We start from the raw sequence: 72,089 nt of genomic DNA on the forward strand, positions 1-72,089 counted from the left end.
TTGTCGGCTCTTGTGAAAGAGTTCTGTTGTACTTAATACACGTAACTCGAACTAGCAACCACACTGAAAGCTGTTTGTTTGATGTTTTAGTCTGTACTGAATGCACTTTCATTATTTCTCCATAATGTGTCTGTAAGGTATGAAAACAGTTTAATTTAGGTTGCAGGGCATGGTGTATAAATGAGTCATCAAAAAAATAGCATACTACCATAATGCAAGCCTGCAAGACTCTGTATGGCAGGAGGAAGGGCTAACTTTTTGATAAACTAGATGACCTTAGGTACTGTGTAAAATGACTTCTTTGTATGTTAGTGTTGTATAATAAGCATATTTATACACTATACCTTAAAAGTTTTAGACAAAATAAAAAAAAATCTTAGGTCATGTTAGAAAAATAATTCCACTGAACATCTGTTTCCCTAGCAGTGATTTTGATTCAATCAAAACAATATCTTGGCATGGTGATGTAGGGTCACAGATCATGGGATACAGAGCATGTGATCCATATAGATTGCATCAAGTCCTTTCATTCTATTGATTATGGAAGAGAGGAAATAGGACAGCCATAGGGCAGGAGCAGAGTGTCATAACATGAATAAGAACCTATTTGTTACAGGGCTGTAGTGAATTCATTTCATTTTGTACTCATAAATGCTTATTACTGCCCCCCAAAGCCTCTGAGATTTATATGATGGTCAGTCACATCACTTGAGCTGCTGCCCACCCAGTACTTAATGTGTGTAACATTTCAGTTACTCAGTAAAAAACATTTAAGAGATATTGTTTTTAGATTTACAATCCTGTCTGTAATCAAGCTATATACATGTTGTTAGAAGAATTAATTTCGACTGTTACGCAGACATAATGTAGCTTCATAAAGCCCCATTGTTTGTAACTGATGCTTAGGAAAAATGTACTCTGTAGAGGGCATCTTGCTTTGTAAGTAAATTTAATGCAGGCAGAAGGAAAGGTATTGTCTAACATGAGTAGTTTGATATTACTTCTATTAAATGGGTGAGAAATATGGTGGCTTAGTGGTTAGATCTTTGCATGACAGTTACATTCCAGGGTATGGGCTCAGTCCTGACCTTTAGTGAATTGCCTGTATGAAGGTTACATGTTCTTCCAGTGTTTGCATGAGTGTTCTTTGGGCACACTGCTTTCCTCCTACTTATTATACTGACTGGCTACACTAACCTGTCTGCCAGTCTCTCTCTCTCTCTCTCTCTCTCTCTAAATATATATAGTAAATAACACAAAAAAGATGAATATGGACCTGAAACACAATCATATTAGGAAAGAATAAGGGATTTTAAAATGCATATCGGGAATAACAACAGATAGGAAGATGGAATTAAAAATCTTCAAACAGGCTTGAAGCAAGCAGGGTAGAATATCATATTTCAGAAAAGATGATTTATTTATTTTATTTTATTTTTTTTATCTGGATAACATGTGTCAGGAAAAATTAACTCTTTTCAGGAAGACCTGAGAGTTTTGGTCTGGTTAAGTGACTTATTAAATGCAACATAGTATATAAGTGGAGACAGAGGGAATCAAACTCATATCTACAGGATGAAGTTTATTAGCAACCCATAACCTTAATTCTTTGTGATATACTAGCATAAGGCTGGCTTACTGGCATATCAGTCAAATGTCTGCTTGTAATATTAGCAATTCATGTTTTGGCAAGGACTTGCACTGCTAGGGAAAAGCCAAGGAGGGCCACATCAAACATAGTGCATCATGTGTGTCTCTCTCTCTCTCTCTCTCTCTTTCTTAGAAGGAGGGTTGCATTTGAGTCATTTTATGAAGATCCTCTTTTTGTGGCCACAAGGTGCGTGCCAATGTGGCCCACTCAAAAGTGATAGTTGAATACTACCAACATGACACAATTCATCCCGCCAGTGACAGTTGATTAAGCTGAAAATGTGGAAAAGAATTAAAGTACATTTTATGAAACCAGAGTTAGGTCACTCTGCAACCTCCCTTCTTAAATGCCTGACTTACAGAGATGGAAACATCAAAGCTTCAGATGAATGAGTGCCATTTTGTTCCCCCTTCCCCAAACTGAAGGGCAAAAGAGTTTCCTGTAACCATAATAGAACACATCAAAGAAGATGTAATGGTGAAAAACAGACCCCGGGTAATGTGGATTTTAGTGTGCATGCTGAGTGCTGGAAGTGTTGTACATACACTCACTCATCTGCTCACTCCCTGGGAGACATCAATGGCGCTATTCAATTAGGACAGTAAGAAAGCAAGAATACTGAGTTTTGGATAGAATGACAGACCAAACAGTAGAATCATGCAACAGGAAAAAAAAATGAATGGGGAAGCATTGCATGAGGCTAGAAATTGTAGGGCAAATGATAATCCAATAAGCATTTGTTTACATAAAGGATGCTGTATGTCGAGACCAAAATCACACTAAAAAAAAACAACAGGCAAAATTAGTAGTAGGTGTTAATTGTAGAAAAGAAACAAGACAAACCTAACTACTTGATGATTAAGAAGACAGATATAAAGCAAGCAGTAGGCAATGCAGTATGAACACAACAACGAATAATGGCGTCACTACACCTTATCTACAGGGGCATCCGTTTATTGTCATTAAAATGTCGGTTTTTATGCAATAAAATTCTGGGAGTTATACTGACAATAGTCAAATTCTCACTCATTACTGTGGTTTCTATTATAATTCTTAGTGCATCTATAAACAAAATTAAGACAGATTCTTAAATACAGAACACTGGATGCAGAATGTGCAAAGTCCCACTGTAGGTGTGAAGGGTCCTGCTTCTCCAACCTTTCTCCCAGCAGGCTGAGTGAAAGGAAAAAAAAAAAAAAAACAGGCAATGAAAGTGGATAAAATAATCTCAGAGAACATTTGTAGATGTTATACTGCACGGATTTCAAAAGCCAGCTGTAGTCCACAAATTATGCTCTGAAGTCTGATAAAGTTATACAGTGTTGCTCATTGATCTCAAAATAAAGATCTGCATAACCTAAGATTATTTTATTCACTTTTATTGCCTGACTGTTGAATCAATAAAATGACATTTTAAAGCAGTAAGTATAAGAACAATACTATACAGTGAATGAGCGCTCTAACCTAAGTCCTTAAGAACAAAACATTGTGATGAATGAGTGATCTGGCCTAAAATTCTAAATTCCATGAAGTATCACATTTTTCCAGTACTGACAGTCCAAATTCTAAAATTTTACAATACTTTCCCCAAAAAAATAGAAAACAGTGGCTTTGCTTTACTGTCATAACTGTTTATGCTTCCTCAAGGATGAGAATTGGATTTTGGGAGTCACCGTGGGTGGATGTAATGCAATATGCAGGTGTTACAGTACATGTAGGCTAACAAATGACAGCACTACATCTGTACTGCAGCAGAAGTTCAGCTTTAAATGACTGTGCAAAATCTATCAAAGCTTCTTTTACTGCAGATTATGGCAGTAGTAGACTATGACGTATAGTGATGTCCAATTAGAGCCATAGCTTTGTAGTCAACTGTCCACCACCTATAAGTCTCTATACCATGCTGTCAATATGGGGTAAAAAAGTTATATGTGTACCTATACATAGGAGTTATTTATTTATTTACAATTATTAGTGAGAATTGCCTGCAGTCCATATTCACGCATGTGTCATACCATCAGTTAGTTATACTGGAGAGTACTTTGTCATATTAACACAAAAAAAAATTAAAAAAAATGAAAGAACACAAAAGCTGTTAATCAGTTTGAATAACTATGCACATAACTCACATATGATCAAAAGCTTGCAATGCGGCCATTTTGGGTGATGGATGAATCTATCTTCTCTCTTCTGGCTTGCCCATCCAGGGTTGCCTGGTAGTAGAACTGATGCAACACTCTTGTAGTGCCGTTAGAAGGCTGTGATGTCTAATTTCAGCATTGCAGTGCCACATGGGGAGTGGTGCTGCATTCCTGAGATGTGAACCTTCACCTAAGGTGTTAGATTGAGTCCTCACGATGGATGTTCGTGTGGATGCTAAAATCTCACTTCAGTTACTGAATAAAACAGTATGGGAACTTCTTCTGTGTAGCTGGTCATAGTTCCTGCAGTCAGTACAAATACTACCTCTTGTGTCCCATGTGTTCTTAAAAAAGCAACTATTGGTATACAAAGAAGTATATACTTTAAAAAAATGTGTTTCTCTATTTAAAGGATTTCAGCCAAGCCAGAATTTCTTTTTAAAAAACAGTTCTTTATTAAAGGCAGATAAGAGATGCAATGTGTTATAGTCTTTCCTCATACACTTGTGTTTATACAGAAAGTTAACAGCTAATGGGTGGTCTAAATGTGACGATTCACATTCTGATTGGTTGCTTCAAAGTTCCTCCTCTCCTTGTGGCTGGATCAAGAGGATGTGTGTGTTTGAACCTTGGGAGACATGAGCCAGGGATGGGACATCCCATGGGATCTGCCCTTCTTTTAAACATTACAGCTGAAGGTTAAAAGGTTGAACAACATTAATGGTGTTCTATCATACAGTAATTTTTCAAAAATCAGTATTTCCAAAATATCAGCTTTTAAAAAATGTAAGCTTCCAACAATAATTCCTATACACTCTTGGTGGTGTTTTTTGCTAATTCAGCTTCATGAGACCTGTACATTTATATGTATTATTTTTATGTAATTCTTTTTTTTTTCATTTACAAACTCTGAGTAATATAGTAGTTGGGTAACTCTGCGTTTAAAGTTTCTTTTCCCATTCCATGTTTGCTTATTAAGCCTAATTATAATTGACTTTGTTTCAAAATACACTTTTTGAACCAGTCTCTGTTGTGTAAAGAGATGGAGCCTTAACTATATCTCAGGCAACGAGGATTCAGCTAGAGTCCCCAGCACTGGAAGAGCTAGGCTGGGATGGGAAGAAGTGAAAGTGTGTATTCTGCGTTCCTTTTCCAGTAGGAGGGGTAGATTCATGTGCACTTTCTGGTAGACAGGATAGTGTGGTCTCTCAGGTGGACACTGGGAAACCACTGCTAATGCTGCAGGGGGGGGTCAGGGTTTCCTGGAGGCAACACCTTCTGCGGAAGTGAGAGACTTCCTCCACAGTCAATACATTACATGTCCCCTCCATGTTACTTTGCTAAGTGCACACACATTAGGTCTAGGGAAAATACAGAAAAGCTGTGAAACATCTCTGATGGCTACTTGAATGATTCCTCATCTTGGTCAGCTTTTGCACAGTAGGAATGAATGAATGGGCTAATGGACTGAGAGAGAGTCTAAGGGTAGGAAATCAGAAGGGGAAAAAAGCTGTCCAGTAATGTACTCTTTCAAGTCCTAATAGAATTTTTTAAATCTTTTTCTTGACATGAACATTTTTCTATTCTGGTTGCTTTTCCACTTTTTAACTCATATAGTTTGCTATTCTGCTCAAGTACTGATTCTTCTGGTTGCTGGCATGTTAACTTGCTAATAAACCTATCAAAGGCACAATATAGACTGCGCATTCTAACTCTTGAATCAGAGCATGGCACCGTAAAAGCAAATACAAATACTAGATATAAAAACCAATCAGATAAAAAAGTCAGATTTAAAAGAAAAATTAAAAGGAAGTAATAACATTAGTTTAAAGTAAAGCCCTTCCACTTCCTAAGAATGATCGTTACTAAAGGTTATTTTATCAAAGGAAAGCAAGCAAAAAGTAATATTTAAAGTAATTTAGAATAAAATAAGTCTAAAACATTTTAAGAAAAAAGATATCTTAACTAGGATTGTTTCTTCAGACAGTATTATCTTTCCTCACCTGTTAGCCATAATCTCGTAGCAACCATGACTAAACACAGGGGACCCTACACACACACACACACACACACACACACACACACACACACACACACACACACACACACACACACACACACACACACACACACACACGCACACACACACACGTAGTAAGAACTGGGAGTTTAGGGACACCCGCCGTTCACCTTTTCCAGGATGAAGATTCACCACTGAGGGTTAGCAGGCTTCCACAGACTGTGACAAAGCTTCGGAGCCCTTGTTACTCCCACCTCTGTGATCCCATGCAGCTTGCTTTATGCCTGGTGAGATATGACCGAGTGGTTGTAAAGTAGCACAGCAAAGGAATGTCTTATTATTAGGCTTAATAAATTGCATACAGACACAGCAGATGTGGTGCAGCCTCTATCAGGTTTATTTTCCAGATGAATTTTCTCAGAATTTGTGTAACACACAACATGCATATCCTTTAATTTCATTGATCTTAATGCTGTATACCCATACATATAACATTTCCTTTGAGGTAACGTGCATCACATTATACTGACCATATTAACTTAACTTTTACATTATGTTAAGTTTGCCATTGGCAATTTACATCAAAATCAATGTTTTTTTTCTTTGTATAGAATACACATTTTGGTAATTGAAACTTTTCCAGTCTTAGACTGACTTTTAACCCTGGAACATTCTATATATCAGGTTTCTTCAACAGACTACCATATCATGAGAATTAACAGAATTATTTATACTGAACTTCTCATCTTCTATTTATGAAGTCCTTATCATACTACAGTATCATCTGTAGATACAAATTCAGTATTTATCGGCAACCCTTGACCATCACAATTTACAAAATCTCTTTTTCTTGCAACAGAATTGGTTGTGACTGCTTGTCTTCATGGAACTTAGACATACTTGCCTTATACATCTGTCTGATTTCTTGCAAATAGATTTATGTCTTCTCTGAGAACAATGTTGCATCTTAGTATGGCTGGTTTACTAAGAACTTTAGTTTCAGGCAGCAGACTTTCACAAGGCTTTTAGGTTCATACTTTGTCTCAGACTTGTAGTCTTATGAAGTGTTTATTTCATGTCTGTCTTTCTAGCACTACCTTTAATTTACTATGAATTTTTTATGTATTTTTGAAATTATTAATCAATTACAACAAAGGGACATAACATTTAAACTTCATAAATTAAGAACTATTTGCAAAAGTTCATATTCAATCTAAAATTCAAAAGTATTAAAAGAAGTTTTAAACAGAACAAAATAACATTTAATTAATATTTTTCTAATAAACGTTCTAATTTTTACAATTTCACTTGGAATTGTTATGATTTCTACTCATCTTAATTATATTTAGTTCAAACAGTTTTTGCAATATTTATAAATTCAACAATTGATGTAGTATGTTAATTATTTCAATTTTTATTAACCACTGTTCTAGCCATTGCTAAAATATTCCATAGAAGACGATATTGTGATTTTTGAATAACCTGATGAATTGGAACTTGGAATATTACTAAAGATTTAGTTAACTTAAATTTATCAGACTGTAATGCTTGTACAAATATATCAATACTCTCCCAAAAAGGTTTTAGAACTTCGCAATCAAAATTCATATGTAGCCAATCCACTTTTAAATTTGAGATGCATCTTCAGCACTTAATGTTTTGTTTCTTGTACATTCAATTTTATGTGGGAGTAATAATAATAAAGGCTTTATGCAAAAAATTTCCATGAAAATATTTTTCAGGATGTGCATGTTGAAATATTCATAGGTGATTTTAAAATAATTTTTATCTGCATCTGAAATTATGCTATTATTTGAGTAAAAAGGTCTCAATAGTTATCTCTGATATTTGATCTATATGATTTAATTAAATTTATACATTTTTGATATATACCCTTTATTATTATTTAAATTAGTTCTAGATTTTATTAAATATGCAGTAAGAACTGAAAAGTATATTTTATTAGATTCTGTTATGCATCCTATTTTAGATATTAAACTTTGTCTGTTAATTTGTATAATAAGCCAGTTATTTGGATCAATATCATAACTTTCATTAAGTATTCTAAAGCATGGATTTTTGTTTCATTTAATAATTGATATAAAAAAATATTTTTATTTCTTAAAATCGACATTATATTAATATTTGAAGAATCTATGCAATCCTATGTAAAAGTTATAGGAAATAATGCAGATATCCAGGCTTTAAATCTGAATTTTCATAAATAAACTATCTAAATGTATTCAAAATACTTTTAATATAATTAAAATTTGTTATTTTATACTTATTTTAAAGAAATAATTCTTTATTAACCAAATACAATAATTTGGCAGCATTTTACTATGGAGCTTTGATATATTTTTATCACTTTCAAGCCATACATATTCATCTATTGTTTTCCATTTTGCTGAATAGTTTGGATTTAAGAGATAATAATATATATGATTCTATAGCTGGAAATCCAATTCCCCCATCTTCCCAATTTCTTATATGCTGTTCAAAAGAAATCCTAGATTTATTAGGATACCAAAATACCTTTATAAATATAATTTTGCTTTTTATATATGTATATATATATATATATTTTAGGAGGAGAAATTGATATGTTTTGAATAGCATATACTATTTTTGGCAAGATTATCATTTTAATTAAAATTAATCTTTTCTCCATCATAAAACAGACATTGTTCCATTCATTTATTAAAGTTGTGATATTTTTTATAATGCATTCAAAATTGGATGACCCTATATATCTATAATTACTTGATAAAATAATACCTAAGTATTCCATTTAGTCATTATTCCATTCAAAATGAACAGTAATTTTAACCTATTATTTAGTTTTTTATTAAGCAGTAATGTTTTTGTTTTATTATTATTAAAAGTCAGGCCTACTACTTTTTCAAAATCATGTAATAAATATATTAATGTATTCAATGATGAATCTATATTTCCAATTGTTAATAAAATCTTATCAGCAAAAAGTTGTATTTTAAAAGAATATGTATCCATTTTCTAAAAACCTACAATTTCTTAATTCATTCTAATAAAATTAGATAATGGTTCAATAATTAAGGCAACAAGTAAGGGAGAAAGATGACATCCTTCTTTTGTGCCTTTGTTTACTTTAAATGATTTTGAAAGATATGAACCTATTTTAACATAAGTATAAGAATTGTGATAAAGACATAAAATAAGATTTATAAAATTACTTGAAATATTATATTCCTTAAGAGTATCAGCTAAATATAGCCAATTCACAGAGTCCAATTGTTTAAGTCTAAATGGGAGGGTGGCCTAATGGTTAAGGTATTTGCCTTACAAACACAAGGTGAAGGGTTCGATTCTCACATGGGATAATTGGCTAGGCTTACAATGGCTCGCAAGGGCAGTTAGCCTAGTACTAACCTATGAACCTATGAACCTATGAACCTATGATAGTTCTTTCTTTTGTTTATTTGCATAATTTATTAATGAAATAACTATCAACATTATCTTGCATTTGTCTATTAAGGATGAATCCAGTATGATTATCATCCACTAAAACAGGCAATGTTTTGATTTATTTTATTTGTTAAAACTGACATAAAATATTTATAATCTACATGTAAAAAATATGCATCTATATGAAGTACACAGTGTTGAATTGTTTTAAGATATGTGATACTATGGTATATTTCCACGAGGAAAGGATTTTGGCATTAATTTTAAGTTTAGTAAAAACCTTTAATAAAATAGTCAACAATTTATTTGGAAATACTTTACCTGGTGCTTTATTGGTTTTTTTTTTTTTTTTTGTTCTTTAATGCCCATCACTGTTATAGGCTTTTCTATTTTTTTATTTGCTTTAAGTTTATCCTTTTATGAATATTTTGACTTATAAATGCTTTCACATTGTTTTCTTGTTCACCTGTATTATCTAATGTATTTACATTTTTATAATAAGTTCTAAAGCATTCTAATGTATCTTCTAAAAGTGTAACATTTTTTATTCTTCTGATTTAAAATAATATTAATATGTTTAGCTTTATGATTTAAAATTTCTTCATATTTTAAGTTTAAATTAATTAGTTTGGATCATAAATCCTTACTACCATTTTGTATAAGTATCATTAGTTTATCAATTTTAATTTGCAAATCTAAAAGTTCTTTTTACTATTCCCTTCTTTTATATAAGTACCAACTACGTATTTTACCATAAATATATGCTTTTAAAATATTCCATAATATAATATCAGAAATGTCTCCATTGTCAGTAAAACACAAGAACAGTTGTATTTATTTTTTTAAAAAGTTATTTTAATTATTTTAATTTTATTATATATGCTGTTTTCTAGTATGAGGGATTAATGTATTCATCTTAAGTTTTATACTAAATGTTATAGCATTATGATCTGAGAAGGGATAGAATGTTATTATAACTTTATTTTGGAAATCAATTCATTAGAAACAAATACTTTATATTAGTTTGTGTGACATATCTATATGATAAATGAATATATAGTAATGATTCCATAGTTATAATGTCATTAATATATTTTAGGTGTAAGATAACAATGGAATTTATTAAGGTTTTAGCAGGAGCCATATATCTGAATTTTCTCTGAGAACCAGAATCCTTACTTTTTAATAATTAAAGCCTCCAGCTAAAATTACATTTCTTTACATATATGCTATAATTATATTCAAGTATTTTTTGAATATTTAGCTCCTATTCATGGGATCCAGTATATATTTGCTAAAGTATATATTTTTTGCTGTAATTCAATTACCAAAACATTTAACATTCAATTTTTATCTGAATATATAACTTTTACATTAGGCAATTATGGCACCATTTTTCCATAGAATAGTAGTACCTCTTCTTTCTGTTTTGAAATGTGAACTTGAAATCACTATATAATCTTTAGATTCTGTTCTAACAATATCATCCTGAATTAAATGTGTTTCCTTCAAAAAATGGGATCCATACTGTCTACTGAATGACTGTTTCACCAAAAGTGAAATGGCTGAGCACACTTTCGCCAAAGTGCTTTTCACTGAAAAAAAATGCTTTTGTGACAGTGTGCTAAAAAAAAGAGAAAAGCGTGGGGAAATGGATATTGCTGAGATCGTAGCACAGTGTGGATAAGGGAATATTCCCTTTTTCCCACTGTAGTGCAATCTCAGAGTGAGAATATAAAAATAGGGGGGTGGGGGGTGCAGGGGAGCTTGCCCTCCTGAGTAAATGTGAGTTTTGTGTTTTTTTCTTAATTTTATTTATTTTTTTGTACACTATAGCGAAGATGCTTTTTTGGTGAAAAGCACTTTCACTAAAGTGTGCCCGGCCATTTTAGTTTCGGTGTTATGGGCATTCGGTAGGTAGCCCTAGATCCAAAAATATATAAGCTGTTTGCATTTTTAAATATTTAATTAAACTTTCTCTTTTAGAGCTATTATTTAAACCATTTATGTTTAATGAGATCCATTTTAATTGAATCATGTTAAAATGAAGGCCTTAAAACAAAAACTATTTTGTAATTTCCTTATAAAACCTAAATATCTATTTCAAGAAAGATGAGAGATTCTTCCAATAGTTATAAATACAAAATTTACACAATTCAATATGGATATACTGTAAGAACCAAAAGTAAAGTAACTAACATAAAACTAACTGTATATATAGACCTCATCATGGAACCACTTTTCCCTTGTTTGATGAGAAATCTCGTTCAAACCTCTCAATTTATTTAACTCAGTAAAGTCCTCTAGTCTAGTCTATCATTATTCCTGCTGCTTCATATTAATGTCATACAAATAAGTTAAATTATATAATAAAAGAATGGGCACTAATATAATAAATAATTCTTTAAAAATTATTTAAAAATTAAATTAATATATTCATCTTTCTACAACTATATAACAAATAATCCTTATTTTCAACATTAAAGCAATTTTTACTATTGTCTTCTTATATTTATTTTTATCTTTAATAAAATAATATAAATGAAATAATAGTGAACTCCAAACCACTCACAAATGAATAAGTTAAGTTTAAGCACATCTTTCCCAACCTCCATATATCATCTAGCAAATCTTCTTTGCCCTCTACTCCAATAGCGAAAATAATCATTAGCATGTCTTAGGTGGACCTTAAAATCACCCAAAGTCTAATCAAATCACTTTAATATATACAAACAATTTATCTTTTAGGACTCTAAGTATAATTTATTTTATTTATTTATTTATTTACATTTGTTTACTGGGAAATTCCAACTGGACATAAGTCCTTTTTCAAAGGATGCCTGGGGAGAAAAGCTCCGCAGAACAAAAAATGAGCAGCAGAGTACATGAATTGAGTTCTGTGGAGCTTTTCTCTTGACTATACATACAATAGCAAATAATATATACTGCACTTAACATTAGCTATACATACAATATGAAACATAGTAATGAACATATATATCAATATCTAGCTAGAGGCTAGGAATATAGGTAGGATGTTTATACAGATAGTACTAAGCTCAAATGGACTCTGTTCGGAACTCATATACCTAAACCTTATATACAAATATTGCACTAAACTCAAACAGATATAAAGCAGATGCTCCACACAAAGGTGGAAGAAGCTAGAAGGGCTAATGGGATGGAAGGGGAAGATAGAGGAGTAAGACAGGAGGCTGAGAGAGTAGTATGAATGGTAGTGAGAGGAAGCTAGGTGTAAGTCAGTTGGATATGTATTTGGAGTTGAGATGAAGTGAGGTAGTTAAGCATGTTATAACATTGATAGGATGATGGAACTGCTTTATCCACAGATGTGTGTGTGTTCTAATAGTGATTGCATTGAAATATCATTAGCTAATGTATACAAATTCGAAACATAGTAAACCTACATGACAACATGTTGATTGAAATTAATTGCAATATCATATGTTAACACCCAAACTAATGGCTATCTATCCTATTAAACATATGTTTAAGGTATTATAAACAGAGTACATGTTATTTACAGTCTATAAAGAAAATCTTTTAAGAATATTTATAATTGTTTCTTAATTACTAAAATCTATAGAGAAACACACAACGCTAACAAGTTTTTAAGTTTAGTATTCCATCACTACCTGTTTCTTTCATTATAACCTATATTAACATAATTATTAAAGTTCTTTATTATAATTAATAAAAGAAAAGATTTCTCCAATTCAAAATAGAAACATTCTGAAATTCAAAATCAGTTAAATACTCTTATTTAGTATCAAGATAAGCACTTAGATAATTATTTCCACATAAATGTTTGTTAATCTATTAAATCTGTCTTTAAATGAAGATAAGCTTATTCATTCAATATTATAATTTATAAATGTTAATCATCTGTCAATTTCACATGTAGGGTAAAGAACATATAATGTAACAAATCTGCATCTCAGTATTTTAATGCAATCACTAATAGAAAACACACATCTGTGGATAAAGCAGTTCCATCATCCTATCATCATCAAATGCACGTGAAATAAGTTTTGCAAAAACATTTCAATACAATATAATAACATTTAGGACAATAACATCATGGGACAATGAGAAACAATGGTCTGAAATCTCAGAACCAAGAAATTCATGTTTTGAATAAAGACATTACAGACAACATTAATCTTTTACCTGAAAGTCAATTTTTATTTTTTGGCATTTTAGAAGATTCATCTTTTTCATATAACTGTTTCCAATGACGAGAAGGGCATTGTTATCTGAAGACTTGGAGACTCTCAAATGAATCAGCATTCCCAACTTTTGACCTCTAGATGTGTGACACTGATTATGCTTGTTTGCTAGATTTAGCTAAGAAAAGCTAAATGCTCAAGTGGGAAACAAATATGTGATTTAAAAAAGATAGAATTTTAATACACTCGAGCTGTGCTTAGAAGTTATACCATTAACAGATGACTGTAACAGCCATCTACTTGATCGAGCAGTTTAAAATAAAAAATGAATACAAATACCATCTTCATACCTCTCAACTTCTTAGAGAAAGAAATCTGGACAAAGCCATAAATAAAAGTGGGACAAAGGCCAAAAAATAATCACAATTTTTAAATATTGCTCTTAAAAACTTAAAAAGTTGTTAGAATAACAGGTTTTGCATTAGCATGAATTTTATGAAGGACATGAAGCCTGAAACTCAAATGTCTGTCATTATTTTCTAACTTCACTCATTAATGATTTACCACTAATTTGCCAGAAAAACACAATTTATAAAAAATACACCAAAAATATGAGACTAAAATCTGGACATTCTGTAAAAATCTGTACAGTTGAGAGGTATGACCATCTTTACTTCTCTGAGATAATTCCTATATATGCAGCCATGCCCATTGAACATTTGTAAACCCCTCTCTAACCATAAAAGCATATATTATCACTGTATTTACATAAACTATATTATTTTTATATTTTAATTTAACATTAGTCAATCATTCTCCTATAATGCAACCATACCATTTCTAGACTTATTATATGCAACTAATTGTAAGTAAATCACCACTCACACATCAGTCACACTGATATACGTCACACACATATAAATAAAACTTTGTTAAATTGTTTAAAACTAATGAAACAAACATTATTAAAACAGATTGTTATCTTTATGAGCTTATTTAAAATTAGTATTTAATGCTAAAGTGTAATTAATGGTAAATGTAATGTATTCATTTGTCTGTAAGGTTTTATTCTTCTATTTTACTGCCCAATCACTTCTTGTAGCCTGTCTTTTCAATAATGAACTCCAGTCCATTTCTTCTGTAGTGTGTAGTAGATTATTTTTTGAATAAAATAAAACTGCATTTTGTAATGTCTCAAAAATTTTTTGTACAGCTGGTGGAAGCAATCTTAATCTTGCTGGGTAATTCAAATGTGTTTTTATTCCAGAATGTTTTAGGTTCTTTAAAAAATGAATGCATGCGTTTCTTTTTGTAACTATCAATGAAGAGTAGTCACTGTCAAATCTTATAACAGTATCTCTTATTTTATAGATGAAACAGACCAGGCTGATTTTAGAACTAAGCATCGTGACTGGAAATTAATCTGACTATTACTGATCTTGGAGTAGAAACATTCTTTTTATTTGAATTTATTGTAGATAAGGATCTGTGAGCCCTTTCTATACCAAAAGAAAGAGCTTCAGGAAGGTTTAAGATTTTTGGCAACCAAAAAGTTAAAAAGTTAATCATGTTATCTCCCTCCTGTTTCTCTGGGACACCATAAATTCTGATGCTATTTCTCCTTCCTCTCTTTTCCAGATCATCCAGGTTTTCTAGAAACTTATTATTCTGTTTAAGTATAAACTCAATATTACTTTCTCCTTCTGTTAGTCTACCATCACTGTCATTAATTGCCTCTTTCATGTCAGATATTTTAAGTTTTTGTTGTTTGACAACTTCATTAATTAAATTAATTTGCTTCTTAGAATCTTTTTTGATTGTGTCTATTTTGGAATCAAGTTTATCCATTTTCAAAGATAAGTCCTGTATATTATTAAGGATAGACTGTAGTTCCTTTTTTATAGATGTTTATTGAGTTGCTGATTTAGAATGGCTCATTTTTTGTAGCAGTTATGATGATTTGTAGTTTTGACAGGAAAATATTCAAATAAATATAATTTTTCTTCACCAAATAATTCCAGCTGGTATACTTTAAGATATTTCACATTTTCTGAATACTTATTTGATGAATTTGATAATTAAATCCTGTCAGGATTAAGTAACAGATGAAGTGCAAAAATATTATGATGCTAGCTGTTCACCATCTTGGCCACGCCCCTTATGATAAATGTCTGGCATCAGTAATGTAGCTGAAGAAGGCAATATTTTTTCCACCTTCTGCCTACTAACAGTTACAGTGATGAAAGATATCTTCCAGAAAGTTGAGATGGTAATCCTCTATGCTTTTTGCTCCAGCTCTTATGTGATTTTTCACTGTTTTGATAGATTCATCTGCTTGATCATTGGGCTGAGGATACTGTGGACTGGATGTTATATTTCTGAATTCCCACTCAAGTACTAATATGCTACATTTCTGATTTCTGTATAGGGGATTGTTGCCAGCACTTATCACATTTCTACTTGTAACTATCTACTGTGCTACTTCAGGGAACTTAGAATAATAATCTCCAGATCTGAGATATATGGCTTCTTTAATCTGGAACAAATCCATGCTGCTTGACACGACAGATGATCTTGAATTAGGTAAAATAGCACCTCTATCTTGGATTATTGTTATAATATGTTTTGCAGATGGCACATTTCTTTATTAATTTCTGTACTGGAAATTTGTCTGTCTGAACCAACTTTCTTGGTCAAAGCAGTCTGATTGGAATTCATGAAATTAGCACAGCAACACAACCTTGCTCTTCACACATAACCTGATTTGCTTTGTTCCACTAAAATGTAATTAATAGTTGTGTATGTTCACAATAATACTACATCAGTCTAATACTAAATTTGTATGACTGAGTTGCTCAACTGAGCAGTACAATGGCTCAACTGAGCACCCTACAGTATGTGCAAAGAAGTCGCATAGATTCTTAGCAAATCTCACACAGAGACAACCATTAACACACACACACACACACACACACACACACACACACACACACACACACACACACACACACACACACACACACACGGTTATAATTTACCTACATAAGTGGCTATCTGATAGGGGGTGCTGAATAGAGCAGAGGTGATACAATTCACAGATCTGCTTCACTTAACCTTTTCTATCAGACAGTGAAGACAATCCCCTCCTCACAGACAAGCATACACACCTGTAGAGTTATTCAGACACTGACACACAAAAATACACAGACACTTACTGACACATAGACAGATGTGTATATACATCCAGTGTCAACACATCCTACATCCATGCTCTCCTTAGCAAACAGCTTCAGGCAACAATCATCTAACTTGCACAATCTCACACACGCACACACTCACACACGCACACACACACACGCACACACACACACACACACACACACACACACACACACACACACACACACACACACACACACACACACACACACACACACACACACACACAAAATCTCATATGCACTCACGGATACAATACTTTCTTGGATTAACAATATGGTAGGAGGCAGCTAGTCTGCTTTACCTGCAAGGATTTTTTTCCATAGGAATGTATAGATCCAGCACAGCGATTAGGTGCATGCACTTACATATTTTGTATACTGTTCTGCATGGATCTTATATAGTATGAATCACTATTTCTTCTTGCATTATAGGAAGGAATACACCAAGATGCACATAAGCCTAGTTTGGATAGGTCACACCCACAGAGTACTGCATTTGTACACAGCATGTTAAATTCTCACTGCATAGTAATGCAGCCTTGTGCTACAGGGCAGCGTGATGACAACACATCCAAACACCCTTACCTGGCTTTGTGTATTAGGCACCCTGTACATGAATCCCAACCTACATCTGTTCCTCTTTCTTTTCACTTTATTGTTCCCAGATGTAATTCATGTATTGTCTCAAGCATTTGCTTTCTCATCTGATTAGGAAATATTATTTTGCAAGCTCTGGACATTAAGACATGAACATAATTTAGTCCTTCCTTGAAAGAAAAATAATAAGCAATTTATTTCCTTACTGATGATTTTTGCTTAGGCCATTTTTTCTCAGTAGCTGCACCCGTAAGTCAGCAATAGCACTGGCATACCTTTGACATTCTTTTACTTTTTCTTCTGTCATGGGTAATTTTGAAATTACCTAAAGAAAATCTGTAGTTCTTCGTCTGGCAATTCATTGTGCAATTCTGGTTAATATGCTCTACTCAGTGTATCTGTCACGTCATTTTTTTGCCTTCTCTGCATTTCATTTTCAGGTCATACTTTTGCAGATTATATAACATCCTCTGCAGTGTTGGATATGCGTTGTATAGAGCTTTTTTAAAGTGTTTGGAAAAGTTTGTAGCCTGTTTCCACCTAAACTTTACTATATACTGATTCATATAATTTCTTACCTCGATACAACATTGCTAGTGGCTCTTTTTCCATTTCAGTATATTTATTTTGTGTGTATGTAAATACTCTTGACTCATAGGCAACTGGTCTATTGTCATTTCTGACTGGCACCTAAATACAATGCAACTGGCTCATTCACATCGTAGTATTTTAACAATGGGGAATCTGTAATTAGTTTCTTTAAAATTTCAAAACATTTTTCCTATTCAGAGCTTAATTAGGCTACATCTTGCTCTGACAGAGCTCTTATAGACGTAGTTATCTCAGATATTTAGGTAAAAACTTTGCAAGATACTGCATTATTCCTAGACACCTGACTAATGCCCATTTATATTAAAGCCTTGACAGTTCCACCATCTACAAGTGTTTTTTTTTTTCTGAATCATGTTTTAGTAAAGCATGATCCATGTATTTCAGGCTTGTCACTCTGATTTTACATTTACACTTATTTATATTGAAATTTGTTATCTTAATCTATCCATCAATGTCTTGATGTTCTTGTGTCCAACACCACACTAATGGATCACCCTATATGTTTATAACACCTTCCAAGCTTCATTTACCTGAGAAACAGCTTTTACAGTAACTCTGGTGATAATAAAATATGAAACAAGTATCTAAGGAACATGCACCTTCATAATGAAACATAAGATGTACACACTTTGAACTTTGCTTTGTCTTACATGTTTAATACTGAAGAAAAACTTCACATTTAGAATTCTTGAGGTGACTTCTTCATCTGTATGCAGTGAGTAATGCTGTCTTTTGATCACGTTTTACAGATCTTGCAGAACAATAAAAATACATATTTTATCTTTCTTTACATCAGTACTTCTGCTATAAACTATCCCACTGACTCTAATTACTTCTTAATAACGTCTAAGCTCTTTGTTCTCTTTCATTCTGTTTTAGCTTCATTTCTGAGGTTACAGGTCTTTTGGGAGCATTCTGTTTTAGGTTCACTCTGAGACTTACAGGTCCTTTGGGAGCATGAATCATTGACACTGAATCAGATTTTTGTCTATGGCGAGAATTCAGAAAGACTTATCATGGCCTTATCTAGAGGTGCTCCCCATTGTGCTAAGCCTTCTCAATTCAGAAATATTCTATCACTGAAGCTCCCCCCTCATGGGGGCCAAAGAACAGAGGTGTTCTCATAGGTAGAGCTTCATGCTAATGTGGCAGTCGGGGGGTGCCTAATTAGTCATGTAGTCTCATCTAGAAATGTATGCAGCTCCTGATTTGTTTCTCTGGTTTGCTTGAATGAGTGCAATATTACTCTACTAGGAAAAATAGACTACCATATAAATACAGTTATCTCACACCTATGGGAAAACACAGAGTGAAATCAAGTTCAGCAACGGCATCGGGCTGTGGGGAGTAATGTATGTGGGTGAATGGATGAGTATTTCCACAAGTGTGATCTCCTGTGCGACGCTTGTTTGATGATGATGAGTGGATGTATATGTGTGTGTGTGTGTGTGTGTGTGTGTGTGTGTGTGTGTGTGTGTGTGTGCCTGTGTAAGTGTAGGAGGATGCTATTATAATGTGAGGCATGGGCTCCAGGGAGAACACTGGTGCTTTCAGGTCTAACAATGCAAGCATGCAATTCAGAGATAAGACAATGAACTGATATTGAGATATTTCTCACTATGGTCATACCAGTCTCTGAATCACATTTTCTTGCCATTGTACTAATTGACCAACTTGCACTGGGCCATTACCATGAGCAAATTGGCCTTTTTTCTGAATTCTAGGATATTACATTCTGGCAAGCTTTTCATACCTGTAAATAAATCAAAATATTCATGAAAGATACTAGAAATGTCACCATAGTTCTGTAATTGTTTTTGAACATGTGGAGTCTTTGTTTATACAGTGTGAAATTTTACCATTCCTAAATTTTTGTAAGTCACGTAACTGTCAATTTCAGGAGAATTTACTTAAGTGTTACAGTCTGACAAAGAAGCTTGACTTTCTTAGTTTTGCACTAACATCAGCAGTTTTTTTGACCCATGGTGCCAGCCAGTGGCTGGAATATGTTAACAGTGTGGGCACAGCTCTCTGATTACAGTCATCTAAATCTAGTTGTTTAAAATAACTTTCTGGAAAGATACTAGAGTCAATATATATGTCTATCTTAAATTTTACATTCTTTCTTTTTAATTTTCAGCATTTCTTCTTACAGACTAACTTGTATTCTTTTCTCAGTGTCTGAAATATTTTCAGACATTGAAGCATGCAGTCTTTTCACCTTCATGGTACCAATGAACCACTCATTTTTATGTTCCTCTTCAGCAACATATATATTCTTTTGAAACACTTGGTTTCCCATTCATACATTTTAGAAAATAGCATTGTCTATTCAGCAGTGCTCTAGGACTGACTAAATATATGGCAGTAGTTGCTGTAATGCTAATCACAATACCCAATGGAAACTTTATTTAAAATGATGTGAGTAGTCTGGCCTACATATTACATACTCAAACGGCTCTCTTTTTTACACGCATTACTTCTACAACATATCCTGCTTTCATTTTCATGCTGCCTTATTATTTGAATCACGTTTTATTTTACACACATTTTTATCATTTCATTCTTAAATCTGTGCATTAGTAATTCCACTTCCATGCATAGATCAACAACATTCGATGATGTCATGTCTCTTAAAATGCTACTCCTTGCTTTTTAATTTCTTATATTAGAGATTAGTCTATAATTAGAGAAATATGTATCCCAAGAAAGCCACATAGCTACTGGGTCTGTTGTTCATCTCAACAACACATGCATCTATAGTCCCTGTTACGTCTTGTGCTCATTCTGAGCTAACAATAATTACTGAGCTTTTCTAAGTGCTGCTGTTTTGTTTTCTACTCTTTCAGAAAAGCAAGTTAACTACCTTTATGGCTCCATCACTATCAACATGGATAAATGCAGTACACTGAACATTTTCAGGTGTCCGTGCTAATTCACTCACTGTGAGGAAAGTAAAGTTCTGGATCCAAAAATTTCTGTTTTCAACCATATTTCCTTCTAATGAAAGATTTCCATGAGGGTGCAGATGAACCATATTTCCAATGAGAATAAAACTTATGTAGGTCCACACATAGAGATTCATGCAAATAAATATATTTCTTGGCTTCATCAGATATAATACTTGATTCTTATAGATATTCCACCTCTAGTGATACCACACCATTTCAAAGTTCATAATAAACAACACACATAATAGATATGGTATAGCCTCAATGATTTCTATTTTCTAGGTAAGTCTGTGGAAAAAAATGTGTACCATGTGATACACAAATCACACTGTCTAGCTAACTAGTCTTAAAGTTATATATATATATATTATATATATATATATATATAAATCCTGTTGCATATAAGAACATTTTAAACCACAGATCTAATACAGACTTGAATGTTAAAATATTCTTTGTACATCTCTTATCTGTAGGTAGAATGTTTCATAATCTGCCAGCCCTGAAGTAAAAAACGAAGGCTTCAGTTTTGCGTTAACGCTTGGTAAATGACCTAACAGATTATTACTCCTAGTATTTAGGCTGTAGTTGAAAAAAGCCAATTCCCAACATTACAGAAAACACTTCATCCTTAGAACACTTATATAACAAAAGTAAATCACCCCTTAGCAACCGAGAACCTACTGAATATAATGATACAGTTTCAAATTGCATTGCTTATGACAGAAATTCACACTCAAATAAATAATTATGGCTAGTAAATTTTCTTTGAATATGCTGAAACTTAGCCAGCTGTGTAAACCCAGCCATAGCCAGTTTTAGGCACCAGTGAACCCTAGAGTCGCTGGGGGTTGCCTAGTCATAGGGGGGCTCCAAACACAGTAATTTACCTTATTTTGATATTTTAGTACATGTTTATTAAACTAAATAGTACAGCAATCTTGTTTACTTAATAAACTAAGTGGGTAATAATAATAACTCTCAGGAAGAAGAATCCTACCTCTGGTTGTAGTGGCAGTGTTTTGTTAAGTAGCAGGTTTCATAAATTTATTAAATGTTTTACCACTGACATAGTGCCCTTGACTTAGTTAAATCCTTTTGGCAGGAATTCTGTCCATTAAAATGAATATCATAGCTGGCTTTATGGACCAGAGATACATGCGGCTGGGGGGGGGTCATCCTTGATGTGCGTGGGGACCCCTGCAAAAGGTGCTGTTAGTTGGAAGAAAAATGAGAAGAAAAAGGTAATTCATTCTGTTATTATGTGCTTTATCTTAAACAGGGTTGTGCTATAACCCTGGTATGATAAAGCCCGTAATCAGTGAATGAGCATGAACAAGGTAAGCTTTGGAGATTGGCATCCTAGAGCCATAAGATGCTCCTAATCTTCAGGGATGGTTTTCTGTTTCATGGAGTTTTATAAATACTTGCATGTCACCAGAAACTATAACTCTCAATGTTTTTGTTCATGAAGTCTAGATAATTAAAAAATTATGGTAGAATTAAGGATCAAAATAAAAAACACTTTTCAAATATTACTCCAGTTCACTGAAAATTTAATACAACAGCACATTTTGCATAAACGTATTTTTGGTCAGTATGAAGTAGGTAGGCTTTCTCTGTCATTTAGGAGAAGCTTTTCAGTTGAGTAGAAAAGTGCTGTCTTCCCAGCAATAAGTGAACTTTCAGTGCTGCTTAACCTCTTTAAGACATTAGTCTGAATTGTGCAATTGTCATTCAATAATAAAGGGGCACAATTCGGCTATCTCATGTTATCATGATTAGGAAAACATCCTCTTAATTTCTTTAAGCAGACTAGTTTTTAATTCGTATACTGATTATTACAGCTCCTACTTTTTTCTTTTCCTTCTTTATGTCAACCTGTTTACTAATATATTATCTAACTCAGCTGCTATCTTTTTATATGTTGCATTGCAACTACATTTGTATTGTAAAGTGTATTTGCATATTTAGCACTATGCTATGAACAAACAATCACTGTGATTATTCCCTGCTTCTTTTCTTGCAATGTTTAACATACAAATTAATCTTTGTATAATGTGATTATATTTTTACTTCCTCCGAGCTTATCTCCCCGGGCCTCTACTGAAAATGGACATATATCCAGTTAGACTAGCCCGGTCAACAAATGTAAAATAAAATAAAATAAAAGAGCAGACTGTCTCAGACTAGTACAGAGCCATAGGTTGGCTGCGGGGGGCTCTGCTTAAATGCCCTGCAAAGGTAAAAAAAAAAAACTTGCCTTCCATTCCAAGCAACCAGCATCAGGACCCTGCAGGAGGCAGCACCATGACACACAACCCAACCACACAGCATGCACAGCAAACCCAGAAACCTTAGCTTTAGGAAGTAGAAAGTCCTAGACAAGCTTGAGTAATGTAAGCCTCATTAGAAGAACTACACCGGAGATTTTAAATATTACAACCATGTGGCAAAGAAGCAAGAATAGGGCAACAGAGATTTGGAGCTGAGATCAGGGATTAAGGAAAGCAGGCTATTACAGAGTTGTTCTAAGTCCCGAAGGGCTGAAGGAAAACAGGCCATCACAGAACTGTTCTAAGCCCTGAGAGACTGAGATAAAGAAGCTGTGTGTGCATGAGTGCGGAATGCCCTAGTTAGGGGAACTGTCTAATTAAATGACATTGCTCATAGTCAGACCCATCTCTTAGTTATTGGTAGGCAAGTACCTTAAACCTCCACACCAACTGCCATGTCTTTTAATTTTATTATTATTTTTTTTTGTAAATCCCTAAGGATTACAATGTCAACCATACAGTTTTAAAGTTGTGCTGTTTAGTGTCAGTGGTGCAACAGGTAGCATATTTGCTTTTGGTTCAGAAGGCTGTGGGTTCTCTTTCCACAGCAGGTAGACTGTTGACCCACACCATCATCATTATTATTATTATTATTATTATTATTATTACTATTATTATTATTCTAGTTTTATGTAACATAGGGCATTTACTCTTCAAGGGCAGCAGACACTTAATTTGTAGATGAGAAATGTAAAGCTGTTTGCCAGCAGAACCTCTTCATTAGTTACAGATCTCTTTAATGTGGAATTATTCAGATATGACTTTTACTTCTGCAGAGATTGTTTATATTGACTGATGTTGATGGACTTTAATGACAGCAGTTTGAGTGAGCTTTTATGGTTGAAATGTTCTGAAATGGCTAGGTTTATTATTATTTATTATTGGTTCATACATTTTGTTTCACTGCTTATTGAAAAATGTTAAAAACTATAAATTTAAAACACCCTGACAAGTAGTGCTTTATTAAACAAGTAATATAATTTAATACAATGAGGAAGGTGAATTAAAAAAACACATACATTTATGCATGGTCCTAAAATGTCTGCCAGAGGCCCACAGTATGAAAATAGTCCAAATGTACACTTAATCTGCCACTGACCAGATGCATTTTCTGTGAATATGGGTTTCAATACAAATTCAATGAATGTGAGTTTCAAGGGCAGAGAAGTTTACTGCTGCTCATGCTAAGTCTGTTTTCATTGTGAGACTGTATTGTTTTGTTTAGCGAATGCCTCTCAGTGTTTGTGTTATAAAATTTGAAATAAAAGTTTTAAATGAAATCCAAATATCTATAACCATTGTGGGAATAAAGACGAAAATAGTATGTACACTGAGGGGTTTGAACAGTGTTTATGGTAACTGGGGAGAGAGAAAAGTAATGGGACACTGGAATGACCGCTGTGGGGGACACTGGGGGGGGGGCAGGGATGCAGGGTGGGCCTGATACTTTGCCCTGCATAGGGCCCCATTTTATCAATGATCCAGCTCTGGGCAAGTCAGATAGTTCATGAAGGGGTTGCTGTAATCCCTGGCTGAAAGACATGTTCCCCTCCTTGTTTTTTATTTATTTATTTATTTAACATTTGTTGACCGGGAAAGTCCGACTAGGTTCCAGAGATCCTGTTTCCAGCGGAGGCCCAGGGAGAAATGCTCCAGAAGCATGTCTTTAGAATGTGGGAGGAAACCGGAGTACCCGGAGGAAACCCACGCGAACGCAGGGAGAATATGCAAACTCCAACAACTCAAACATCCTTGTGATTTAAACTTCATGACAGACAAGCTTTTTCATCAGCCCAATGAGCCAGCTGACTCAGGTGACTTAAATTTGTCTGTCTTATTATTCTTACCAGCCATAGCATCTGATTGGTGAATTGTGGAGTTACAGACCTCCTTCATTTTTAGGGAATTTTTACGAGGACCTGGTGTCTTTAAAAAAAAAATTCATTTTCTACCAAAGATGGCCTTATAGCTGTTCTTAAGCCATAACATCCCACTGTGGTATTTCTAGGGCCCAATCAAAAAGTGTGTTGCTGAAATCATGTGCTTGTCTCCTTTGCCCTTGGTAGACAAGCCAAAAATGTCATGTTTATCATTAGTTAGTCAGTCATCCACTAGCAGCTAGAGTCATGGTCATTTGACTGATGGAGTGTCACTTCTCCTAGTGTTTGATACAAGAACATGTCTGTTATAATAGCCCTCCAGAACACACACCAGCACTACCTTCACACAAAAACACAAACCACACACCCACCTTCGCGGAGGCTCTCAATAAAAATCTACCCAAACAGCAGAGACCTCCAAGGCAGAAACGCACTTGACCACCACAACACAACACTAATCACGAGATACATAACTCTCTTAAACAGTGCGCCACTCAACCAAAGCCTCTAAGGCAAAAAAGCATGCCCAATACACTAGTCATAGGTGACTCGATAGTAAGGCACGCTGATGTCACACTCGCTAGGTTGAATAAGGAGAAAGTAACAGTCAGCTACCTGTCAGGTGCCAGGATCCACCGCATAATGCATGCACTCATGCCCCTCAACAACTGGTACAAATATGACTGTCATTGTACATGTGGGTGTGAATGACCTGAGACGTACCTCCCTAGACTACATGAAAAGAGACATAGAGGAGCTCTTGGGTTATGTATCCCAGGTGGGTATGACCCTAGCCCTGAGCAGCCTCCTACCATCACCCAGAATGATACCACAGTACAAGCAGAAAATGATTGATTTCAACAATTGGTTAAGTTTCTGGTGTCATTCTAAGGGGATACAGTATCTGTCTGCCTGGGATGACATGATTGACAGACCTCAATGGTTTGCTAGAGATGGCCTGCATCTTTCACCCCTTGGCTTCCAGGTACTGGCCAAGGCTCTTGCCACCCCTATAGTGCCTTTTTAGGCGGTGTTCCAAAGATCAAATTACCACCGTAACAGATACAAACAAATGCAATCTGAGGGTCATGCTGCTCAATGCTAGAAGTCTAAATCTAAAAATGCACTCGCTCAAAGCACTCAACATCGACATTTGTGCTGTAACAGAGACCTGATTCAATGCAGCAGAAAGCACCCCTGCACTACCAGGCTATAAGTCATTCCACACCAACAACAACATTCTTGACCTGGTCATTACTAACACGGGAGACCGTTGCTCTACACCAATAGTCAACTCCTCCCCCAGGTTAGATCCGACCACAAACAAATCACCTTGGAAATACACATCCCTCCCTCCCACTACCTGCAAAAGTAACAACCATGAAAAACTTCTCCAAAGCTAACTTTGGGCTCCTAAAAACAAAGGTGGCTAATTCACGGCACCCATGCATATGGAGAATAGTTGCATGACTGCCGAATCATACACCAATGCACTGTATGAACACGTACACAAATGTATGGATCTTGCCATACCCAATAGAACCAAGACACTCTCCTCCAAAAAAAGGAAGCCAATCTGGTGGTCTCTTGCCATAAACAAACTCTACAACAGAAGAAGGAAACTGATGGGGAATAAGGTGAAGTCCCAAGACTGGAAAAATTCCCTTATCAGCCTCAACAAAAAGTTGAGATCCCTCATCAAATCCTATAAAGCTAGCTATGAAAGCAGAATTCCAGCAGATAGTAAAGACAACCACAAGGCCTTCTATAGTTATGTAAAGAATCTCCACAGCAATACCCAGATTTGCTCTGAGCTACTGCACAATTGTACTTCCTATATCGAACCAACAGATATTGTCAATATACTGGCCGACAGATTCAGTGTGAACGTTACCCCTCCAAAGGGCCAATCACAATACCCGTAGATTGCCAGGCACCCAGTATTACTGCCTCCCAGGTTAAAACAGCACTGTCCAAGGCCAAGAATACAGCTTCTATGGGACCTGACAATATCCCTGGCTGTGTTCTACATGAACTACAGAATGAACTGGCACCTCACAAAGAGGATCCTAGATCTTAAACACTTGTCCTATATGGACAGACTCAAAAAACTACAACTATTCTCTGTCTCATATGGTCTACTTAGAGGTGATCTCTGCTTGACTTACAAAGACATGTCTGACCCAGCTCTTTTAGAAATGCTAAAACTAAAGAAATCCCAATCCCTCAGCACCACACGCTCCAGAGATCTCAACCTCATTACCACAATTAACAGAACAAGCTGGAGGGACAGGTTCATAACCCAGAGACTGCCCATGCTATGGAATAGACTTCCCATACACGTCTAACAGAGCACCTCACTGGTCCTCTTCAAGAGAAATCTTGATAAGTGGATGGGAAATAGAAAATTCACCCCAGGGATCAATTTAGTGGCTCTGCTCGTCAGAGGCACTGGGAACTAAGGTCGGGTGGCATGATGCCAGGGTAATCCTATGGGCTAGGCTTGTAAAGGCTCCAGGGCCATTAGCCTAGTACACACCTATGAACCTATTATTAAGTGGCTTGAGTAAACATTATTGTCTAATCTTCAATTGGTGATTTGACCATCTGAAATTTAATTCTCTTGACATTTGTCGTTCTAACCTCCCTTGTGAGTTCCATCTATCCATCCATCCGTTTTTTAAACCACTTGTCTTAATGAGGGATGTGGTGGTGGAAAGCAGACCAGACTCATTTATTTCCAGCAACAGTCTTCAGGTCATTTTGTGGGTGACCCAGTCATTCTCACATAAGTTAGGAGATGTAATCCCTCTAATGTGTCTTGGTGCTACCCTGGGAATTCGTACCAGTAGGCCCTGACTGGTACATGTCCAGTGGAGGACTTTGTAGCTGGGGGCATCCAAACAAGATGCCCACACCACTTTGGCTGACTCATTTTGAGATTGAGGATCCTTGCTGCACTCCTAGATCCTTCCATTACTGAGCTTTGTTTTATTTCACTTGCTTATCAGGGTAAAACAATGATCTATTGAACAGTTTCGGGGTCAAGCCAGGAAAAGTCACAAAAAGAAAAAAAATAATATAAATGGAAACGTAAAATGAATATACAGAAAACAACAGAGAATACTTCAAATAGAGAATACTTCACTTTTCAATAGAGATAATACATGTTAATTTTGTAACCTGATAATATGACTCTGTGTCTTTATAAACACAGAAGTATTGCAATCTGAACTACATTATAGTGTATCTTGTTGAGAAACAAGGTATACTGAAGTGGAATGAAATGCAGTGCTGTAGTAGTAAGCTAGAGCAAAAAATAAACAAAAAGGGATGAGATGACTGAAGTACTTAAAATAAAAAAAGATATATATAGCACTCAAAAACAGCTAGCTATGTTACAAATATTTACAGTACATACAGACAAAATGAAATATACCAGTGTGTGGAGTATTAATGTCACTGTGCTGTTATGTTAAGAACTAGGTTGTGAGGTAGGAAATGGAGGTTTAAAAAGTGCTATTGGCAGTAAACCATTTGCATTGGGATTCTTGGAAAAGATGGTTTTAATTTAAATTGAAAAACAGAGAAGGAGAGAGGTGTCAAGATACACACCTCTGGTTACTCCATCATCTTTTTCAGAGTTGTTAACATACCTCTCAACCTCTTAGAGCAAGACATCTGGACAAAGCCATAAATAAAAGTGGGACAAAGGCCCAAAAATAGGGACACATTTTAAATATTGCTCTTACAACCTTAGAAAGTTGATAGAATAACAGGTTTTGCATTAGCATAAATTGTTTGAAGGGTATCGAGTCTGAAATTCAAATGTCTGTCATTATTTTCTAACTTCAGTCTCTAATGATTTGCCACTAATGTGCCAGAAAAACACAGTTTTATGAAAAAAGGAACAAAAATATGAGCAAAAATCTGGACATTCGGCGAAAATCTGTACAGTTAAGAGGTCTGGTTGCTAATAATGAACTAGTCACCAGAACTTAAAATAGTACAGCAACTTTAATAAGATGCAAAATGGCAACATAGCAGAAAGGCACTCAAAAGCTTCACCTCACATTTCCAACTGTACAACTGGCACATCAGACTCAATGCACTGTTGGCTTGCACAGTTATTAAAGATACAGATCCGCAGATACATGTATACATAAAAACAAACAGTTGACCGTACCACAATGAACAGAGCACAAATTTCACATAAAAACTTTAATATGCCAACGCCAATAAAATAGCTGTTCACCTGTCTACTCATGATGGGCAGTGGAGTTTTTACAGTGTCAAGTTGCCAGCCCAGCACCCAACCACAGAAAGCATACACACGCACACACTCATGCCTAAGGCCAATTTAGAGTGTCCAATCCACCTACAGAATGTCTTTGGGATGTGGGAGGAAACTGGAGCACCCAGAGGAAACCCATGCGACCACAGGGAGGACATGCAGACTCCGCATAGAGGGCACCCCAGCTGAGAATCAAACCAGAGAGACTCTTACTGTGAGGCGGCAACACTAACCGCTCCACCACTGTGGCCGCCCTGGTAAAAACTATTATCACATCTCACCATAAGGAGAGAGAAAACTCCGTAAAACATAGCATCCAGTGGCTTCATGTTTGATGCACATATTTGTTATTCTTTAATGCAATGCAGAAACTCTACAAATGGATTTTAAAACATTGATATACTTTCTACAAGCAGTCACCTTCTAATAGCAGCTCTATGGTAATTGAGCAATTCTTAACACTGATATGACACTATAGTCCTATTTAACAAAAAATAAATCAGTTGCTCTGTTTCAGTATGATTGCAATCTTGGAAGTGTTCTGGTAGTCTGACTTCACAAATACTTCAAGTGTTATACTCACAGGACAAGAACGTGTAGAGGAAAAAAGAGTTAGACAAATGGCTAAAACTTTTTAATTATGCCCAGTGTCTCTCACTGGAGTAGACTCAGTAATATTGGAAATGTTTTGTTAGGATTAATCAGTACTTGATTTTGTCTCAGACAGTTGAATGTGGTAGAGTCTTTGAAGAAATTGGAATGCTCTGCTTGGTTAAGGACCTCAAAATATTTGGCTTGAATAGCTGGGTATGGTTCTCTGTTATATGACTTTCTTTTTGAGATTGTTCAGAATAGTCTGGATATATCTCAGATTATGTTTCACATTGGCACTATCTTCAGTTTGCATCACATATGACCTAGCTCTGTTAGAAATGCTACATCTATAGAAATCCCAATCCCTCCGCACTACACACTCCAGAGACCTCAACCTCATTACCACAATTAACAGAACAAGCTGGAGGGACAGGTTCATAACCCAGAGACTGACCATGCTATGGAATAGACTTCCCATACATGTCAAACAGAGCACCTCACTGGCCCTCTTCAAGAGAAATATTGATGAGTGGATGGGAAATAGAAAATTCACCTCAGGGATCACTCTAGTGGCTCTACTCATCAGAGGCACTGGGAATTATGGTTGGGTGGCATGATGCCAGGGTAATCCTATGGGCTAGGCTTGTAAAGGATCCAGGGCCATTAGCCTAGTACACATCTATGAACCTATGAACCTATTATTAAGTGGCTTGAGTAAACATTATTGCCTAATCTTCAATTGGCGATTTGACCTTCTGAAATTTAATTCTCTTGACATTTCTCGTTCTAACCTCTTTTGTGAGTTCCATCTATCCATCCATCCATTTTCTAAACCACTTGTATTAATGAGGGATGTGGTGGTGGAAAGCAGACCAGACATTTATTTCCAGCAACAGTCTTCAGGTCATTTTGTGTTAGCCCCAGTCATTCTCACATAAGTTAGGAGATGTAATCCCTCTAATGTGTCTTGGTCCTACCCTGGGAATTTCTACCAGTAGGCCTTGCCTGGTACATGTCCAGTGGAGGACTTTGTAGGTGGGGGCATCTAAACAAGATGCCCAAACCACTTTGGCTGACTCATTTCGACACTGAGGATCCTTGTGGCACTCCTAGATCCTTCCACTGCTGAGCTTTGTTTTATTTTACTTGCTTATCAACCCAGAAAAAGTCACAAAAAAAGAAACAAAATTAATATAAATGGAAACGTAAAATGAATATACAGAAAACAACGGAGAATACTTCAAATAGAGAATACTTCACTTTTCAATAGAGATAATACATGTTAATTTTGTAACCTGATAATGTGACTGTGTGTCTTTATAAACACAGAAGTATTGCAATCTGAACTACATTATAGTGCATCTTGTTGAGAAGCAAGGTATACTGAAGTGGAATGAAATGTAGTGCTGTAGTAGTAAGCTAGAGCAAAAAACAAACAAAAAGTGATGAGATGACTGAAGTACTTAAAATAAAAAAAGATATATATAGCACTCAAAAACAGCTAGCTATGTTACAAATATTTACAGTACATACAGACAAAATGAAATATACCAGTGTGTGGAGTATTAATGTCACTGTGCTGTTATGTTAAGAACTAGGCTGTGAGGTAGGAAATGAAGGTTTAAAAAGTGGCATTGGCAGTAAACCATTTGCATTGGGATTCTTGGAAAAGATATGCCCCCGGATTCTCAAAAGCTTGCACTGCATGCAAGATCAGTGCAGGAGCTCAAGCAGGCAATATGTCCGCCGTGCGATCCAGGAACAGCCTGCAGGAGCGTGCATGAGGGGTCCTGCACTAATCCTGCATGGACGAGGCCCTTGTATGCAAATCACCCCATTTGCAGGAGAAATCCATGCAAATGAGGTGAATTTGCGATCCAGGAAGCTTGTGACCATCTGTGCAGGACAGTGCAATCAGCAGAAATGTACTCGGTTAGTAACTGAGTACATTTCTGTAAAATCCAAAACGGAGCTATGACAGCCCCAAATAAATGCTGCATATCATGTAGTAAGCATGCCAATGGCCAAGTATAAGGCCATTGGCATTGTAAACAGTACAAGAATTAAAAAAATCAACTTTAATTCCTATTGGCCAATCTTGGCTGTTTAAGTGTAGGGCAGTGGCGCGCAAACGGGATCGGGGGGAAAATAAAGTGAACCTAAATTAAGCATTCTAACTAAAATCAGTATTCTGCCATGCAAGTCAATGGCAGGCAGAAGACATCCTGGCCAGTGAGTAGTGGTTGCTAAGAGGGGAGGCTCAGTGTGAGACATGTAACTATACATTAGCAGGCAATCCTATGCAAATGAGGGGAAGGATAGTGAATCTCATTTTCCCCAGGAGGTGAGTCAGGTCCCAACAGTGTAAGAGTAGGAATAGTTGGGTGCAAGCCTAAGGAGGAAGGTGACATCATGGGGGTGTCAGGCATAATGTAAGCGGATTGGAGCCCTGTGGCTCGGGGTTGCTCCTAGCTTAGCACAGCTAAGCAAGGGGGTGTGTCTAAACCTGCCTAGCAGTCTTTACAAAGCCTAAGCGGGTGTGTGCACCGCGCACCAGGTTGTACAGGAAGAAAAAAGAGGTTAAACCAGGAAAAAGCAGCAGTGTGTACATTTGAGCACTCTGTTTGCACGGTGCACACACAGGCTTAAACAGGAAGGCAATCGGAAGGGAAAACAGCAGTAGGAAGGTAATCAAGGAGAACTAGCTTAGCTGGCAGGTGAAATGTCTCAGAATCAGCCAATTACACAGGCACCAGACCAGCCCAGCCCAGAACACTGCTATAAACTAAGCAAACACCTTCCTCTCTGGTTTTTCCCACACTCTACACCACCGGTGTATACAAGGAGGGAAATTTTAACTAACAAACCTACAAAATGAGAAGGGCTGCAGCAGGCAACATAGAACAACATGTACAAGAGACTGAGGGTGGTGAGGATGTGAATGCTGCCGAACAACCCACAGTGAGGAGATGGAGAAGAGTGTACAGACCCAGGGTAACCTACCAGGGCTACATGAGCTAGAGATAGTGGAGCGCTATAGGGTGGACAAAGACCTACTACAGCAATGTGTTGAGCTGTGCCAGCCACACCAGTCACACCAAACTGACCGAGGGAATCCCATCCCAGTGGATACCAAGGTATGTGTAGGCCTAGGTATACTAGCCACAGGTACCTCCCAAAGTACAATTTAGGATATCATGGGGATATCATGAGGATCTCACCGGCATCAGCATCCAGAATATTCCACCAGTTCCTGGATGCCATGTCAGCACATGCCATTGAGCACGTATATTTCCTCATCACCCGTGAGGTGTTGATCAGCAATATGGGTCTCTTCCACCAAATAGCAGAATACTCTGGGGTAGTGGGTGCTTTAGACTGCACGCGCATATGCATCAAAGCACCACTCAGTGAGCAGGGTAGGGCCTACATCAATCACAGGAGCATCCTCTCCTTCAACTGCCAGGTTGTATGTGATGCCCAGGGCATTATAATGAATGTGTGTGCAGGTTGCCCTGGAAGCTATGATGATTCCCACATATGGCATCTGATGCAGTTGTACCAGAGATTTGCCAGTGGGGACATCCCCTACGGCCACCTAGTGGGGGATGCTGGGTACACACTGAAGCCGTGGCTGATGATACCCATCAGAAATGCACACACACCTGAGCAACAATGCCATAATGAGGCACACACACAGGCCAGACATATAATAGAGCATGTGTTTGGGATGCTCATGTCATGGTTCTGGTGTCTGGATACATCTGGTGGAGCCTTGCAGTATTCACCACCTACATGTACCCAAATTTTTATGATATGTGCTATGCTACACAATATGATCCTGCAGAAACAGCTGCAGCAGGAACAGCATGGGGCAGGGCCACACAGCTCCCCACCAATGCCAAGGCCTGCACAGGCATAGAGTGACCTGGAGGAGGAACAACCTGAGTCTGCCCCAGTAGGCAGAAGGAGGTGTGCCCAGTATGCCCTGGCCTTGGCAAAGAGGCAACACATAGCACATGTACTGACACAGTAGGGATCCAGGGAATGACACCTCTCTCTGACTCACACATACAGTAAAAGGGATGCCAAACATGACGCTACCTGTACTTAACCATGTATAGGGAGTGTACTATGTGCATCCGACATAGGCAGCCCACCAGCACCATCCGCAAGTCTGGCACACCCACAAGGTAAGTCAATCAACCTACCAATTGCCATATGGAGTAGAATGTGTCATTACCTGTAGCTATGGTATGGATGTGAGCATGCAAGGGAATTGGGTGGCTGAATGTTATGGCAGCAGACAGTAGACACCCATAGTGGCACCATGACATCTGTAACACATACTAGAGTCACCATAGTAGCCAATACTACACAGGGTGACAAAACCCACTGCAGGAAATGTGCTGAGCTATATGTGTGTCCATATGACCTACACATGCCAGTCAGGATGATTCACATATCCAACAACAGTGTCAGCCAGCAGGATAGGTGTAGACAAACCCAAACAGAGCCTGTGCCATGGCCCCAGACTGAGTGCTATGGTTAACCTTCCCCCCAGGCCTACACAGACCACAGCAGGGCAGGCAGTGGGATGTTAGTTCTGAAGGGTAGGAAGTCAGACAATTATATGTAGGGCAACCAAAGCCATGATCTGTAATACAGTGGTATGCCTCTAGCCAGCATGATAGGTAAGACTACAGACTGAAATGGAGTACCCGACATACCAGTACAGTCCCAGCAAATGTGTAGTAACAGTCAGGTGTGCTCCCCCAATCCTGTGTAGAAATGTTGAAATAAGTGTGCCCTCCCCCCAACCTACATAGAAATATAGTAACAGTCAGGTGTGCCCCCACAATCCTGTGTAGAGATGTAGAAACAGTCAGGTGTGCCCCCCCCCCCCCGCTATGCAGAAATGTAGTAACAGTCAATGCCAAATGATCGATGGATACCCTGCAGAGACAGCATGCTACCTTTCAGTGTACAACACAAAGGTCAGCACTGCAGTACAAACTACCTGGACTTGACCCACACTTGCAATACAGATGGCCATACTGGGCATGCTCATACACTTAGAGAAATGAAGGCAATGTAAGGCAACAACATACTGAAAGGTCATACTGGGCATGCTCACACACAAACGCATGAAGGCCATGTCTGCAAACACCAGTGGACCAGACATATCTGGCAGTCGCATTTGTTAGTGCAGACACTCGTCAGTATGCGCCCCTCATGCCTTGCACACACAGTGGATAGGAATACAGACATATGTAAGGACAACACACTATAATAAGCCAAAGGTAGATGGACATAGATGTGTGGAAGAGGGTGACTATGACAAGGAGCCATCAAGGCCTGTCCCACCCAGCACACAGCCAAAGGGCCCCAAACACATGAGGTGCAGATGTCACTCACTGCAGATACCGGTATCTGTCAGCATTACAGACCATGTGGTGCATGTGCCAGCTGTGCAACATGACTGTACAAGGAAGTAGTCATCTAGCAACTGTATACATGTACCTGTGAAATATGACCCTGTGTGTGTCTACATGTGGCGTGGCAACCCCTACATGAAAGGGTAATGGCCCATGCACACACACTGCCCTCCCCATAGCCCTACTATGACAAGCCCGCTGAGGTCATCCAATGTGAAATACACTTTTGGGAGAGTTGTAGCCTAGTAATCTCTGTGACGTGTCCCATAACTGCGTACTGCTCTAGTGTGATAAGCTAGTTAAGTACTTCGAATCCCAGACTTGGCAAGTGTGTGTGTTTGTGTGCATGTCTGTCTGACTGTGTAGAGAGCAATGCTTTTAAGGTAGTCACACTTCCAACAATTTAAATGCACAACTTAGGCAAGGCTGCTGATGTCATCCACCTAGAAATACACCTCTGGGAAGATTGTAGCCCAATAATCTCTATAGCGCATCCTGTAACTGTGTACTACTGCCGTGTGATAAAGTAATTAGGTAGGTGTTCTAATGCCAGACATGGCAAGTGTGTGTGTGTGTGTGTGTGTGTGTGTGTGTGTGTGTGTGTGTGTGTGTGTGTGTGTGTGTGTTTGTATGTGTGTCTGCCTGTCTGTGTACAGAGCAATGCTTTTTAGGCTAGTCACACTCCCTACAATTCAAATGCTCAACCTTTGCAAGGCTGTTGATGTCATCCACCTAGTAATACACCTCTGGGAAGCTTCAGCCCAGTAGTCTCCTAAGCACGTCCTGTAACTGCATACTGCTGTAGTGTGATAAACTAGTTAGGTAGGAGTTCTATCCCCAGACATGGCAACTGTGTTTGTGTGTCTGTCTGTCTGTGTAGAGAGCAATGCTTTTTAGGCTAGCCACACTCCCCACAATTCAAATGCTCAACCTTTGCAAGGCAGCTCATGTCATCCACCTAATAATACACCTCTGGGAAGCTGTAGCCCAGTAATCTCCATAGCACATCCTCTAACTGCGTCCCACTGTAGTGTGATAAACTACATAGGTAGGTGTTCTATTCCCTATCATGGCAAGTGTAGATGTTTGTGTGCGTGTTCATTTGTCAGTATAGGGAGCAATGCTTTTGAGTCCATTCACAGACACTACAACCTCCAATGGTCCACTTTGACAAGTGTGCCGATGTCATCAACTATGGAATACCCTTTTGGGGAAGTGATAGGCCAGTAATCTCCGTGGTGCGTGCCGTAACTGTGTAGTGTGATAAACTAGTTAAGTTGGAGTTCTAACCCCAGCCTTGACAACTGTGTGTGTGTGTGTCCGTCTGTCTGTGTAGAAAGCAATGCTTTTTAGGGTAGGCACACCCCCTACAATTTGAATGCTCTACCTTGGTAAGGCTGCTAATGTCATCCACCCTGAAATACACCTCTGGGAAGGTTGTAGCCCATTAATCTCTGCAGCACGTGCCATAACTGCGTACTGCTGTAGTGTGATTCAGAACTCTGGTAGGGTTCTATACCCACCCATGGAAGTTCTGGATGTTTTGTGTGTGTTCCACTGTCTATGTAGGGCACAATGCATTTTAGGCTAGTCACACTCAGTACATGTCAATGCTCTACTTTGGCAATCCTGCTGATGTCAGCCAATGTGATATACACCTTTGGGGAAGGAGTACTACAGTAATCACCATGGTGCGTACTATACCTGCATAGTGCTGTAGTGTAATAAACTAGTTAGGTAGGGGTTCTACTCCCAGACATGACAGGTGTGTGTGCATGTGCGTTTGTACCTTGGAACCTGTGTGGAGGAGGGTGTAAGTGTGTGACACCTGGGCCCAATGTGTACCAGGTTTTGCAATTTTCTTATATGGTGGCCTGGTACATATCACAATGTCCACTGTACAGGGAAAACAGCTGTGAAATAGCCGAGAGGCTGGAGTGCATATCCATACCCATACATGTGACATCAAGGCCAGGCAATCACAGTTAGCAACCCCAGTATTACCCAAAGCGCACTATCTACACATGTCTCATATACACACACATGGCGAGGCAACAGCCATGATGTGTGCAGTACACTGCATATTGGCGACTGATAGTAACTATGGTGTGAATGCAATGGCTTACAGAAGTCATGGAACCCTGTCCATCAGTATGATAGGCATATAATTGCAGACATCGTGCCTTCAGTATGTTTCCCACTGGATGCTTGCAGCAACTGTGGTTCCATCAAATGTGATCCACAAAGGATATACCATGACTTACACACATACCCTGTATGGACAGATGCCACTGACACCAGGGAATACCTGTAGCATGCTATCAATGTAGGTACAGGGTCAACCTGCTGTCCATTACCTGGCCTTGCCACATGATGGCGGGACTGTCATATCTGATGATAACATTCTGTGTACACAACATGGGCCAGACAAACCAGGTACACTTCCACATGCCACTGTACATGAATGTGGGACCGTGTGCACATCCCAAACACCGTCCATGTCATGGTGTATAGAACACATACATGCCAAGCATTGCACAGCACTGGCCATGCACAATAGTAACCCAGGAGACTGGATGGTGAATACTATATTCACCTGCATGGTCCATTCCGGACACTACACTTCTTAGCCATAATGCAGGCCATTCTTATGTGGCCTGATGCCAAGGTATACCCCTCTTCTAGCCTTGTACAGCCATCTGGCACCGTCAACCACTACAGACCCATGAAGCAATGCACACATGCACGCCAGTACTAGCACCCTGTGTCTGTGTGTGTGGTATATGATGCTTCCAACCACATTCACACCCAGTACCACCCCCATTGCCATACTGAAGCATGCTGTCTAATGTCAGACACTGTCTCACACACCTTTGACCTTAGAACCCCAGGATAACTCCTGTGGGCCAATTGATACCTATACATTACTGTATTGTAGCAAGGTAACTGGTTAGGAAGTGTATTCATTATCCAGCCAAGTGTGGCAATGTGTATGAGTCCCTTACAGAGTGTGGCTGTGTTGACGCTGACACCTGTTCATGTGGACAGGCTCATGTGCTACACCTACTGTATCGCAACAGTATTGCAGATGTCACTCACCAGCACATATACGTCTGGACAGCTCACCAACATGTAAGCTATGTGGTGCATGCAATAACTGCATACACATGTGATAGCTATGCATAGTCAGTCAGGTATTTGAAACCCCGTACTGGTAGGTGTGTGACACAAACACACTCACCCACACCTAGCCTAACATACTTTGTCTCTGTCTGTCCCACCCACACCCTCGATATGGGATGTACACCTGCTTTGCTAGGCAACAGCTTGTGTTTTTTAAGTGATGGTCATGATCAGCTGATGGCCTCTGCACTAATTAAAGTCTTCCTCTTACTGAGTGCATGTGGAACAGCTGTGGTAACATTCCCATAGCCAATTGCATGGTAACACACTCCAATATCTAGGAACATCATGTTAGTGTTGGCCCTTTACATCCACTGTGGGCAGGAACTAGATCTGTCATTTCGCAAAATGCATCTCAGATGGATTGGGGATTTACCTCTAACAACTTACACTGTGGAAACAGGGCAACACACAGGAGGGGGATGTGCCTCACCTGACTGCAGACTGTAAGTGCTGCTATACTGCATGTGGAGTAATGATGGTTAAACAGAGTGTGTGTGTGGATATGACTGTCCTACATGTTGTAATACCTGCCATGTCAGTACTATGTTTATGAGGAATCCACATCTGCAGGTTCGTCTGCAGACTGGGCAGTGTGTTGTGCCCTTGGTGTCATGTGATACCCACTGAGCACGTATCTGTGAACTGCAGAAGGTAGTGTGAGGATTGTAGTCTGTAGATGGTGAAAGCCCTGACAGTTACTGACTTCATATCCCTCATAGGACACATGTTGCAACAAACCCTGTTACGACAGTACATGTATGAGGTTATCACATCAACATGTCAATATTGGCCCTATGTATGTGCTTCCAGCCACAACTCTGTCAACCTTTGTACATATATCATGCATTAAGAGGAGCATACGTGCTGCACACCATCATTAGTGTCGTCATATCTGATAGCAAGACAGGGAGATATCAGACTGCTACACATGTTATGTACACAGTACGGGTAATATTTGATGACATTACTAGGACATTCCATGGTCATTTGTAAAGTACTGAGGTCTGTGTAACTATGGTGAATGTCGACAGTGTGTGTATTGTGAACATGTTCTTTAACTTGTGTACAGACTGTGGTAGATGTCATTGTTCTAGGTCCCGTCCTATCTGATGTCACATGCTGCTCCACTGTATGTTACTATATTGGTTTACATGTTTGTAGGACCATGCACACACATGTCCCATACCACAGACAAGCATCAGACCACACCGTGTAGCAGCCCATTATATGTAGGGTTAGTCTGTGAGTGGCACATATGAGGATGGTGTTGAACAGATAGTCCAGATACTGGACTTTTATGCTAGCTTACCATATGTGGCTGTGGCTGTGTTCACATTGGATGTGGTTATGCACCTTCACACAGGTGTATTTTACCCTGTGGTGTGACATGTCTGCAGAGCCTGCTATATATGCTGGTACATGTGCATTTTTCCCCCATAGGAGATGATAGGCAGTATTGAGCCACTTTGCCTGTAGCCTGCACAGTGCATTGTTACATGTCTAGCAGCATAGTGTACTTATCCAGTGAGATGTCATGTGGTGATAATTGCCAGATGTACTGCTGCTGGGTCTCCCTTAACAGTCATGCTGTACAGGTGTATGTCACTATCTAATGGGTAGTATGTATTCATGGCACCCCCTGTACCAGCAGTTGTTATGTGTTAGGCCAGACAGGGATGTGTAAATGCATAACATATGGTGGCATATGTATACCAGTCATTATGTGTTATACCCAGCTACATGACTGTTAACATCCATATTGTCATGCATGGTACACATGTTTAGCACTAAGGGGTTCTGTGTATACATCCGGACTGTAAAGAGAGTTTCAGAATGTCCACATATATTGGCCAATATCTGTGCTGCAGTTCACAGGAGCATTACGTATTAGCAGTGGTACTTTACTGGGATGTCCTTAGGATGTCTGTCAGGAGCTAATGGCACACATGTGGAAAGCAGATGTGACCTCCCACACACACCATGTCTGTGAAGACAATCCCAATTACAGTAGCAATAATCTACCAATATACCTGATATACATACCTGACATCCACTTGCACTATGTCGTTGGGACTATAGGGGCTGGAGTAGGTCTACACTCCATGTCCAGGACATATGGTGAGAACATCTGTACATATAATAATCTATATATATATATATATATATATATATATATAAATGATTACATATGCACATATCGACATATATAGATGGATATGTATATGTACATAGATATACATATATATATATACAGAGCAATATATGTCTACAAATATACAGATAGTGATATATATGCACATAAACGTATGGATATCTACAGATATATCGACAGTAGTAGGTATATCGGTATAGATATGTATGCACATATAGTCATAGATATCTATATATATACCAACATAACTAAGCATATCTGTACACATAGGATGTGCATACATATATAGCTATATACACATATCTATATGTACATATATACATATACCTATATATACACATATGTATAGATACATAGATGTATAAATATGTACACATATTTACATATGAAGAGGTGTACACATAGCCATATATATGTAGCACTATACAGATGTGTATACAGACATATGTATGTATATACCTGTGTATGTAAATGTAGACATCTATACACCTATATGTATACAACCATATACCTGTCATGAGTAAACATCATGGTTGCGTACACCCTCCCACATGTATCCCACCATATGTATCTGCTATGTGTAAATTATGATAAAACAACATATGTGATGCAACAGCCATATTAATGACAAGGACTACATAATCTAGGACATAAAGACAAGTGTTCAATACCACTCAATTTGGGTAATGACAGCTATATTGGTAACACAGCAGCTGTCCCCACAGTGGTCATGGCCTAGTGGTCATGTGTTGTGACTTCAATGTAAAGGGCCCTGAGTTCATGACCTGCAAGGACTGCCCATTTTGTTGCTGGCCAGAACAATGTCTGTTGGATACAGAGTGGTTAAGGCAGTGTTTGTGCAATGTAGCCCACACACGTCAGTATCACAACATTGCGAGGTAGGGGGTCTAGTCCCAGTGTTGGCAAGTAACAGTGTGCATGTATGTGGATGGCTCTACATCAGGTTGCAGGGTATATACACCTCAGCAGGCCACCTGTCCATATGGCACGGGCAATACCTGGTATAGTAACCTGTGAAATGTGTTTGACTGTACCCCAGATATGTCACTGTCATGGTGTCAACACAGTGACATACCCTGTTGTGCAATATGACTGCAGACCATCCTTGTGCTGACACATGTACACCTACAACACACTTGCATATCAGTTTAGAGACCACAGCCAAGCAGTGTTACTAACAGCTAGAAAGCATCATTGCTGGATGGCTACACTACCTGCCAATTATGCCTCACACTCTACACCCCACAACATGTTACACTGCAGGACTGTGGTACACTGGTGTACAGTCACCCTGTGCATCAGAACCATATCAGTCTGTTCCTGTATCGATGGTATAAATGACATGGATGGGGCACAGGTATCATCATATGCACAGGGCATCCTCATGCTGACACATGTACACCTACAACACACTTGCATATCAGTGTAGAGACCACAACCAAGCAGTGTTATTAACTGCTAGAAAGCATCATTTATGGATGACTACACTACCTGCCAATTATGCCTCACACTCTACACCCTACAACATGTTACACTGCAGGACTGTGGTACACTGGTGTACAGTCACCCTGTGCATCAGAACCATATCAGCCTGTCCCTGCATCGATAGTATGGATGACAGGGATGGGGCTCAGGTATCATATGCACAGGATGTGGTGTTGGTCTGCCAGGGGCCGAGGCTGGGCCATACATTTGACACCATGTGTGTGGATGAGGGGTGTATTCTGGGAAGCTGGCTGAGCTGATGTGGTGTGTGTAGGTATGAGGTGCCCTAGGTGTGTTTGCATAGTGTGTGGGTATGCATGCACACAGTTCTGCCTTGTGGCTGCCCTACACAGGTGTTTATGGACAGCTGCAGACCATACCTGGCAGGGTATGCAGTTCACTGCCTCCGGCCATGGACATGTAAACTGTGCCTGCTAGGGCTACTGCGGGCATGTGCAGGTACAGACATTGAAGTGCTATTCTCACCTGCTGATGACATTTGTCCACTGGTACCACATCCCTCCTGGGACTGGCCAGGACCACTTGCACATGGCCTGCTGTGGTGTGGTGCGGACAGCACACCCCCCCGTACTGCCGGGACTGCTACTGCCACTATGGGAGCCCCTTGGTGTCCTAACATGCCCACGCTGAGTGCCAGCTGTTGGTGTTGCTGGGCCATGTCCACATGGGCATCGCCACATCCCCACCACATGTCGAAGCACGGACACACCACGGCTGATGATGGCCATCAGCTCATCATGCAATCTATCCACTTGCTCGGATTGTCATCTACAGTAGTAAGAGCAGCCCTCTGCAGCCTAAGGCCCTGTCTGGTGTAACACTCAGTACGTGCCTGCACCACCATTACAGCCTGGAACATGCATCTGCTGGTTGCAGCTATGTCGCCTATGCCAGGGGCATGATGTCCAGCGGCCCTACCATGAGCACCCTGGGACATCTGCCTATGTGGCAACCTGCCAGACATCCGGCTATGCCTGCTGCGACTGGACACAGTAGGCATGGTTACCACACTTTCCCGTGCACTGCCACTGAATGGCAGCTGTCCCTCTGCTATGGCCACTGGTGCTGGCGTGTGTATAGGCACTGTAACTGTGTGCGAGGGTGGGGTGGCTAAAAGGGGGTGTCTAATGTTGGCGCAGTGTCGGCCCCTGAAAACCCCACCTGTGCCTCACCATTATCATCATCATTGGTGTCTGTATGGGCACCTACTTCAGATTGGATGCAGGAGGGACTCTGACCCACCTTGCCACCTGTGGGGGAGAACAATAACCACACTTTAAAACCTGTACAGCATTGTTTAACAGTCCACACACACACACACAGACACACACACACACACACACACACACACACACACACACACACACACACACACACACACACACACACTACCTACCTGTCCATGCCTTTACAGACAGCCCCACCTATAAGTCCATGTGTTACCTAATCCTGCATCACACTTGTTAACATGCACACATTGCTACCACTCATTAACATCACAGTCCTCTAAATGCCCACACAAGCAGACACAACACAAGGCTTGTTGCTACATTACCTGCCTGACCTGTGTGTAGTGGAGTAACATGGCCTCAATGCTGTCATTCAGTATGCACCCTCTGTATGGCCGGAATTATGTGCATGGCCTCTATATGTGTGGGCTACTATGTTGTAGCCATAATAGCTCCCACTGGTGTGTCATGTGCATGTAATGCTCAGTACATGCCGGATATGCTGCTCAGTTGGCCCATTAAGTGTCAGCTGTAATATGTGGATACACACCCTGGTGTTGACTATTACTTCCCCAATGCATCTGTAGAGCTGCATACATGGGCTGTAGATGACCTCTCTGCTGACAGCAATATTAAGTGTGTACCTGGGGTTTACCTTCCCTCTGGATGCCTGATCCAAGCTACAGGCCATATTATACTATTTGCTATCCTGTGAGTACATCTCAGGTATTCCTGGTGTGCAATGTGGCACTCCATGTCCATGTACTGCACGGTCCCAAAGGGGGGTACAGCCATATGACCACCACACAATTACACATGTACATACATGGCCACACACACAGACACACACATGCAAACACGCATTATACATGCATCTACCTCCCACCACTTCACCAGCGTGAGCATGCAGGCAAACTAACTAACCACTAGGATGCACACACACACACACACACACACACACACACACACACACACACACACACACACACACACACACACACACAGACACACACACACACACACACAAGTGAGGATGCACAATGATCATACACACAGTCCTCCAATTACCCATCTGCCAACATGCAGAACATATGGTACAGAACAGCATGCAGTTCAGCTATACTCACACCATGCTAGCAGCGGTATACATGTGTATGATGCATGTGCTGTGACTAGGTGATGTCCCTTCCCCTGGATACCTCTGCACCCATGTACACATTATTGCTGTGCACCTGTTCTGCACCCTGCCATGTACTGTGCCCCACAACTCACAGGTGTCCAACCCATTGCAGAATGTGTAGTACCATGTCAGTTATGGCAGCTGTACCTCTCACAGCCCCTATGTGTTTCAGCAACACAGACCTGGGATGATATGTGGACTGTTGTCATTGGTGAATCCCGGATGCCTGATTTACAGCTGTCAACATCAACAGACCATGTATATACATATGCCTACTATTGCGTATTTGTGCTTAAACCTACTTACTAGTGCCTTATTCAGTCTGACACTGATACCTCACATGTACATTTCTTGCAGTACTCCAGTTTATATATATATATATATATATATATATATATATATATATATATATGTTATTTATTGGGTTTTGCAACAAAACTATTGGTTATAACGTGCTTTGCCAGGTAACTGGGAATGCCTGCTCATTAGGCGGATGCTCTGCCCACTACACTATTGCTGTGCTGCTTCATTTGCATATGTCTTCCGTAATGTCATATCTATTGTTCCTTCCCCCGCCCCTCGAGCTCCACGTACACAGCAACCATCCATTCTCCAGTTGCTAGCCCAGCCATACCACACCTCCACACATTGCCCTCTCTGCACGTCTCGGTACTCATCCAGTATACTGTCTCGTCACAGGCTCTTCATCCGTTTAGTCCATGTACGTACGAGCCTTGCCTTGTTCGTTCTCCAGTACAGGTGTAAACATCGCTGTGACTCACAATTTTTGATTCATCCCACCCGGGACGGACCTGCTTTTGTGTCAAGGTTAGACTTAGCTGGTCTACACTGTTTCTCCCACTGGTAGCATCCTGCCAGGGGTTTGAGAAGCAGCAGTTTGCTCACACACCTGGCCAGCCTCATCTCCCGATTCCGTGGAACCAATGTCCCAGGTCTGACATTTTGTGCATGAAGCACTCCCACATGCCCACTGGACGTGCACTGTTTTTTATTATTCTCTTAAGTATTATACAAGACTATTGTTCTCACAGTATGACTGGACAGGCACTGTTTTTATGATACACTGTTCAAAATACTGTATTTGAGCAATGTACAAATAGTTGCTCGTATTAAACTACATAATTACATACATTTCTTATACTGTTGAATGACTGTGCTGGATGATATGTTTGTGGTAACAGCAGCTGTACGTGTATCTGTCATGGCTTAGTGGTAACTCATTTTGACTATAGTGTGCAGGGTCAGGGGGTTGCAACTTGGGAGTGCAGATTATTTTGTTGCTGGGCAGGATGAGAGCTGTTGGCTACAGAGTGACTAAGGCACTTTTGAGCAATTGTAATGTTGTTTTAACGAAAGTGCTCACATTGATCTTACTGGATTTATACATCAATTTTTATTGTACTTATTGGATTTATTCAGCATTAAAATTTGCCTTTATTCAACATTTTTGTGTTTGGTGTTCCTTGGGACCCTTCCTGCCAGTTTTTTCATTTATTTTGTTTCTAGATTAGACTTAGCTGGTCCACAGTGTTTCCCCCACTGGTTGTATCCTGCCTGTGGTTTGGGAAGCAGTGGTTTGGTTCCTTTGTGTCTTTGTTTGTATGTTTCACCTGTTTGGCTGGGGGGTAATGGTACTTGTAACATGTATGTTGATTGAGCCCCCTCAGCCCCATTGGCAGTGCCTGTGGGCATATATGTCATTCTTATGTGCTGTATCATATCATAGATATATATCTGTGTATATACACACACACACACACACACACACACACATATATATATATATATATATATATATATATATATATATATATATATATGCATATATATATATATATATATATATATATATATATATATATATATTGCTGAATATATATATATATATATATATATATATATATATATATATATATATATATATAAATATATATAATGACATATAGATGTATGGATGTCTGCATATGTATATGTCTATATGTGGATATTTATATATGTGTATATATATATATATATATATATATATATATATATATACATACATATGTAATACAGTGAGGGAGAGGTATATATCTATTTTGTTATAGATACACACACACACACACACACACACACACACACACACACACACACATACATCTACATATATAGCTACATGTCCTTTAATGTTGAATGGCATTGCTGGATGCTATGTAGTGAAAACGTAAGGGTTATGTATGTCTGCCATGGCTTATTGGTAAATCACTGTGTGTATGGTGTGCAGGGTCCTGGGGTCGAGTCTTGCAGAGGCTGCTTATTTTGTTGCTGGGCAGAACACGGGCCATTGGATACAGAGTGACCAAGGCACTTACAGCAGTCGTAAGCGGGGGTGCACGTGTTTGCGCGGAGGTGAGCACTGTTAACTTCCGGTCACACTTTCTTCTACTCAGTTAGCTTTCATATTGCTTAATCTGTGTAGGTAGTGCTTACCCCCATACAGACACACTTAAACATGCTTACTAGTGCTTACATATGCTTTACTACTGCTTATTTATGCTTAAACCTGCTTAGTAGTGCCTTATTCAGTATGACACTGACACTTCACATGTGCATTCCCTGCAGTACTCTAGTTCATAAATATGCGTTATTTAGTAGATTTTGCTGCAACAACAGTGGTTATAGTGTGCTTTATCATGTAAAATAGATTGTGCTGCAGTGGGACTCGAACTGGAAATGCCTGCTCGTTAGGTGAATGCTCTGCCCAATTCACAATATTGCTTACATCCATGAGGCGGTCCGATTAGAACCGTTCCATTCAACCCTGGCATGCCTTGACCCATAATTTCATACCCATTGTCCCCCCATCCACTCCCCCTCTGCAGCAATCATCTTTTCTCTGGGTGCAGGTCGGGTCTAGCCACACCACTACAAACTGTCCAGTCTCCACTTCTCGGGACCCATCACGTATGTTGTCTCGACCCATGGATCATTAGGCTTTCCCAAACTTGTAGTCTGTGAACATATGTGCCCTGCCTTGATGAATCAGTATAATGCTGGGAATCTGAATATCCTACAATTTTTGGGTTGTCCCACAAGGGACGTTCCTGTCTTTGTTTCTTGATTAGACTTAGAGGGTTCACAATGTTTCTCCCACTGGTAGTATCTTGCCTGTGGTTTGGGAAGCAGTGGCTTGTTTACTTTGTATGTTTGTTTGTATGTTTCACCTTTATGATTGCGGGGGGGGGGTATTGGTACTTGTACCACGTATGTTGATTGAGACCCCTCACCCCCATTGGCAGTGTCTGTTGTCATATATGCCATTCATATGTGCTGTCTCATGTCATAGATATGTATCTGTATATATATACACACACATTTTTATATATATATATATATATATATATATATATATATATATGTGTGTGTGTGTGTGTATGTGTGTGTGTGTGTGTGTGTGTGTGTGCATTTGTGTGTGTATATGTATGCATACACACACACACACACGCACACATATATATATATATATATATATATATATTGCTGTATATATATATATATATATATATATGTGTATATATACATATATATATATATATATATATATATATATATATATATATATACATATATAAAATGACATATAGATGTACTGATGTCTGCATATGTATATATCTATATGTGGATATTTATATATATGTATGTCTATATATGTATACATATGTAATACAGTGAGGGAGAGGTATAGATCTATTTAGTTATAGATATATATACACACACACATGCATCTACATATTTAGCTACATGTCTTGTAATGTTGAATGGTATTGCTGGATGCTATGTTTGTGGACACGTCAGGGTTATGTATATCTGCAGTGGCTTAGTGGTAAATCACATTGCCTATGGTGTGCAGGCTCCTGGGTTCGAGCCTTGCAGGAACTGTTTCATTTGTTGCTGGCCAGAATGAGGCCTGTTGGATACAAAGTGGTTGAAGCACTTTTACACAGTTATCAGCGGGTTTGCGCAACGGTAAGCACTGCTAACTTCCGGTGACATCTGCTTACACATGGTTAGCCTCACTATTAATTACTCTGTGTAAGCACTGCTTCCCATTGTGCAAACAGACTTGCACCTGCTTAGTCGAGCTTATTTATCCTTACTACTGCTCTGTTTTCGACAGTAATAGTCTACTGGTTCTTGGGGGGTGGTGGATTTGGCAAGTGTATGGGGTTATCATTCATTACACTGCTTCCTACTCCAGTTCACACATATATGTTATTTATTAGGTTATACAACTAAATATATCGATCATAACTGTATTTGACATGGAAATGGAATGTACTGCAGTGGGACTTGAACCGGGATTGACTGCTCGTGAGGTGAACACTCTGCCCACTATAATATTGCTGTACTGCTTCATTTACACATATCCTGTGTTTTATCCTCCTTTTGCTAGTTCAGCTACATTAACCGTAGCTAAGCGATGGGCACACCTGCACACCTATGGTTAGCTTTAATCGGTGTTTTAACAGCTATAGATTTTTTCTTTTAATTTATATGTCCTGTTGCTGTTGTACATGTGGGGGTCTGTTGGTGGGGATATGATGACACCTGTGAGCAATCTTGCTCATTTCTTCACAGCTTCTGCTGTTCAACATTGCAGGGGTGTGTTTATATTGAGAGCTTTTCTCTCAGACACGCCCCCTGCACTCGTACACGCTCCGTGTAAGTCTAGGAACTCGGCCAGCATACCTTCATTATTATGCATGGTGCGCTGCTGTCCTGCTTCTAAATGGGTGCTTCCGTGCAGGACTAAACTAGTCCTGCACGGAAGTTTAGTAAGTCCAGGGATGGTTTTAATTTAAATTGAAAAACAGAGAAGGAGAGAGTTGTCAAGATACACACCTCTGGTTACCCAACCATCTTTTTCAGAGTTGTTAACATACCTCTCAACCTCTTGGAGCAAGACATCTGGACAAAGCCATAAATAAAAGTGGGTCAAAGGCCCAAAAATAGGGACAAATTTTAAATATTGTTCTTAAAACCTTAGAAAGTTAAAAAACGTGGAAAAAACAGCACAGTGGCAGGAAAGAGAACCAGCTTTATTCTTGAGTAGGCGTTTTCACCTTCAAATCCTAGGCATCATCAGAGTCACTAAACATACACATCACTTCCTTTTTATAGTAAAATACACATGACATCATCAAGGTCACTCAACATATACATAACTTCCTAGTTACATTAAAATACACATGATTTCAGACATAAAAACTCAATCATTGCAATTCTGGTTTAAAATCCTGTGCAGTATAATTGTATTAAATATAAAACCTGTATTAAACATGTTAAAAATACTAAAATGATTTGTAAACCACCTTTTTAACATAATTAAATAACACACACTGGCTGAATTAAACCTTAAAAAGTTGATAGAATAACAGGTTTTGCATTAGCGTTAATTTTTTGAAGGGTATCAAGTCTAAAACTCAAATGTCTGTCATTATTTTCTAACTTCAGTCTTTAATGATGTGCCACTAATGTGCCAGAAAAACAGTTTTATGAAAAAAAGGAACAAAGATATGAGCAAAAATCTGGACATTCGGCGAAAATCTGTACAGTTAAGAGGTCTGGTTGCTAATAATGAACTAGTCACCAGAACTTAAAATAGTACAGCAACTTTAATAAGATGCAAAATGGCAACATAGCAGAAAGGCACTCAGAAGCTTCACCTCACATTTCCAACTGTGCAACTGGCACATCAGACTCAATGCATTATTGGATTACACAGTTCTTAAAGATACAGATCCACAGATACATGTATACATAAAAACAAACAGTTGAACGTATCGCAATGAACAGAGCACAAATTTCACATAAAAACTTTAATATACCAACGCCAATAAAATAGGCAAGCAGGACAAGCACTTTTGGCCTTAGCCTTCTTCAGATCCTGTTTACTAGGCCTAAAACTAAATGTTTAAAAACTTAGATAGACCAATCACAGTCTTTTGAGAGCCATTGCAGTTTATTAATCTGAAAGTTATCCTTTGAGTGACAACTACTGCATGAAGAAGTGATGCAATGGCTCTCAAAAGACCATGAAATTTGTACTCTGTTCATGGTGGTACATTCAACTGTTTGTTTTTAAGTTATTTTTGATTTGGACTACCTTTGGTAGTGTGACTTTCTTTTTCTTGAAGTGTCTATACATGTATACATGGTCTTCTTCTTCTTCTGGCTTTCCTGGTTAGGGGTCATCATAGCGGTTCACCTGTCCGCTCATGATTTTGCAGTAGAGTTTTTTCGGTATCAAGTTGCCAGCCTGGCACCCAACCTTCCACAGAAGGCACACACATGTACACACTCATGCCTAGGGCCAATTTAGTGTCCAATCCACCTACAGCATGTCTTTGGGATGTGATGACCAGAGCACCTGGAGGAAACCCACATGACCACAGGGAGGACATGCAGACTCTGCATAGAAGGCACCCCAGCCAAGGATCGAACCGGAGAGCCTCTTGCTCTGTGGTGGCAACACTAACCGCTGCACCACTGCGGCCGCCCTGGTAAACGCTGTAATCACATCTCACCCTAAGGAGAGAGAAAACTCTGTAAAACATAGTACCCAGTGACTTCATGTTTGATGCGCATATTTGTTATTCTTTAATGCAATGCAGAAACTCTACAACTGGATTTTAAAGCTTTTCTATACTTTCTACATGCAGTCACCTTCAAATAGCAGCTCTGTGGTAATTGAGCAATTCTTAACACTGATATGACACTATAGTCATATTTAACAAAAAATAAATCAGTTAGTCTGTTTCGATATGATTGCAATCTTGGAAGTGTTCTGGTAGTCTGACTTCACAACTACTTCAAAAGTTATTCTCACAGGACAAGAACGTGTAGAGGAAAAAAGGGTTAGACAAATGGCTAAAACATTTTAAATTATGCCCATTGTCTCTCACTGGAGTAGACTCAGCAATATTGGAAACTTTTTGTTAGAATTAATCAATACTTGAGATTCAGGACTTCCACTTTTATCTCAGACAGTTGAATGTGGTAGTCTTTGAAGAAGTTGGAATGCTCTGCTTGGTTAAGGACCTCAAAATATTTGTCTTGAATAGCTGGGTATGGTTCTCTGTTACATGACTTTCTTTTTGAGATTGTTCAGAATGATCTGGATATATCTCAGACTATGTTTCAGATTGGTACTATCTTCAGTTTGCATCACATATGACCTAGGTTCATCCTTTTTTGTATTTTAATACCAGCTGTCTCATATTTTCTTTCCATCTCAAGTTTAAGTATACTGTTTGCCCTGGTTGAAGGACAGGTAGAGTTTGGGTGGAATATCACCAGTCATAAAATTATTTATATTCTCCTTATTCTCTGGTCATTTCTTATGATGATTGCAAATAGAATTTATTTTGCTCAGATTTGGATTCCAGCATCAGTATGTTAGTCCTAATTTGTATTCCAAGCATTAACTCTGCAGGGCTTACTCCTTTGGCACTGTATATATGGTAAGACATGAGAACACTCTAAGAATCAGCGTGTCGCACAACCTTTTTAGCAATTTGAAACACTGTGACTAGTGAAGACTTGACATAGTATGCATGAAGCCATAGCTCAAAACAAGTTGTTGAAATTCTCTAGATATAAACTGCATACCATTATCTGTAAACAGCTTGATGGGTATGCCATAGCTGGCAAACATGATCTTAAATCTTGCAGTGATTTATTGACTATTCTTACTTAGTACATGCAATATCTTTGTATCTTGAGGGCAATAGCCCACTGTTATGAGGTAGCTCCTTCCATCAGACTTGTACAAGTCGTAAGCTCTTTTCTGCCAAGGTTCCTGTGGTAAAGGAGTTAGTAGTAATGGTTCATTCCTCTGGGATGGTTAATGTATAATAAAGAACTGCCTTTTGACACAAGCTTTGAAATATCCATGTTTAAATCGGACCAGCATTCAGATATCTTGGCACTTTCATGGCACCTAGAGAGGCCTTGGTGTACTTCATGTGCTTGCTGTAACATTTTGGCACATCGTGAAGAGGGTACAACAGTTCTGTGTTGGTACAGTATGAAATCATTATATTTAAACAACTGAGATCTGACGGTACAGTAGTTATACATTACATGCATTAGTCTGAGTCCAGTGGTTAGACAATCCATTTCTTACATATTTAATAACTGTGTGGAACTTATTGTCATGGTTAGTAGCTTATTTTAGTTTTTCTAGCTGTTTATAGTCACTGGTTGATTTACCATAATGCTCTGCACATAGACAACAATGTCTTCTTTGGTATTGGATTGTGTCTGATCAGGTACTGGGTTTCTGGACAGCATGTCAGTCATGATTAATTGTTTTTCAGACACATAGATTACTGCAGCATTATAACATCTCAGTCTCACTTTTAGCATCTGGGTGGCACTTTATTCAAATAATAGCTGTTAATTAGTGGAGCCTGTAGTTTATAATCTGCCTAGAGCTGGAAATTTTCTAGCTACAATAGGTATCTGGAGAATTTCTCAGATGCCCATAAACTCACAACACACTCACTTTCTGTTTGTCATAACTCTAATCAGTATTAGTTAGCATTCTGGAGCAATAAGCAACAGGTCTAAAGCTTGTCCCTCCATCCGTCTAGAATAAAGCAGCACCTAGGCCTTAATTACTAGCATCAGGACTCACTGCTGTGGGTTTTGCAACATCGTAGAAAGTTAACACCACAATATTTCTAAATATTACTTTCACTTTGCTGAAAGCTTGGGTTTAACATTCCTAAATGAGTACGTTGTTTACCAACTCTGTTGGTAAATGGAGCACTATGGACAGATTTGGTAAGAATTTGCCCCCCAAAATTATCATGCCTATGGTCTGATATAGCTGAGTTTCATAGGGTGGAAACATTTAGCTATGCTATATCTTTGATTTTTATTGAATCAGGTCTGATTCCACTAGCACTTATTTTCTGACCAAAATATTGAATCTGAGACATTCCAAAACAGCACTTATCTTTATTCAGTTTTAAACACGAGTTTTTAATAGCTTGGAACACTGCCTTCAATCTCATGTAATGTGCCTCTTTTTTCAGACTAAATACAATGGCATCATTCATAGTATCACCACCTTCATGACCTTTCAACAGATTGCTCATCTCGTGTTGAAGTATTTTTTTCAGCTGGTGTTATACCAAATGGTAGTCTCTTATAGCAAAACTTTCCATTTGGTGTAGTAAACACTGAGGCTATCTCTCTCTCTCTTTCTCTCTCTAGGGGTAACTGCTAAAACCCACATGAAGTATCTGATGTGGAGAACACTTTTCATCAACCAGCCTAGCTGCAAAAGCCTCTAATGTTGGTAGAATAAAGCTCTCATAACTGCTTTATTTAACATATTTAAGTAAAGGAATGTTCTTACATTGCCATTTTTAATGACTAGAGCCATGGGCATACACCATTCAGTAGGTTCAGTTCAACTTTCAAGCATACCAAGACCTCGCAGTCATTTGAGTTCTGCCTCAGATTTGGAACAATATTGGAGATGACATTCTTCAGGACGTGGACCTGACATATGGAATAGCATCTGGCTTTAAATGTATTCTTAATGGATCATACTTAAGCAGAACCAAACACGTTTGCATTATTATTTTTTTTCTGGGAACCAGATCCAACTAACATGTCAAAGTTCTACTGAGCAGATTATTTATGTATTTTCCTTCTAGCAAAAAAAAAAAAAAAAAACAGAAGTTATACTTGTGCCCTTCTGCAATGCACTCAAGTTTACCTACTGGGCTATGTATTTCCTGTTCTGCTTTATACAACTGAGGATGCTTTGAGACAGTTCTAAAAGTTACATGTGATACTATAGTAACATCAGCCCCTGCATGAATCACAGATTACTAGGGTTGCATGACTCAGGAATTTGACTTGCCAATCTTATTCAGTCTTTCTCATACCAGTCACTGAACCTTCCTCAGTTTGTCAGTGGTTACTTCTTTCACTAGCTTAGTTTTACATACTATAACAAAAGTCCCATCCTGTTGCATTTCTTCTATCTTCTGCCACATGTAGCACACTGCACTGAGTCATCATGCAAATGGTTACTCCCCATACATTTGCTAAACTTGCATTCACTGTGATTCTCATGCACAACTTTTCTTTGGTCAGTATCATGCCTTTTACTGAATTTGTTGTTTTGTTTGCATTTTACCTCATACACGTGATTTTCTATATTCATATTAACATTTTGTATCTTTACTACTTCATCCTCTCTAGCAATTTGAATTGCCCTTTCTCAAGTTAAAATTATTTCTAGCTGTAACTTTTAAGACGCATTAATATCAACCAGCCCATTCACAATTCTATCACTAATTCATTCCCCTTTTTTTCTGGTCAAATCCACAGTTTTCAGATAAAACATACAACCACAGGACAAACGCTTCAATATGACCATCCTGTAGCTTCATCACTGAAATCATGCCCTTTCATGACCAATATTTTTGGCCTAAAATGTTCATTAAGCTTGCTTATTACTAACTCATGTGTATCACTCGCCCCCCGCCCCTGAAAATGAAAATGAACTGTAAATGGCTTCTATTTCTTTGCTCATAGCATAACATGTTTACCTAGGTTCCTTTACTTTTTCTATACCGTTTTGCTGAAGTTCAAAAATGTGCATATCTCTACTTCCACGATGGCCAGGTAGTGCTGAATAGTTATTTTAGGTTGAACTTGTTCATTTCAGTATTTTTTTCAGTTATTTCAGGTTGCAATACTAATAATTCGTGGACCATCTTTACTACAAGGTAAACCATTTTTCAGTAAAAGCAACTTATTTTGAGCTCTGTGGTATCTACTCGGCTGTTTGGCAATGTTTTCTGGCCTGAATATGTTTTCCAGTTTTTTATATGAAAGAGGTCCTGGTGCTGGTTCTAACACCATCTCTTGATGCATACCTCTGGTTACCCAGCCATCTTGTTCAGAATGGCAGTACACAGCAGCATATGAAATAGGACAGCAACTTTAATATCTCATAAAGTATCATAACAGAGAATCAATTAACACCCTCCTCTTATATCTCCATCTCTACAAAATGACACAACAAACATAATGCATTATGGGATTAGGCATTTCTGCAAAGATACTGATGGATCTACTGGGGTTAGCATAATGGTTAATGTGTTTACCTCATGGACGTGAGCTACAGAGTGTGGTTCTAATCTAGAAGGAGGTTGGATTTGACACTGGTTAAGGTCTTCACCTCATAGATACATGGTACAGGGTTTAACTCTGACATTTTGTTGGTTAGGTTTAAAATGGCCCTTCAGGGAAGTTAGCCCAACATTTACCTATAAACCCATAAAGACACAGAGATATAGTGCATATCTACAGATATAGTGTAATGGCTATGCGTACTTTTTTGTGATCACAAGAGGTATTCCTAAAGTTTTGTGCCTAGGATTGCAAAGCCCCTAAGACTTGACTCATTTGTTTGCAATTTTTGGAACTTGTGTGGACAGTGACCTAACTTTTGACCAACATGTGTCCATTTTCATAAGAAATTCCTATATTGCACAGCTTATAAAGAAAGGGATGGTGTCTAGATCTAGGGATGCCATTGTCCTTCTTTATTCAGCCCTCATTACACCAATCATATCTGTCCAGACACATACAACAACTGGAATGTCCACAGAGATACCTTACTAAAAGGAAACAAGGCCTAAACAACATGTCCTACATGGACTGACTCAAAGCCATGTCACTACACTCAGTATCCTACATACTGTTAAGAGGTGACCTGTGTCTGGCATACAATGCATCCTTTCATCCAGTAATGATGGACTTAGTGTACATTAGCAAGTTAAATGGCATCAGAAATACTCATTCTCGGGATCTAAACCTCTTTTGCAACATCAACAGAATGGTGTGGAGGGAAAGGTATATCTCACAGAGGATACCACCACTGCTCTGGAATAGACGTTCCATCCATGTAAAACAAACCTCATCCCTATCTATATTCAAACACATCTTGGATCTATGGATGGGAAACATAAAATGTATCCCAAGACTGCCCCCTGTACTATTAGTGAACAGTTTTGAACTTTACTGCAGGATTCCTTTTTTTCTGTTCAGAATCTGTCTCCATTTTCATTTTTAATTTAGGAGGGAACAACTGATCTACAGCTCTTTGTGTTTTTATCTGATTGGCTTGAGGGTTTATATTTAGAAAAGTCTTTCATCTTGCTGGTATAAAAAGACTAACTTTGTAGATACTGCTCTTTTGTGCCTGGCTGTTTACCTGTGTCTGGCTGCAAAAATTGGAGTGTTGATAAAAGACCATCTGGAATTACTAAGCTGATATAAGTATATTTTTTTGCACTTGCTCTGTTTCAGTGATATTTTCCATTCCTGTGCTGCATTTATTTATTGGGTGAATTTATTAGTGCTTGCACTTGTTAAAGTAATCCCATCTGCTTGTCGCTGCACTGCTCTTAGGTTCTTGTTTTAACAGTATTCTGCAAAGGCCGTGTTTTGTGAACATATCTCATGGCTGTAAACTTTACTGCAGGATTCCTTTTATTGTTCTGATTCTGTCTCCACTTTTTTATTTTTCCCACCCACCCACCCAACTGTTGTTGTGTTCTTAAAACTTGGTGGCTTTTGACTTGCCTGCCTGTACTATAAATCTGATATTGGACACTTCTCCCAGTCCCATCGCATCAGTTCATTCTATTGAGTACAGTGACATCACTTGGGAAGGTCCACCCTTTATTTTCTTAACCTTGAATTGCCTTCTGTTTCCTTCCTTTTTACTAAAAAACACTTTTCATCTGTTTTTAATGCATTTGTGTCTCTTCCTGCTTTATTACTTTATTTTTGCTTTTGTTGCTTGTTCTTAAAGTATTCTATTGCCTTTATTCTGTTACATTTATTGCTGCCTGTTAGTTGCCTAATTAAATTGTAATTGTTACTCTAAGTCTCTCAGTTTTGGTTTAAGGACTTGGGCTTCAGGCCAGTAGTGGTCTACACTCTTGTGAGAGGAGAGGGTGGCCTCTGCCCTTCTGACTTGGGAATTGCTGGGTGAAGGCTTATTGTGCCTGTTGTTCTAAGTGTATTTGTTCCAGTTTAAGCACTTGGGTTCCAAACCAATTATTTTACAATAGGAAGATTTGTGGTCTAAACTCTTGTGGCAGGAGAGGATAGCCTACACTCTTCTAAGCTGGGAATTGCCAGTTGAAGATTCATTGTAAGTGTTATTCTGAAAGTGTCTTAGTTCTGGTTTAAGCACTTGTACTCCAAACCAGTTATTTTACATTGGGAGGGTTGTAGTCTAGACTCTTGTGGCAGGAGAGTGTGGCCTATACCCTTCTAAGCTGGAAATTACTGGTTGAAGGCCTATTATGTCTGTCTTCTAAAGTGTCTTAGTTCTGGCTTAAGCACCTGGGCTCTAAAACCAGTTGTTTTACATTAGGAAGGTTTGTGGTCTAGACTCTTGTGGTGGGAAAGTGTGGCCTACACCCTTCTAAGCTGGGAATTGCTGGTGAATTGCTGCTTTATGTAAACATTTTTTTGCTGTTGTGACTGTGATTTTATGCTTTTTGAATTTCTAGTACTTTTGCATTTTATAGCATAGGCTAGATGGTATCACTTGAGCACTAAAATCAGCTCTTCACTGAGATCTTGAATGATCTGAGGCATATGTTGCTTCAAACAAACTATAAGTGCTTGCTTTTCTCTTATATTGCACATTTAATTTGTATTTGCATTCTACTGTCTTCTTGAATTGTCTGAACTGTTTTTTTCCACATTTTACTGTATACTGCACTAGTTCAGCTGTAGCATAGCTCAGTTCCAAGTTTGCTGTTTCTGGATTTGTTCTGTTACTTCTGAGCATCAAATTCCAAGCATCCTTGTAGATGAAGGCCCTTCTGCACCTTTGTGGGAGGAGAGTGCTGTCTAGGTTTGATCTTATCAAGGGTGAATGGAGTAGTGCTCAGAGAGAGCATTTTTATTGGCTAGTTTGTGTTAAAAGCGTTATCTCTTGTTTTGTTTAAGGTCTGTGTTTGCACATGTCTGCGTGTAACACACTGTTGTGCAATGCCACATAGAGGTGGTCACCATTGGTGGTTTAGACTCAAATGTCTTGCTTGTTACATTTTCCCTTAGCACTTAGCTTGTGGTCCTCCAGAGGTTTTTTGTGGACCTGCTCTACTATGAGGTGGAACACTAAGTCTGACCTCAGAGATACACCTCTCATCGACTAGCCATTCCTAAGTGTTAGCCATTCCTAAGTGTGACCTCTTTTCCTGACCATATAAATTTACCTAACACTATGGATGGACAATTTCCCACAGTTTCCTCAGCAGCTTGGTTGACACGGGCATCCTGAGGCAGTGTAGCAACTGACTCATGTTCACTGATAATCCTCTACTCCTAGTCCATTTGAACTCAACATGTGAGACATGCAACTATATTAAGGACCTTGAATCCATGCTCTCTCACACACCAGTTAGTACATATGACAATGAGTGGGTTGTCAGCATGCACACTTCACCTCCTACTCCACCCAAACCCATATCACACATACGCACATATGCAGAGGTCCTCATCAGAAACATACCTAAATACCAGAGACCTCCAAAACACAAACAAGTATGCTACACATAATACTTCCTCTGCAGAACACAATACACATAATAGTTCACATACAAGTGTCTCACCTGTCAAACCCTTAAGGCTAATCACAAAACCAAACATATTAGTCATAGGTGATTCCATCATGGACACAAAGATGTCCCTCTCACCAGGCTGGATAAGGAAAACGTCATGGGGAGCTGTCTGTCAGTGCCACGATACACCATATCACACATACACTGAAGTCTCTCAGCAACAGGTACTGTTATGACTCCATCATAGTCCATGTTGGTGTGAACTATTTGAGATGTACCTCTATGGACTATATGAAGAGAGACATGACTGAGCTCTTGGAGTATGTGTCTCAGGCAGGTATATCCCTAGCTTTAAGCAGCATTTTACCTTCACCTAGGATGATGCCTCAATACAAACAGAAAATGACTGACTTCAATGATCGGCTTAGTTTCTGGTGTCATTCTAAGGGGGAGTCAGTATCTGTCAGCCTGGGATGACATGATCAATAGACCTCAATGCTTTGCCAGAGATGGCCTTTATCTGTCATTGCAGGGTTTTCAGCTACTGGCTAAGGCTCTTGTCACCCTCATAGTGCCTTTTTAGGCAGTGTCTCGAGGACAAAATTCCTGCTCTAAAAATTCCAACTAAAAACAACCTCAAGGTTATGCTGCTAAGCGCTAGGAGTCTTAACATGAAACTGCACTCAATAGAAGCATTCCTCACCTTGGAAGACACAGACATTTGTGCAGTCATGGAGACCTGATTCAAGGCTGTGGAGAGCACCCCAGCCATACCGGGTTGCACACATACAGACCACAAACTGAAAGCATGAAAACTAAAGGAGGCAGTGTATTAATTTTCATTAAAGACAGATACACCTCCAGATTGGTCAAACAGAATGATTCCCTGGAGATACTTCAGGTGGAATTAACTGTTGGTAGAATACCTATTCAAGTCATTGCCAGCTACAGGACCCCCTCCATGAATCAGGACACCCACTCTACCTATTTGGATCTACTTGAGTCTATCAAGATACATCCAAACACCATGGCTTTGGGTGTCTTTAACTACCCATCCATTGACTGGGTAAATTACTTGTGCTCAAACTCACTTGCCCAAAGGTTCCTTGACTTTGTTAACTCCAATACCCTGAACCAGCTGGTTGACACCCCCACAAGGGATGCCAACATCCTCGATCTGGTGCTTACCAATATGGGGGGCCACTGTAGCATCCACACTGTGAGGTCTTCCTGTGAGACCTGACCACAAATCAGTATAATTTGAAGTAACTATCACACCTGACCCCCCTCAGCAGCAACTAAACTAAAAAACTTCTCCAAAGCAGATTATAATCTCTTACAGGATGGTATAAATAGCTTCTCTGCACCTCTCCCCTCAGATGGAACTGACAACTATGCTGAGTTCTACTACAGTGCTTTATAAAAGCACCTGTATAACTGCATTGACTTGGTGCTACCTGATAGGACCAAAACAAGCTCCTCAAGGAAGAGCAAACCTGTCTGGTGAACAACTGCCATTAACAGGCTGTACAACAAGAGGAAGAAATTGCTATCTAAAAGTAAGGGGGAGTGAGCACTAAACTGGAAACACTCCCTCATCAGCTTAAACAAGCAAATAAGACTTCTTGCGAAGTCCTCCAAAGCAAACTATGAATCCAAATTAGCTTCCTCAACTAAAAACAGCCATTAGGCATTCTTTAGTTACACCCGTAGCCTAAAAGGAAAGGTCCAGATTTGTGCCAAACTGGTAGTTAATGATACCGCATATATTGAGCCTGTGGATATAGCTAATCTGTTGGCTGACAGGTTCTGTGAAAACTTCACTCCTCTGTCCTCACCACACGTACCCCAGGACATCCCTGCCACCTGTTCGCTACCTTGTATCTCTAAAGAGCAGATCATTAATGCTATCTCTAAGGCCAGGAACACAGCATTTATGGGACTTGATAACATCACAGGCTGCACCCTGCATGGGCTCCAACAAGAATTAGCAACATCATAGGGTACTCTTTTTAATCATAGTCTAAGCACCGGCTTCACCCCAGCTGAATGGAAAATGGCCACCATTATTCCCTTGGACAAAGGTGATGCTTCCACTAACCCTAGGAACTATAGCCCTATTAGCCTGATGAGCCTTATCTGCAAGGCCATGGAGCGAATCATCATGGACCTTATCAACAAAGATATAGGTAATCTCTAAACACTTGACCCTACTCAGTTTGGATTTGTCAAAGGGAGAGCATGCCTGTTAAATCTGGTTGACTTCTTCGAGACAGTCACCAAGGCGCTGGATGAGGGGAAATCTGTGTATACAGCCTACCTAGACTTAGTCGAGGCTTTTGACACTATCCCCCTGTTAAAAGAAAAACACTTATTTCTCCAACATTCACCAGAAGAAACACAGCGATTTCGATAAGCAAATAAAAAGCTTTATTTACATGCATGGAGACCTGCCACATCGATGGTGGAATGTCAGCAGTCTAACTTCTGTACAAACTGCAGGGGGTTTTATAGTCCCTTCTGCACATACACATACATATTTGACAAGATGTTTATCAAACACTGAGTTTGAGTTAAGACAGAAATATGCTAGGGTCAGTTTCAGTTAAGACAGAAATGTGCGAGGGTCAGTTTCAGTTAAGACAGAAATGTGCAAGGGTCATAAGATAATTGCAAGTTCTGTTCTTTTTCGGACTGCAGGCTAACATCTGCACATTCTTTAATGGTCAGCCTGTTTAAACAGGTCAAACAGTTCTTTTAGAAATTCTTTCTTTACAAACAAGATAGTTTAACCCTTATTATGCCTGATACAAAGTAGTTGTTCATAGAGAATTTTATTACATTTCCCCCCTAACAACACTTTGTATCAGCAAAATATTTCACTACACATCCTGGTCATACAACTTTTCATTTGATTCATATCCTTTGTACCCAAAATAGTAAGCTTTTGTCATATTGGCAGTTATTACATTAGACATCAACATTCGGATGCATAGGATACAACAGCAACCTAAAAACAAGAATATAATGGCACCAACACATACAGCAATTAAAATGTTCATAAAAACACTTCCCCAACTTTCAAACCAGGTCTGGAAGAATTCAGTCAATGGATTTTGTCCTGGTTTTGTCAGTTCAGATACCTTTTGGAGAATCTCGAGGTGACTCTCAATTTCGTGCTGATTATCTGGAATAAACGAACAGCACTCCTCTTGGATAAGAGCGCAAGTACCTCCTTTCGCCGCTAGGGTGAAATCGAGCCCCATATTGGGCGACAGAAAATGTTAAAAGAAAAACACTTATTTCTCCAACATTCACCAGAAGAAACACAGCGATTTTGATAAGCAAATAAAAAGCTTTATTTACATGCATGCAGACCTGCCACATCGATGGTGGAATGTCAGCAGTCTAACTTCTGTACAAACTGCAGGGGGTTTTATAGTCCCTTCTGCACGTACACATACATATTTGACAAGATGTTTATCAAACACTGAGTTTCAGTTAAGACAGAAATATGCAAGGGTCAGTTTCAGTTAAGACAGAAATGTGCAAGGATCAGTTTCAGTTAAGACAGAAATGTGCAAGGGTCATAAGATAATTGCAAGTTCTGTTCTTTTTCGGACTGCAGGCTAACATCTGCACATTCTTTCATGGTCAGCCTGTTTAAACAGGTCAAACAGTTCTTTTAGAAATTCTTTCTTTACACACAAGATAGTTTAACCCTTATTATGCCTGATACAAAGTAGTTGTTCATAGAGAATTTTATTACACCCCCATTAAGGCATCATTGACAAATTTACCCAGCTAGGTATCAACTCTATAGGACTGCGGTGGTGGTGCTGCGGTAGCGTTGTCGTCTCACAGTAAGACGTTGTCCTGTTCGATTCTCAGCTAAAGCGTATTCTGTGTGGAGACATGCGTGAATGGGTGTACCTTCGTTGAAGGTTGTGCATCAGGCCTGGCAAGCCGGTACGTAAAAATCTACTTCCAATCATTAGCGGACCGGAGTTCCACTGTGGCGATACCTAACTGGGAAAAGCCGAAAGACACAACCCAACAGGTATCAACCCTATATTGTTAGATAGGTAACTAACTGGCCCACTAATAGAACACATATAATCAAAATAAGGGAATCTACCTCCAGACCTGTAACCAGTGGTATTTCACAGGGATCTGTCCTGGGACCACTACAGTTTGCATATCTATTTCGCCAAAGTACAAGCAAAAACTAAAGTTCTGTGGCTGACAAAGTTTGCTGATGACTGCAAACTGGGAGTGGTCATAGAATCTCCATATGATGTCAACACCCTACAAGAGGATCTTACACAAACAAATGATTGGTACCAAAGTCAAGGCCTTAAACTCAATGCAAAAAATATATTATCATCCCTTTTTGGCAATGTTTCTGCTAACTACCACATCAATAGCAGAACCTTTAGTACATACTCAGTGGTGAGAGATCTGGCCACACAGGTGCTTTATGTATAACTGCATTGACTTGGTGCTACCTGATAGGACCAAAACAAGCTCCTCAAGGAAGAGCAAACCCTGCATGGGCTCCAACACAGTGGTAAGAAGGGCATTCTATATTGCTCATCTCATACGTAAGGGCATTGCCTCCAGAAAAAAAGAAGTTATAATCTCCCTGTACATTTCCCTTATCAAGCCAATAATTGAGTACAATGCCCCTTTTGGTATGTACCTTTCCAAGCACCTGCAGCAATTGGAGAGACCACAAAGGTTCCTCACAAGGAAATTCTTGGTCCTCGTCATCTGTCCTATGTGAATCATCTGAAATCACTGTCACTTTATTCTGTTTCATACAGACCACTCAGAGGTGATCTCTGCCTTGCATGCAAGGCAATCTCTGACCCTGTTTTACTGGAAATGCTGCATCTCTGTAAATCAAATGGTACACGGGTTACTCACTCTAAAGACCTAAACCTGGTATGTGACATTAATAGAAACTACTTGAGGGACAGATTTATCTCTCAGAGGTTACCACACCTTTGGAACAGACTCCCACTTCATGTCAAACAGAGCACCTCATTTGTCCTCTTCAAACGCAATCAGGATGACTGAATGGGTAACAGTAAATTCACCCTGGGGGTTCCACCTGTGTCCCTCTTGGGCAGGGGCAATAGGCGCTGATTGTGGAAATAATGATAGAACTTGTCTAGGCTTGTAAGGGCCTTAGGGCCATTAGCCTAGTAACTTCCTTTAATCCTATGAGTCCCCTCAAATTATCTGTGATATGGTGTTAGGTGAACCTTCCTACCCAGTGCAGTAATGACACAGTGTATGCTGGTGAGGAACATGGAAGCTACACATTTTTGAAGAATTTTCTAAAGAGGACATTCATAAAGGCAAATCCAACTGTTAATCACTCTAAGGAGCCATCTCAAAGCTAATCTGATATAAGTTCATTAGTGAGTACTTGGCTAACTTTCCTAAAGGCCCATTTAAGCCCAACCAATAACTTAAAGTTAAAATCAAATCCTGTACCTTGTGCCTATGAAGTGAAGACCTTAAACATTATGCAAAACCCACCTTGCATGTCTTCATGATTTATTCTCTTTAAGCCTACCTGACAGACATACACATATTTTTTTTAGTTCCATATGTATACAGGTACCCTAGCAGTAAACACAATTAAGCAAACATTAGCTATGGCACATTATTCTTCTAATGTGGAGATTACTTGATATAGTAGCAATTTTCATCCTGTGCAATATTACACAAAAAGAAAATGCATAATTTAATAGCAATATAGTACAAAATACTACTGACCTCTTAAAATGAACTTCAGTTTTTAAATATATATTTGACACTTCTTCTTCATTACAAAATGGGCCAGTTGTTTTCTGTGTCAGTGTTAAAGAAGGCTGGTGTGCATGATTTTGTAGTACAGGAATTGTTTCATTGGAGATTATCACTTACTAAATTTGTGTTGGGAGAGTGGCATAATGGTTAAGGTGTTTACCCTTGTAGACACAAGGTGCAGGGTTTGATTCTCATAGGGGGTAACTGGCTAGGCTTAAAATGGCAGACAAAAGCAGTTAGCCTAGTAGTAACCTATTAACTGTGTATTCATATGAAAGAGAATACTCTTGCTTTCTCTCCATTCTTCTTTCTCGTTTTCAGATAAAATTAATAAATTACTGGGGAGAACTCAACAAATTCCTGACATTTTAAAGTAAGCATTGGAATGTGATTTGTCTCATCGACCGCCCCAGCCTGTACAAGTGCGAATAACAAGTCATTCTAAGGATGCCAGTCAGAACATTTCAAACTGCACCAGGAAAAGTAGCATAAGGCACTACTGAAAGTTAATCACAGAGCTGATATGACCTCTTCAAATGACTGGCAAAACAAAATACTCTCCAGGTTATTCAAAGGTGAATTGAAAATAACCCTTACGCCTGATACTGCTGCTTTGATTTAAAGAATGAACAAACCTTAGAGTTGAATTGTGTTATATAAAGTAAGACAGGATAATTATTTTGTTCTGCTTTTCATATATCTTATATTCCTTTGCAAGGGTCCAGATAGTGTATGCACAGGCAACCCGTGTATTTCTGATAGCGTATCTTTTTACAGTTGAAAGCTACTATGCATGTTAGGCAATCAAGCTTAAGTATACACGCATGTGCATGCCCCCCCCCCACACATACTCACAGTTTTATGTGTATGTATATACATAAAAAAAAAAATCAAGTCTGTTTCCACCTAAAATGAAGAAATGTGCTGCATTACTCACCTGTATCATTTGTGTTAGTGGTGTGAGAAACTGTCTATATATAGCTGGCAGAGGAGTAATTGCCAGAAGGATATGAAATAAAATTGCTGACACGATCAGAATTTTTAAGTAACCCTATTTCAGCTTTGACTGTTTTGTAAGACTCACATTTAAAAAAATGTGTTGTTAAAAGATATAGAAACGTCACTCGGTCTCTCAGCTTATCAACATTTCTAATATAAGAGCACAGAAAACAAACTGTGAACACACTTTTTTTATTTTGTTTTTATGGGAAGAAACCAAAAGTTCTTTCTAATAGCAGAGAACCTGCCATGTCTTGTGACAGAAATCAAATCCATGAGGAGTTTCTAAGTGTCTACATTTTCCATTGGGATTACAGAGTCTAATGCTGAAATCAGTAGTGAAAAGTACCAGGCTGCACAACTGTAATCATGGCAAATCCAAGTCTTGCAATGGCCCTGTGAAACTGCTCTTGAACTGTGTTTGGTCTAGACTCAAGTTCTGGCATTCCTAAAAGAGACAATATTGGGTAACGCACCAGCATATGCATCAGGTTTTAGAACACACAAAACAACACGCAGACATTGTTTCTTTGTAACTTTATTTACCAGTGCCAAGATCCACCATATTACATGGCTGATGTAACCAAATAGGGTACTTTTCCGTTATTGGGGCAACACTTATAACACAGTAGCACGTGCACACAAGTACTGAAAAAGCCTTTCGTTGCTTCAGTTGTCAAGACCTTGCGCTGAATTCATATAGGTCAGGGGAAAGAAAGAAAAAAATAAATGTCTGGTTGTGAATGTAGTATACAGGTTACTTCTACATTTTCATTTCAGTCATCTTTATGTGTACATTTTACATTGTTTTTTACTAGCAAAATGTAGAAGTTCTACGAAATAAAAAAGTTATTTACATGAATATCATCCATACCTGCTTTTGATCACTTTTGTAACTAATAATTGTAAGCTCTGAAGAAACATTCATGTGACTCACTTGCTGAACTTTATACTGGCTGTGCCTCAGTCTTGCACGTCTCTAGTATACTGGAAATGTATAGACACAATGATCATATGTGCTTTTTGACAAAGCTTCCATTTTCAGTGCATGCTATTGTTAATATATCTGTCAAGTATGTTCTCCCTCCTGCCATCTCTTTAGTCCCATTATGCCGGCATTTTTGAATTCTGCTTTAAAAGACTGCAGATTTATTGACACCTACTGAGCATCAAAAAAAAAAAATTAATTCTTCTCGAAATGTCCGGAAGAGGAGTGTAAAGTACCTATACCGTTATTATTATACTATTATTATTTCTAAAGGAAATAAGGTAGTGAAGCTGTTGATGCACGCATTCTGTCAATAATGTAGTGCAAAACTAGTAGACTGTTGAAGTATCTATATTAATAAAATGATTGACCTATTTACAGAATGCCTTATTTTTGAATAGTTTACAGCTGTAGTGGACCACTGAAGCAGCTTTTCCCTCATGAGCGAATTACAAAAAAATGAAGGTGAAGACACATCCAAAATATAAATATGTTTGTCTTACAAAGTGCCTTATATAATCGCTTTGTGTGTTTTAGCCATGATGTGCCTTATATAATCTCTTTCTGTGTTTTAGCCATGAACAACTGCTTCATGGCTAACCGCTTTGTGACCATTGCGTGTGCGTGCAAGCGCCTTGTAAGTGTTGCCCCGATAACGGAAAAGTAAAAATCTACTGCCAATCATTAGCGGACTGGAGTTCCGCTGTGCCGACCCCTAACCGGGAAAAGCCGAAAGACACAACAACAACCCCAAATAGTTTACTTCTTAAAGGTCTACTCCATCCTGCCTTTATTGGAAAAAAACAAAGGATGTATCCTTATTTATTGACATTTGATTACCAGAAAAGTATGACTGGGTAGAAGCCCATTTTCAGCTGAGGCCCTTGGATAAAAGCTGCAGAAGTATTACAAAAACATTTTAAGAAAAAAAAAATGACAATCTTCAAAAATAATACTAAAACATCTACAGTTGAAATAATTATACCAAATTAGTACTGCGGTGGTGGTGCTGCGGTAGCGTTGTCGCCTCACAGTTAGACGTTGCACGTTCGATTCTCAGTTAGAAGGTCTTCTGTGTGTTGACATGCGTGAATGGGCATTCCTTGGTTGAAGGTTGTGCATTAGACCTGGCAAGCCAGCATGTAAAAATCTACTGCCAATCATTAGCGGACCGGAGTTCTGCTGTGGTGACCCCTAACTTAGAAAAGCCGAAAGCCAGACATAATATATAAAAAGTTTATGAACAGATATGAGTTATATGACAATGATTTAATATTTAGAGAAATTTTAGCCATTTTATAGAGAAATTAAAAGTAAGTTAGTATAATACAAACAGGCTTGTGGTATTTTTAGAGAGAAAGCCAAGGAGAGAAATTGATAGAGTGAAAAAGAAAGAGTAAGGAGATATAAGGTATGAATAGGTACTTGCTCACATTTAGGGATATAGTTTATCCTAGTGTTGAGCAGGAACAGAGCCAGCTTTTGGCTAGGATGTCTTTCAGAATGGTTTGAAGGATGGGCAGGAGGGTATTGACCTGATGGATAGTGATAAGGAGTTTCAGGCCTTAGCAACATGGTATGAATGTAGACAATACCCGGTAGATTTGACAGGTTTGTGGACAGACAGGGCTTTGGATCATAATGATAGACTGGGAACATAGTTGTGTAGAATGTTATTTATTGCTGGGTAAGCAGATGGATTCTGGATAATTGTATACATGGTAAGAAGCTGTGTATATGTTAGCCGATGGAGTAGATCTAACTAATTTAGGCTTTTTAGTGTGATACAGTGGTGGGATCTGAAAGGGGTATTTGCTGCAATTTTAGCAATTTTGTTATAGCATTATTTAAGTTTTGATTTTTGGGATGCCTGAAAGTTAGTAAGGATGAGAGTGCCATAAAGAAGTGTGGAGAGGAGATAAGTAGTGGCAAGTGTAGTTTTAGTTGCTTTCGTGAGAAACTTTTTGGCTCTGTAAAGCATCCCTAGATTTTGATGAGTTTTTCTTATGCAATTTTGTATATGCAGGTCTAATTTAAGATTATCATCCACTATCATTCCTAATAATTTGCTATGAGAAGTAACTTCAGAAGTTTTATTATTAAAATCTTAAAAAAAATATATATATATATATATATATATATATATATATATATATATATATATACACACACACACACACACACACACACACACACACACACACACACACACACACATAGCCGGTTTTAGGCACCAGCGAACCCTGCGGTCGCTGGGGGCCCCCTGTTCCTGGGGGGCCCCCAACCACAGCAAATTATGTTATGATATTTTGTAACTTGTCTGTCAAACCAGCAAAAGCTAGTGCAGCAGTCTTGTATACTTAAGAAACCAGGGGATAATAACTCTTATTTGCATCTCCTTTAAAATGCAAAGATATCCCTAGTGACAGTAACAGTGTTCTATCAAGTAACAAGCTTCAAAATTCCATTAAATATTTTACCACCAATGTTGTGCCACAAACCCTACTGGTGGACATTATCTTCACTAAAACTAACATAGCCAGCATTATGTACCTACAATACCCATGGCTGCAAGGGGGCCCTTTAATCATCCTTGACTGTGTGGGGGCCCCACAAAAGCTGCTGCTGGTTGGGGAAAAATAAATGTATTAACTTCATGATTACGCTCCTTAACCTGAACATGGCTGTGATGTGACCCTTTTAAGGTAAAGCTGATAATGAACATGAGCAAGACTGAGCTCAGTGCATACCTTCCATTATAAGAAGAGCTGTTGCTTCCAATCTTCAGGGATGGTTTTCTCTTTCAGGGAGTTTTATAAATACTGTCAGAACACCCTATTCTATAACTCTCAACTTTTTTGGTGAAGAATTCAGTTCAGTGCCAAAAGTAGCAGAATAAAGTCTCAAAATCAAGAACACACTTTAAATATTACTCAAATTCATTAAAAAAAGTTAATAAAATAATAGCTATTGCATCAACATGCATTTTTGGACAATAAGAAGTATAAAACTATGATGTCTGGATTTAATGATTGTAGTTAGGAATGATTTACCAGCAAATCAAACTTTTTACAAATGAGCAAAATTATGAGGAAAATCAGAGAAGGTCAGTGAAATCAGGGACAGTGACATATATTCATTACTCCTCAATGAGGTTAATAAAAGTGACTCACCCCTGCTGCTGTTTGTTGACTGCTAAACAGCAGTCTCTGATATGGTGTGGCACTATCAGTGTTGCACAATGTATTGCTATTTGCTGAAATAAGTACAAAAGTAATACCACTATAGCTTATACTTGTGTGTGTGTTTGTAAGAAATCACTGATTTTTATTTGTGCACACACCCAGTAATGCTAGAACACACATGTTATTATTTTGGGTATCAGTAAAAAATACAGCTAACAAGTAATTATATTTCAAAACTAAGGCAAAGCATTCAGACACTTAGATGTTCTAGAATTCTGGTGGCCCATACTCTGTGCAGACTGTATAAATGGATACAGGAGGCTCCTCTTAATCACCCTTGACTGTGTGGGGGCCCCACAAAACTTGTTGCAGGTTGGGGAAAAATGAGGAGGAAAATGTATTTTTCTGATTATGCTCTTTAACTTGAACAGGGTTGTGATATGACCCTGTAAGGATAAAGCTGATAATGGTCACTGCTTTCAACTATACCCATTCTAAAACTAGCACTGCTTAGATGTGTGTGTACAGAACACTACTATAGGTTGCATTTGTGTGGCGGGGGGGGGGGGGCGTTGTGTGGCTATTACTACTTTAATTTTCATTACAGTCAAACCTTAGAGGTATACACAGGAGGTCAGTATAGCTTAAGGACGGTGTGGTTATTGTTTGTTTTACTTTTCTAACAGACCTCACAGGTGTACAGAAAAAGGTGACAACAACTTCTGTAGGGACAGTTTACTGTCTAGGAGCAACAATGTAGAATACATTACTGTAATCATTTTTTTTTCACTTTCCTCACAATCATACATCAGGCATATATACTAGTGGCGGCCTTTGGGGCTATGGATGAGGAGTAAGGAGGCATGCTATGTATATGTATGTCAGCAGCCTTTTAAAATACATGAGTGTGGCAATTTGTACCACTTTTCATCCCAATCTAGCACCAGTGGGATACCTAGCAATGACTCTTTGTTGGGGGGAGGTTATGGAGGCATGCAGTATTGTGAGATAAACCTGTGTATCCTCACAACAATTGGCTTGTTTATTGTGCGCTACTATTGTCAGCTTTGAACATTTAGCCTTGGGTGCAACTTAATACCTTCCTTGAAAGACAAAATGAAATAAAAAAAGACTGAAATTCTTTTCTTACTCATGATTTTAATTTAAGCCACCATTGGATTAAATGGCTGGGAAATGCTCTAAATTGCATCTCAGAGCATCTATAACCTTATAGCTTCTTGGACCCTGGCTTTTTTGTGTTATTTCCTAAAAGATTACTACTGTGCTATCTTGGTTTCAATTTATGTTTATGCCATAACTGCACAAAAGGTTGTGTAAAAATGAAAAAAATAAAACTGTGCTTTGGAGCATATAGAAAGTTATGGTGTCTTGAAAAAGCTGAAGAATAAGGCAAGATGTAAGAAAAGAAAGAAAAAAGCAATGTGCATACTGTGGGGAGCCCAACATGGTGGGAAACAGATGGGAGGACTGGAGGGTGTGGGGGGTCTGAAACAGTAGGCCTAGGATGCCATTTCACTCATGTCCAGACAGTTACATAGAGTTGCTGTGATGTATCATTGTTGCAACTATATGCCAGTAACTGTGAATGTCCCTTTGTGAAATGGGCCAACATAGTGTGGTACATTGCTCTGTTGTAATGTAAGAGCATTGTAGCTATACATCAGACTTTGTGTACTATTCCTAAAGTCTGCAACATGAACTAAAAGGTTGCTTAGGAGGGGTGGCAGTGACAGTGCGATACATACACTG

The sequence above is a fragment of the Protopterus annectens genome, chromosome 1.part0 (genome assembly GCF_019279795.1).
Source record: "Protopterus annectens isolate FY-2018-M chromosome 1.part0, PAN1.0, whole genome shotgun sequence".
Lineage (NCBI taxonomy): Eukaryota > Metazoa > Chordata > Ceratodontiformes > Protopteridae > Protopterus > Protopterus annectens.